The following is a 60948-nucleotide window of genomic DNA, read 5'->3' on the forward strand; positions in this document are numbered from 1 at the left end:
AAACACCTTATCATACTCCCTCCCTTTGAGTTTAGGGACAACTGACCAGCATCGAGGTTAAAACAGAGACTGTAAGACTGACAAAATAGACTGCTTGTCGCAATAAGATAACCAATTTATAAACAAGACCTAAGGCCATGCATGGTTAAAGTTATGCCCTACAAACCATAATATCTCATTAGAGGGAGTTTTATTAACCTGGTATAATGGGGCTACTTTCCAACCTGACTCTGGCATAGCATCACATGACAGAGAGCACACTCCCTTGACTTTAGCATTCCTTTTGCCGACTTCATCTGTATACAACGCTCAAGTCGTTGCTACACCCTGAAAGAGATGTCCACCTTTGAATGTGACCATATTTGGAAAAAAGGGTTTCTGCAGATGTAATTAAGTGAAGGATCTAGAGATGAGGTCAGTTTCATGAAATTTAAAGTTTCTTTTGATGGCAGGACACGACACAATGACATGAAGATAGATAAAAGGCAGAACTTTTTGTTAGTTATACCTCTAAACAAAGGAAGGCTGCCAGGCAGGCCCACACAGGGTGCCTGGGGACAGGGTAACAAGCCAGCTGGAGCTGTGAGGGGCAGTTTATGGGTGGGAAGTTGGGGAGTTGCGTGGGTCTAGCTACGTTTCATGGGCTCCCTGTGGATTGGCTCATTTAAATAATTCTGAGTGCTCCAGGGCATAGGGACTGCCCCTAGTTGTCTAGTACTATTACAGACAAAGCTGGTTCCCCCACAAATGGGGTCTTTTCCTGTTTAGTGCTGCAAAGCCGATATGCAAAACCAAAAGTGAATCTTAAGCAGCACAAGTTTTATTCAATGGCCATGGAATTGAGAAGCGGGAGCTTGGCTCACAAATCAACTTCTCAACTAGTGAGGGAAGCAGGATTTCTCTAATGAAGGGGTTGAACATTAGAAACGAGGGGAGGAATATTCATGTCTTTTCTGGAGATGGGTGGCGAACTTCTTGGAACTGGAGTGCTGCTTTCCTTTTTGTCCTTTTATGGCCTCTTTTGGTCATGGTCATGGCGATTGTCAACTGTCATGGTGCTTGTGGGAGGGTCATCTAGCATGGAAATGACATTATAATAAAGCCTCAGATCTTTCTGAAGTCATTTTATTGTCTATCTTGGTTCTAACCAGTCTTAGCTGGTCTGGTTACAAAGGGAAATTTGTATCACAGGTGTCCTGTTTCTTAAAGATAAGCAGAGGTAGAATGGGGTAGAAATTCAGCTATGTCACAGAGGCGTTACACCTGGTAACAGTTCCTGGCCTTGGGGTTACTAGGGCAGGTGCACAGTGATCAGGAGTGTGACGGCCAGATAACAAAAGTGGTTGCAGTGTGGACTGACTCCTCTTTAGCCAGGGCCTCAGACATCATTAAAAAACAAAACTAAGCTATATTACAAGACTGTCCTGGATTTGGGCCCTAAACCTAGTGACAGGTATCTCTATAAGGGAGAGGCAGAGTGAGATTTGAGACACAGAGACCTAGGAGAAGGCCATGTGGAGACAGAGACCAGAGTTAAGCTGGCACAAGCCAAGGAACACCTGAAGCCCACAGAAGCTGGAAGAGGCAAGAAAGGATTCTCTCTAGACAGCCTTTATAGGAGGCATGGCCCTGCTCACACTTTGATTTTGGTCTTCTAGTCTCCAGAATTATGAGAGAATTCATTTGTATTGTTTTTAAGGTGTCCAGCTTGTGGTATTTTGCATGGAAGCCTTAAGAAATGATATACCAGCGTCAGTGATACTCCTTGACCTCCCAGCTGTCCTGAGGGTTGGAGCCACCTGCCTGCTCTCTACAACAGGTACAAGAACAGGAAGCAACTTCAGCCATACTTGTGCTAGTGTGGACCTTCCTTTTCCTACCTGCCACCACTTCCTTGGGTTCAGGTCTTCACTATTTGACTGGACAATTTTGGTTTATATCCCCGAGTATTGTCTTTCAGGAATCATCCTTTACAGAGCGCCAAAGAGCCTTTTAAAAATGCAAATGCCACCCCCTGGCTAAGCTGGCCCTCTTGATCTTCCTTTCACAGAATAAGCTGGAGCATGGCGCATTCTGTCAGTTCCTCTGGGCCTCCTCTCGAATTATTAGGGAGGCCTTCCTTAAATTCCCTCAATAAAGTGGCAACTCTCTCCCTCTCCTTCCACACTCCCTTTCCTTCTCATTATTCTGTTTTTCCACATTTGTTTATTTTTTAATCACCTCCTGACATAGCCTTGGTTTCTAGGAAACTGCCAGTCTTGAGATAGAAAAGGAGGGAATTTTTGTTCATCTGAACAGTGCCTGGATGTTCAGTAATTATTTGAATGAATGTTGAATGAATTCTGTCCCAAATTCTGTTAACTGTATAGAACTAACCCAGTCTGGGGTTCCAGGGGTAGGACGGGGATGGTCTTGCAATTGCTCTTATTACAGTTTTTATGAGGGCAACTGTCCACAGTTTTCTGGATCTATGCATTCTCTGGGGAATCCTCCATTTCCTCTCTGATAACTTACCACTTTTTCTGTTGGGGCTTGCTGGTGTGTCATCATCTCAGATCTAATGACACTTAAATAATTCCCTCTTTTAGTTTCCCAACTATCCAAGAGCCTTTGAGTCAAGGGAAGCCTCTTTTCCCTTTCAAATGTGGCCAACCTACCCTCTGTGATCTTATTCTCCAAAGAAATTGCTCTCTCGGTCAAGTTTAACGAAAACACTTTCCACTATTTTTCTTTCCTTCCACACTGTCCCTGTGCTGAATGCAAGATCAAAAGTTTTACAAGCCAGTTTAGTTCCTCCTTGAAGCTGAGATGTGATTCCTAAGAACAGAATTTTCCAGGGCTGGGACTTTTAAAAGTTTCCTTTGAACGACTGGTTTTATGATTCAACTGAGAATTTTTAACTGCAACCCAATGAGAAGACTTGCCCTCCGTATTCTAAAAGTTCTCATTTCTGATGACCTGTTCATTGGCTCCCACTCCCCTGAGATAAAATTCACAGCCTGAGCCAGGGCTTATGTAAATGGACCATCCAGAATCAATATGAGACCATGTGACTTTGGAAGACTGGGGATGGCCACAGGAAATCCCTCCTTGCCCAGCAGTCGGGGCAGCTCAGGCAGCGGCACCTACTGAACCTAGACCAGATATCCATGTGTGCTCCCAGGCTGCAGAGGTTCCTGACTCACAGAGCTCCTGGGGCCTGCTCTTGCCACGAAAATGGAAAACTTCCAAAGTGGGCAGTGGCCCTCGCTGCTCCTGGTCCTTCTGTCTTCTGGAACTTTTTTGTCACTTCTGTGTTTCAAATTTTTTTTTTTCATAATTCTGTTGTCAATGGCATAAAAGGCATACATATAAATGATTATTATTTTTATTATGTGGTTTTGGTCTACACAGGTTCCTCCCAACCCTGTGGCAGGAAACGTGAAGTGCCTTAAAAGGGGTGTTGGAAGAGCCTGCTGACCAAATACCAAATGTTTATAAGCATGTGGAGCAACAGGGACAAATATAGCTGCTGCTCTTAGAAATTAGTACAGCCACTTTGGGAAACAGTTTGGGATTAAAGATACACATGCCCCGTTCAGCAATTCTACTTGTATGTTTACCATCCAGATAAACATTTGCACATATAGTATACTGATATGTATTAGAATACTTATAGAAATACAATTTTAAAATAAAAACAACTGGAACACTCCTCTCTCCTCCCAGTGAACAGATAAACACTTTTGTTAGAGTCATCCAGTGGAATTCTATGCGGCAGTGAAAATGAATCAACTAGTGTAGGGTTTGGTGAACTTTGGCTCACAACCAAATCTGGCCCATCACCAGTTTCTGTGTGGCTCGAGAACTAAGAATGACTCATAAAGATGGATATTTGCAGTAGATAAGAAATAGTCACTTTGATGCTATTTTCCCCAAAAGAATTTCATCATTCTAGATCTGTATTATAAAAAAATTGATTCGATTATTATTATTATAATATTACATTTTGAATTTCATCAACAAAGTTTTGTCGAAATTTGTCTTCCTTCTTATACCTAGATAAGGACTTACATAATATCTTTGATTTGCCTCTTGGTCCACAAAGCCTAAAATATTTATTATCTGGCTCTTTACAGAAAGAGGTTTGCCATTCCCTAAACTAGAGCTACATATATCAACATGGGCTTATCTCACAATCATGGCATTGAGTAAAGAATTCAAGCTGCTGGGGCTTCTACACAACAAAATACCTCTTACATGAGGAACAAAACCACAACGCCATCACTTAGGAAATCATGCACTTGTAGTTAAGAACATAAGGAAATTGATAAACATAAAGGAGGGTGGATGAGAGGTCCTGTGGCTGTGCTGGGGTTGTGAGCTACCCTGGCTATGGCAGTATTTCCAGTTCAGGCTTGAGACAGCGAGTGCTACCTACCCTTCTAAATGCTGCAAAGAGTATCACTGAGCAAAGGATGCCATGATCAGCACAGGGAACAGAGAACACACTGGATTCAAAGGAGAGAAAGTGAATTTGTAACTTTGGGTTCCTTTAAGCCTGATTTTCTTGTGATCCCTGCTCTCTTACTGTTGAAGCTGTGGCCAACCTGTTCCTGAGACCAGCCTGCCTCAGGTCCCTGCCTGAGTAACTCTGCCTGTGGGGCAGTGGAGAGTATGTCTCACTTCCCTGGACCAGGTGACCCATGGTCAGTGGCTCCCAGGCCAAGGTCCAGGTGAACGTTCGAGGCTGGGGTTTGACAGTGGGATGCTAACCAGCCCCGCTGCTCCTGCCACCAGCCCAGGGGCACAGGGCACCAACCAGAACCTGCATTTCTCATCCCACTGGCCTTTGTCCCCAAGGTGCTGCAGTAATTGAGCTGCTCTTTAAATTAGGACACATTCCTTTGGGGCCAAGGCTGGTCTTCTTTCCCAGAGGGAGTGATCCTAGGACAGGAGAGGAGTTAATGAAGAAACTCTGCATTGTATCCTCGTGCTGAGGGAGTGCACCCCGGGAAGGACAAGCTTGGAAGGGTTCAGACTTCTTGGAGGTGCAGTCAGCACACCTGCTAGCGGAGGACTCTCACCGGTTTGGTCAGGCTGGCGCTGGCCAGGAATTTGCTGGGCAGGCAACAGGCCACTGTTTGTAAGCCGACAAAGGAGCAGGGGATCGGGAACCAGTGACATGGGCATACAATGGGGACAGGAGGCCTTCTGAGCTCTTCAGCCACTGGAGGCTTGCAGGAAGTGCTGCAGCTCAGCATGGAACCTTCGGGACCACAGGGCAGGCGGGAGCTTGGAGAGGAAGTTTGGGCGCCAGCACGGATAGCAGGCCTGCAGAGCACACAGGCTGCTCGGAGACTCCGAGGTCTGTGTTGAGAGGGCTGCAGAAAAGGTCATTGCCACACCCAGGCTGCAGGTGCAGCAGACCGCAGTCCTCACACCCGGACCGTCCTCCCGCGGCCCTCACTGGAAATGGCAGGAGCGCCCCTTCCTCCTGCAGCGTCCCTCCAGCTCCCGCTACCGAGCAAGCTTGCCGAGCTCACTGAAGGAGAGAGATGCTTGGAGAAGTCCACGTCAGCGCATATGCTATATTGAAGGAAGCATTCGGAGCTGGGAGACAATGCATACAAAGCATACAAACTTTATTACAAATTCATTATATAACCGCACCAGTGGGGGCTGGGGAACAGAAGGGACTGGCCTAAATAACATTGGAAGATAACGTTTTTCCTGGAAATTATTAGGCTAAAGATGAAAGGCACTATGAATGATGTACTCTAATTGATAAATATTAATTAATTAATTAATTAATTTACTTATTTTTGAGACAGAGTCTCGCTCTGTCTCCCAGGCTGGAGTGCAATGGCGCGATCTCGGCTCACTGCAACCTCTGACTCCCTGGTTTAAGCGATTCTCCTGCCTCAGCCTCCCAAGTAGCTTGGATTACAGGCAATGCCACCATGACCAGTTACTTTTTGTACTTTTAGTAGAGATGGGGTTTCACCATGTTGGCCAGGATGGTCTCGATCTCCTGACCTCATGATCCGCCCACCTCGGCCTCCCAAAGTGCTGGGATTACAGCTGTGAGCCACTGTGCCCGGCCAATAAATTTATTTTACATAAGGGTACCCAGGTTAAGGATTCTGAAACAGCTTCACGGGTGTACTGGGGATGAGCAAATAAGTAAATGCATGATAGAAGGTGGGCCAGGTTGTTCTCACTGTGGGAGAGGAAAGTTACAGATTAACAAGAAAGGAAGGATGGAATGAATCCTGGAGATGGGATTACAGTTGGAGACATCAGTACGAAGCTCAGTATATACACGGATGGATAGATACAGAAACAATGTGGATATGTGTATATCTAATAATTTAGTATGTATGCATATATTACTTGGCTTAGTCTACTGAGAGGGCCTAGAGGCAATGACACCCCAGTGCTCACATCTTGGTTTCTAAATACCTTTCTCCAATAAAAGAAGCAAAGTCTCCTTGGAGAAATGACTGATAAAATACAAGAGCCTGGAGCATGTTGTAGTACCAGAAAGAAAGGAAGTACTCAAAAACAAAAAGGTTGAGGACGCATCAGAGGGACACAGGAATCAACCTGAAGGAGCTCCCAATGGCCAATGCTGGAACGATGTGAGCAACAAAATAACTAACATAGTATTGTATTGTATTATAACCCAAAGTATTAAATATAAGTGAGGCTATTCTGATATAAATGATTGAATAGAGTACAAAGACAAATCTTTTTTTTTTTTTTAACAGAATTTCAAATAGCATGTTAGACAGTCCTCCCTCCAGGGGATGAGGCTTAGTTCAGCTGCTACCATCCTCTTTCTGGGTAGGCTAGACTCACTTCCAAAGAACAGAATATGGAAAGGGAAAAACAGTTATTAGTAGAGAAACCTGGTAGATACTACCTTTAACCCAGTGATGAAGGTGAGCATCACCAGTGTGGATGTAATGCACCCTCTAATAGGATGTGATAAGAAGGGTGCTCCTCCTCTGTAGTGTGCTTCCCCCAAACCTGTAACCCCAGTCTAATTGTGAGAAAAACATGAGACAGACTTAGACTGAGGGACATTCTACAGGATGCCTGACCAGTACTCCTCAAAACCGTTGAGGTCATTAAAATTAAGGAGAAACTCAAAAACTGTCACAGCAGATCAGAGGAGGCTGGGACAAATGACAAGTAAATGCAATGTGGTGTCCTGGATAGGATTCTGGAACAAAAAAGAGGACATTAATAGAAAAGTTGACGGAATCCAAATAAGGTCTGGCATTTAGTTAATAGTAATGTACCAATGTCGGCTTCTTAGTTTTGACAAATATACCATAGTAACGTAAGATGGTAACAACGGGGAAAACTGGATGAGAGGTGGATGGGAAATCTCTGAACGGTCTTTGTAACTTTACTATAAACTATACCAAAATAAAAAGTTTACTTTAAAACATGGATATATTGGGCAGGTAAGTTCTCCTTTGTGAGACCCAGTTTTCTTAGTTGTAAAATGAGGTAAATAGTCTTCTCTGGGTCCTGCCAGGCCATGATGAAGAAATGTCTTTGTGGTCAACAGATGCACCGTGCATGTTGAGGTACAGGGGCTGGATAGTGAAGAGGCCAAACTTGCACCTTTACGAGGTATCTTGGTCCACCTATGTGGCTGAGCTGGACTTCTCTTGGCTCCACAGCTTTCTTTACCCCTCTCTGTGGAGAGTGGCAGTTCTGGTGTCTATCTTACCAAAGTCTTCCCAGCTGCAATTCATTCTACTGCTTTTGTTACCTCCTCTGGGAATATATGAGTTCACTAATACAGCCTGGAGCCCACCTCATCTTCATGGATGGAATATAGGCTTCTGAGAAACAAACTTGCCCATTCAAACCCAAAGAATGGACTCAGAGACCCCGAGAATAGTGAAAGTGAGACTTTTAATGATGGTCTTGCAAGATCGGGTGTGTGGCATGCAGGCACACCCAGCAAAGTTTCAACAAGCAATTTATACCCTAGTGCGCAGGTGACTCCCCCGCTTCCCAATAGGCTGAGTACTATGGGGTTACAATCTTCCTGGATGTTGCCTATTGATTGTTAGTCAGGGGCTTCAGGTGTTTTGTTTGTTTGTCTGTTTTTAGGGTTGTCTTGCTGCATTTCGTTGCAGCCCACAATGCATTGCAATCCTGGTTAGCTTAGTGGCTCTTTAAGTATTTGACTTATGACCTAAGTAGCTGGGCAGGCTGATAAGAACAGACAAAGCAAGCTATTTTGCAGACTAGTAAACTTTTACCTTAGACTAAACTTCTTTGGTTCAGGTGAGGGCAACTAAGGGTGGGGGAAGCGGGAGGAAAGGGCAGGCCGACAAGCAGGCCTCGGCTATCCAAGCAGGAGCCTAGTACATCCTGTTTCTTCTGCAGTTTGCTGACCTAAGCTGATTCAAGGCACTTTGTCTTGGAAATGGACCACTGTATACATTATTTCCTTCAGACCTGTCTGGGCCTTGGTCTCCAAAACCAGAAAATGGCAGCAACAATGAATGCGCCACAAACTGCTGCATATGGCGGTGAACCCTGACCCCAAGACTTTGAAGACGACTTTACAGGTGTGAATGTCAACATTTGCTGGAAGCAATAAAGCTAATCAATGTGAATGGGTGCTTTAAGAGTGAGTGACTGGGCACAGGCAAGAGTTAGGGTTGAGGGCCTCCTGGGGCTGGACACCTCCTGAAGTCTCTTCCTCAGAGGAGAGCCTGCAATTCTCCCTAGGAACCATGTTGGGGCCTCTGCCCCTGCCCCCAGCCTTAGCCTGTGAGTTCAGCATTCCTGTGACTGCACTAAGCAAGCAGATGGTCCTCAATTCCACCAGCAGCTGTCACCGAACTGTGAGTGGACACCTGCCGTACAGGGCGTCCTCTTTCCCATGCAGGAGCTTCCGGCACTCCCAGAGGGAGGGAAGGTGGGGCGCTCTTCTGAGGGGCCAGGAAGTTCTGGAAAACTTCCCCTCAGGAGAGCTCCCCACCTTCCCTCCCTCTGGGAGTGCCGGCAGTACCTGCATTCCCGCCCATTCTGGCTCTCCAGCAGGGAGCTCCGCCTCACTTCCCAGTGGACAGTGACGTGGCCTTCACAGTTGGCCTGAGTGAGCACAGCGGGCACTGAGGGGAACAAAGTGTGGGGGCCCTCCAGCAGCCCTTATCATCACCTGCCAGCCACCTGCCTCAGGCTGGGCAGGCTGCACCCTGAGCTTTCTGCTATTGGCTTCCCGGATCCCTGGAACTCTAGCTGGGGCCCTGGGCTGTGGTCTGACTTGATCCAGAATTTAATGAGCATAAGGAACGGAAGAAGACTCATTCCCCCGGCCCTGGCAGGTGCTCGCAGAGCCAGAGGGGCTGGCTGTGCTCTGAGAGCAGCCGGGTCCCAGAGAGGGTCTGGAAGCAGTGGGGCTGGCCAGGGAGGAGGCATCATCCCAGGGCCAGGCCCCTACATCCTCCTTTCTTCCCCAGCAGCCCCCAAGGATGTGAAAGAATTGACTTCTCTGCCCCGAGGTGGTGGGTAGGGGCATGGGGTGAGACAGACTGTACGCCTTCAGGTATCAGCACCTGCTGGGAATGTTTGACTTCATTTTTCATCTGTTTCCTTGTTCCTCCTCTGGGCACTTTTATTGTTCTTGCTTCATCAAGTTTAGCTAATTTTGATTGATAACAATACGCTGGGGCCCCCAGATCATAAGGGCTCAGTTCCAGCGTGGGAGGAGGGTGGATATTGGCAGAACATTCCAGGCCCTTCTTGGCACTGCCTTCCCAGCAGGGACATGCAGTTTTTTAGGGGAGCAAGGGTAGGGGTGTTGTGAGGAGAGCACAGCCCCTAAGGCCTGAGGCTGCCTGGAGGGAACCTCAGTTTCATCTTGCCCCAAGCCTCAGTCTCCTGATCTGTGACATGGGGATAGTGGTCACAGGACCTACCTCACGGAGGTGGCTGAGGATCAAGCAGTGTTCAGAGCAGCACCCTATGGGGGTAAGTGTTCAGAAGATGTTCCCCAAAGTCTGCCAAACAACTTTGTTCTTTGTTTCCTCCCTAGTTTTTACCCTTTACTCTCCAGAGCCCAGGCTCCAGCTCAAACACCTATGCCACTGTGACTTGGGTAATCATGACTATTGTCCATTTACAAATTTCCATGCTCTTGTCTTCTCTGACCCCTCCTTTCCCTCTTCAGCCATTGACAAGGGTTGACATTTGAGGGAGGAGGCCATATTCCAAGAAAGCGTTGCTCTGCAGCCTCCAGGGGGCCTTCCAAGGGCATCTCTGGTACATCCCAAACAAGGACAGCACCTTTGGGGAGTGCCAAGGTTATTCATGAGGCCAAAGTCATTTGTATGCCTTCCTGCTGGGGGCTTTTAAAAATAAACTTTTGGCCACGGTGCAGCAGCTCACCTCTATAATCCCAGCACTTTGGGAGGCACAGGCAGGAGGATTGCTTGAGGCCAGGAGTTTGAGGCTACCCAGGCCAACATAGCAAGATCCCTGTCTCCATTTTTTTTAAACTAAATAAAATAAAATAAACTTTATATTGACACCTAACATACATACAGAAACATGCACAATTAATATTTGTGTAGCTAGATGAGTTATCACAAAATGAACACTTTTGTGTGATCGCCACCCAAATCAAGGAATAGAAACATTTCCACCCCCAGGCCCCACTCTTGCTCCTATTAATCACTTTCCTGCCCCTCTTCCCTGAGGTTAACACTCCCCTATCTTGTGGCCTTATGGGCACTGGTTTTCACTGTTTGTGAGCTTCACATAAATGCAGGCAGGTGGTAGGTGCTCTTTTGTGTCCAACCTCTTATGCTCAATACTATGCATGTGAGATTCAACCATATTGTTGTGGGCAGAAGCAGTTAGCTCATTCTCACTGCTTAGTTGACAGTATTACAATTGATTTATCCATCTACCACTCACAGACATTTGGGACATGTATGGGCGATGCTCTTATCAACATTCTTGTTTGTGTTTTTGGTGCACACATGTATGCATTTCTGCTGGGCGTACACCTAGGAGAGGAGAGCCTGGGTTCCAGGCAGTGCTGTGCTGGAGTTGGCTCATTCTGGCTCATGGGAGCTGGCTGTTACGTTGTCAGGGATTTGCAAAATTTTCCCCCATTCTGATCTCCCTTTCCCTTGCATTCCTGTGGCTCTTGAGGTTATTTCAGCCTATTGTATCTGTATGGTGGGAATGTTATACAACAGTGGAATATCACTCATCTCCTCCCAACTCCAAATTCAGTGGCAACCATCCATGTCAGCAGCTTGAACTCAGTCATTGGAGGAGTTTTTACACCACAGAAACTGGCAAATGCTACAAATCAGGGCTTCATAGGTTTATTGTTTTGTTGATTGTCCAAAGTTAGACTTAAGGAAGTGATAGAGAAAATGTTTTTCTCTCTTTCTTTCTTTTTCTTTCTTCTTTGTTTTCTTTCTCTCTCTTTCTTTCTCTCTGTCTCTTGTCCCTCCCTCCCTTCCTCCCTCCCGTCTCTTTCTCTCTTTCTTTCTTTCTTTCTTTCTTTCTTTCTTTCTTTCTTTCTTTCTTTCTTTCTTTCTTCTTTCTTTCTTTCTTTCTTTCTTTCTTTCTTTCTTTCTTTCTTTCTCTCTCTCTCTCTCTTTCTTTCTTTTCTCTCTCTCTCTCTCTGTCTCTCCCTTCCCTTCTTCTTCTTCTTTCTTTTTTGACAGGGTCTCACTTTAATGTCCAGGCTGGAGTGCAATGGTGGATCACAGCTCACTACAGCCTTGACCTCCCAGACTCAGGTGATCCTCCCACCTCAGCCTCCCAGGTAACTGGAACTACAGGTGCTCACCACCAAGCCAGGCTAATTATTTATTTATTTATTTATTTTTGGTAGAGACGGGGTTTCTCCATGTTGTCCAGGCTGGTCTCCAACTCCTGGGCTCAGGCGATCCACTTGCCTCGGCCTCCCAAAGTGTTGGGATTACAGGTATGAGTCACTGTGCCCGGCCTGAGAAAATGTTAATAATGCGGACTAAGCTTAGGTGTGTGTCATCTCTATAGCTGTGACATTGTGAGTCGCATAAAAATTGAGAAAATATTTCTCCAGTATCAAAAAACTATTATCTGATTCACGAAAAAAATGCTTATGTCATTGATGAATGGGTGACGTTCTGAGACATGTGCAGTGTTTTTCTCTTTCTTCTTACTCTTTAACACAAACATCTCAATAGTTTTTATTTTTCAGGAATTCAATATTTTTCCAATATTCTTGTTGGAACTCTATTTTCAGAGATGGTTATTAAGCACTTGCCAGCCCACATTAGTCATTAGGCACATCCTGCTTTAACTGATGCTGCCAAATGGTTTTCCAAAGTGATTGCACCAATTTCTACATCTGTTGGTGGTTTTTTGTTTTGTTTTGTTTTGACGGAGTCTTGCTCTGTCTCCCAGGCTGGAGTGCAATGGCGCAATCTCGGCCCACTGCAACCTCCGCCTTCCAGGTTCAAGTGATTCTCCTGCTTCAGCCTCCCAAGTAGCTATGATTACAGGCGCCTGCCACCATGCCCAGCTAATTTTTATATCTTTAGTAGAGACGGGGTTTCACCATGTTGGCCAATCATGACAATAGTCACAATTACCCAAGTCTTAGTGGCATAGATGTTTGAGCTGGGGCCTAGGCTCTGGAGAGTAAAGGGTAAAAACTAGGGAGAAAAGAAAGAACAAAGTTGTTTGGCAGACTTTGGGGAACATCTAGGTACCCAAAGTGCAGGGATTACAAGTGTGAACCACCACACCTGGCCCTGTTGGTGGGTTTTAAAGCAAAGTTCATTTATACTTTGTCCTCCTATCTTGGGACCAGCAGTTTCCTGGACACTAAAGCTATGGCTAAGGGAACAAGCTGGCACAGCCTAGTTGATAGTTATCCTAGGAAAGGATTCCATAAGCAATTGCTAACTTCTACAGGACCACTTGCTCAGGGGTGATCCAGGCAGGGTGGTGAGTTGCAGGAAGGAAGAGGTCACAAAGGTGCAGGTACTGAGCTTCCTGGAGGGGGGCTGCACTCAAATGGCCCTGAGAGTTGGAGTGGCCAAGGAGAGACATCATGCACCAGGGCAGGGACAGCCTGTGAGTGCTGTGGGCAAGGAGTGTGGCTGGGCCGTGATGCCTATCAGCAGTGGAGGAGGGTGGAGGCTGGGGCACTTCCACTGGCAGTTGTGTCCCTGCTGTCCAGGGCTGCTGTCTTTTATGTGTCGGCCCCCATGGTCCACCTGGAGGGGAAGCTGCATGGCTGTCCCTGGGGCAGATGCCTAGTTTGAGGAAACTCTGCTTCCTTCTGGAGACTTCTCTCCTAGGTTTAATTCTCACATCTTGTATTTCACTGCTCAGATCTAGTCTCAATACGTTCTTTTGTGCACTGACAATGGTGGGCAATGCAGAGTGACCCGTAAAATAACAAATCAACATTGTCCAAAGCTGCACACAAGCCCTTTTGAGACCCGTGAATGTGCCATTGTCTTCTTCGTAGCTGGGACACACATTTCCTGCTCTTACTCTCACGGAAAGGCCATGATGCTGTCAACAGTCGACCACAAACAGGTTTTAATTTGAAATTCCCAGAGCCAGGCCCAGCACCAGACAGGGACTATGCAGAGAAAAGCTTTAGTGCCTCTCTGGGTCCATGAGTAAGGAAGGAACCAACGTGCATGAAATAAGGCAGGAGAGTGGCAGGTCCCTGCAGCCAAAGGCATGACAATCCATCGCCACAGGCACAATGGGCATGGTGCGGAAACATCAGAGTGGGGTTTCAAGGGTAGTTAGGAAGGTTGCGGAGTCCAAACTCTGGAAATGTGAGAACAATCCAGGGACATGATACACAGCATTCTACAAACCCCAGGAGCTGGACACAGCAATTTGTGTGAACAGGCATTGTCCTTGGGAGAAAATGAGCCCATGGTCCAAAAATTAGTTTTAAATAAAGTTCAAGGCCTCTACCTTTGGCTTCTATAGCAGCAATGCCATTCTGAATGGCAGCGAGTCAGGGAGCTCGCTCTTCCACGATCCACCTGGGTGTCCGGGGTCTGCCAGTCTTACCATGATTAGAATGGAGCTTCTGATCCACCTCCTCCTCAATCTGCTTTATTCCCAGTCTTCCCCATCTCAGTTAATGCAACTCCCTCCTTTTAGTTTCTCAGGCCAAACACCTTGGTGCCATCATCCACCTCTCTCCTTCACACCCCACATCCCCTTGTAATGTAAGCAAATCCCATGACCTCCTCCTTTAAAATATGTCAAGAATCCAGCCATCTCACTATTTCTCCACTGCCACATCCTAATCAAAGCCACTTCTGGCCGGGCGCAGTGGCACACGCCTGTAATCCCAGCACTTTGGGAGGCCGAGGCGGGTAGATCACTTGAAGTCAGGAGTTCGAGACCAGCCTAGAAACCAGTCATGGTGAAACCCTGTCTCTACTAAAAATACAAAAATTAGCCAGGGATGGTGGCACGTGCCTGTAATCCCCACTACTTGGGAGGCTGAGGCAGGAGAATCACTTGAACCCAGGAGGCGGAGGTTGGAGTGAGTTGAGATCGTGCCACTGTACTTCAGACTGGGTGACAGAGCGAGACTCTGTCACAAACAAACCAGCAGAAAAGCCACTTCATCTCTCTCCCAGGTCACTGCTGGAGCCTCCCCAATCATCTCTCTGCTCCCCACTTGTTCCCGCTCTCAGTCCATTCTCAGCCTTCTGCCTTGGCTCCTACATCCCCAGGGTAAAAGCAGATGGTCTTCTAGGTACCCATAGGGCCCCACAATTCCCGGGCCCTGTAATCTCCCCCTCAATCACTTGGTTCCGGCCAAACCCACTTTGTGGAGGTTGCTGGAAGATGCCAGGGTGGGAGAGAGGGGGCTGTGGGGTTTTCCCTGCCTGTCACAGGTCAGGCTGCCCCTCCTCCAGAGCTGCCACAGGTGGGAGGCAGATTCCCTACCAAGCACAGGGCCTTGGGCACAGGCGTGGTTCTCCACGCTTCTTCTGTTACCATGGTCCATGGACATTCTCATCTCCTACGGTGGTAACTGCCTATTCCCTTGTCTGTTGCCCTTGGGGGCAGAACTGAGTCTAACTCAGTTTGGTGACCCAGTACCTAACAAGGACCTGGTCCAGGGTAAATGCTCTGTGAGGATGGCTTTAGTTGAGGGAACCCCTCTAAGTGCAAGGAGTCAGGAAGCTGGATTCTACCTGGCCACACCATGTCAGGTCTGAGCAGGCCACACGCCCTCTCTGGGCTTAGAGACCTCATTTGTAAAATGGCATAAAAAATATTATTTTCTGAGAGTGTCTGATTTTCTTGGTCAAATTATTTCATGGTAGTAACCTCAAGCCAGAATATTTCCAAATATCCTGGAAATTGCTCACTTTCGTGACTCTTTCCTCAATTTCCAAAGAGCCATCAGGTTCTGCTTCATCTACCAGGTCCCCAGGCCCACCCACTAGTTCCTCATTCTGCCAGTCATCTTCTGCCCTACGTCCTCCCCTTGGCCCTCTAGCATCCACATTGCATCCTGCGGCTGCTTCCTCATCCAGCTGCACTGTCCAGGAAGATGGGGAGTGATGGTTAAGAGCGGGGTGGACCTGGCCTCACCCCTTGGTCCCTGGCACTCTCTAGGGCCTCTGCCCATGCCTACTGATAACACTGTGGAGGGCAAAGTGTGTCACCTGCCCTTTGTCACCAACATAGCGACCTTTAACTTCTGGGGAAGTGACTGAGTGGCCATACGGGTTCTGGGAAAGCTTACCTTGTAGCCCAGAGACCCTTGGAGGGGGAGAGAGAAGATGTGTGGAGCAAAGCCAGGACTGACAGTCGGGACGCAGCTGGGTGACTGGTGAGCAGAAATTCAAGGAGGCCACCCAGGCTGCTGAGATGGGCCATTAGGAAAAGTCTCAGGGCAGTGGGGCGGGAAGAGGGCGTGATGGTGAGAGAGACAGAGAACTGGAGAGAGAGGTGGACGTCATAAAAGAGAGAGGAGTGAAAGAGCTACAAAGGGTTACAGATAACAGGACAGAATGTGGGCATAAGGAGTGTGGGTGTGGAGAGGAGCCCAAGGAATCACAAAGACAGATGTCTGGAAAAGGGCTGGGGCACGCTGCTGGGTTCAGCTTCAGGAGGAAGAGTGGGGAAAGTGGTTCCCGCTCGGCCCTCTGTCCTCCCTGTGGGTGAACTTGCCTTTGCTAACACCTTCTGTTGGATTGTGACTCATCTGGAGCCTGGGGCAAGGGACCTCTTTGCAGATCCCCAGGACTCTGCATAGGGTCTGGCTCACAGCGGGGCCCAGAAATGCCTGGAAACAATAACAATAATAGTTAATATTGACTGAGTTTTCACTGTATGGTCTGGCCTTGTACGAAAATCTTACATTCATTCATTTATTAATTCACACACCCGTTCCTTCATTCAAAAAATATAGATTGAGCAGCCCTCATGTGCTGGGCACTGTTCTAAGCATCTCTTTAAGTTACCTCATTAAGTTCTAACAATTTTATGAGGGAGATGCTTTTAGTATTCCTATTTTCACATGGGGACACTGAAGCTGAGACAGGCTGAATGATGTGGCTAGATCTGGGGAGTGGGGAAGAGGTAGAGCTGGTTTCAAACTCCCCTGCCTGCGATGTTTAACCACTCTCATCACTAACCCAGCCTTTCAGGCACCAGACTACCCAGTGAATCAAAGGGACAAGGGAGTCACCTAGAATGCAGGTGTGGCCATGGGATGTGCTCAGAAGGGCCAGGCTTCATCTGGGCTTAGAAGAGCTGAGGGAGGAGGAGCACTGGGCTCCCTCAGAGAGGCAAGTGGAGGGAAATGGTGACTCTGAAGAATATTGAAAGAACTATCCACCAATAAGAAAAAGCCTTACCAAACAATCAAACAACGGACAAAAGACATTCCCAAACAGAGTGGCTGAAATGAAAAACACAGACAATGCCAAGTGTTGGCAAGGATGTGAAGCAGCTAGAACTCTCATATACATTGGTAGGAATATGAATTGCTACAATTAACTTTGGAAAACTGGCAGAATTTTCTAAAGCAGAACGTAGGCATATGCTGTAAAACTCCATTCCTAAGTACATGACCAACAGAAAAGAATACATACGTTTGCTTCAGCACCATTGTAATAACCCCAAGTTAGAAACGACTGAAATATCTATCACCAATAGAATAGACAGGTAACTGTGGTACACTCACATACATAAAGATTATACAGAAGTGAGCATGTAAGAGCTATTTCTTTATGGAACAACATTGGAGAATCTAATAAAATTTTAAACAAAAAACCTCAGGCACCTTCTATACAATTCCATTTATAAACACTTCACACACAGTCATAATGAATACATTGTGTTAGATGTCAGGATAGTGATTACCTCTGGGGTAGTGATTGGAAAGAGGCATGTATAGAGTTTTTGTGGGCTGGTGATCTTCTCTTACTTCATTTGAGAGCTGTTTTATAGTGAGGTGTTCAAATTTTAAAAATTCACCAAAGTCTACATTTATAATTTGTGCATCTGCTGTTATATATGCATATGTATTCTACACTTTAATAAAAAGTGTATTTTTAAAAGACAAATATTGCCATTTACAGACTGCATGAGAAATGTAAGTTTGGCTTGGTATTTGAAAATAAATTGGTACAATTCATCACCAAAGAGAAAAATCAAATGATTATCTCAGTTGATGCTGAAATTCAACATCCATTCGTGTTTATAACTAACTATCTAAAGGGACTTCCTTAATCTACAAAAGTTTCTATAGAATCTACATATCTATAAAAAAGCCAACAGCAAATAGATATCATATTAATGGGGACAATGTTGAAAGCTTGCCTTCTGAGATCAGGAACAAGACCCGGATGCTGTTATCTCCATATCTGTTCAACATTGTACGGAAAGTCCCATCCAGTGCAAAATCACTGGAAAGAAAGGATAAAGCTCTCATTATTATGTTAGTGGGAACTCCCAAGTAATTAGATTTTATAAGTGAATTTAACAAGCTTGTCAAACAGAAGGATAAATACAAAAATAGATTGTATTTCTAATACTAGCAATTATTATCAAATGAAATAAAAATTAGAAAATGAATTAAAGGATGATCTCACAAGCGGAATGTTGAATGAAGGAAATAAATACAAAAGAATACATATTATATGATTCCATTTACATAAAATTCAGAAGTAGGCAGATCTAAGGTGTAGTGTAGAAATTAGAATAGTAGCTAGCTTTAGGGGTTGGAAGAGGGTGTGGGGTTGAGTAGAGGCATAAGCGGTTTTTGAATGTTGGCAGTTTTCTTTGACCTGGGTGGTGGTTACACGAGTGTTCTTTGGGATAATTCGCTCAATTGTACATTTATGTTTTGTACTTCTCTATATGAGAGTTTTTTTTAAGTTAAAAAAGATTACTTGGCCAGCTTGAGTTGGGTGGTCTCTAATGGTCAATTGGCTGCAGCTGGATCAAAGGAGCCACATGGTTCCCATGGTAATGCCTTGCAGGGCCATAGAGTTGGAGAGTAGATGAAGAGAGGGTGTGTGTGTGTGTGTGTGTGTGTGTGTGTGTGTGTGTGTGTGTGTGTAGGGGGAGAGCAGATGAAAGTGACTGACATCTCATAGGGAGTTTCCCCCAAGAATAACGGAGATGACCCTCTCCTTTTTCTCTCTTGGTAACAAACGGGCCTCATGAAATGTATTGGAGAGTATTTCCTCTTCTCGGTTTTAGAAGAGGTTGTGTGGAATTGGTGATAATTATTTAAACGTTTAGTAGAATTCCACAGTGAAACCATTTGAGTCTGAAGATTTCTTTTTTGAGAGTTTTAAAATCATGAACTCTATTTCTTAATTCAGATGATCTGTTTCATATTGTGAGTTGCAATAGTTTGTTTTTTTGGAGAAATTGGTCAGTTTCATATCAGTTGTCAAATGTATGTGTGTAGAGACCTTTTGGTAGTCCTTGAGTTATCTTTCCATTGTCTTTAGGATCTGTCGTGATAGCTTCTGTTTTCTTTCTTTTGCTTACTTTAGGTTTGTTTTGCTCTCCCTTTTCTGATTCCTTGAGGTGGCAGTTTGGATTACTGATATGAGGCCTTTCCTCCTCTAATGTAATCATTTGGTGCTACAAATTTCCCTCTGAGTACTGCTTTAGCAGCATCCCACACATTTTGATATGTTGTATTTTCATTCTCATTAAGTTCAGTGTATTTAAAAAAATTTTTACTTGAGGTTTCCTCTTTGACCCACTGATGATTTAGGAGTGTGATATTTAGTTTCTAACTGTTTGGAGATTTCTCTGCTATCTTTTTGCTAGTGATTTCTAGTTTGATTTTATTATGATCAAAGAATAAATTTTTATGATTTCAGTTTTTAAAAAATTGTTGAGGTTTGTTTTATGTCCCAGGAAATGGTCTATCTTGGTAAGTATTCTGTGGGAACTTGAAAAGAATGCATATTCTGCTATTGTTGGGTAGATGGCTCTATACATGTTGATTCAATTCTGCTGGTTGATGGTGTTGTTGAATTCTTCTACACTCTTGCTAATTTGGTCTCTGTTTGTTCTATCAGTTGTTGGTAGAGGGCTTTGAAGTCTTCAACTATAATTGTGGAGTCTATTTCTCTTTCTAGTTGTATCAGATTTTTCTTCATGTATTTTGCAGCTCTGCTTTTTGATGGGTACATTTAGGATTGTTATGACTTCTAGGTGTATTGGCTCTTTTATTATTACATAATGTTTCTTTCTGCCCCTAATAATTTTCTTTGCCCTGAATTCAACTTTATCTAATATCAATGTAGCTCTTCCTGCTTTCTTTTTATTAATGTTTGCATGGTTTATGTTTTTCTATCATTTTACGTTCACGCTACCTACATTGTTATTTTTTCTAATGAGTTTCTTGTGGGAAGCTTAGAGCTGGGTTATGTTTTTTAATCCACTCTTCCAATCCCATTCTTTTAATTGGAGTATTTAGACTATTCACTTATGTAATTATTGATATGTTAGTGTTAAGCTTACCATTTTATTTTATTTTTTCTCTCTGTTTTTAGATTTTACTGTTTTCTTTTTCTCACTGTCCTGTGGGTTACTTAAACATTTTTTAGAATTCCATTTTGATGTACCTATAGTAACTTTGAGTATATATCTTTGTATAGGTTACTTAGTGGTTACTGTAGGTATTACTTAGTACACACATGATTTATCACAGTCTACTGGAGTGGTACGTTGAATAATGGACCCCAAAGATGTCCATGTCCTAATTCCTGGAATCTGTAAATATGTTAGCTTAAATGGCAAAAGGGACTTTGCAGATGTTATTAAGATCTTGAGATGGGGACATTCTCTGGATGGCCACAGTGTAATCATGACAGTTCTTACAGGAGGGAGGCAGGAAGGTCAGAGTGTGAGATGGAGATGTAATGAGAGCCACAGAGGTGAGAATGATGTACAGCCCAGATCCGAGGAATGGAGTCAGCCTCTAGATGCTGAAAAAAAAATGAGGAAATGGATTCCCCCTGGAGCCTCCAGAGGGAAAACAGCCCTGCATTTTTTAGTTCACTGCTGATTTTGAAACTCTGAACTTCAGCATTGTAAGATAATACATTTGTGCTGTTTTAAGCCACTGCATCTATAATCTTTAGCATTTTAATCTGTACTTAGTGAGAGGAGTAGAGAGAGATATGCCAACTCCATCTTGATCCAGAACTGGAAGTTGGACATGCTGTTTTGAGGCGCTGGTGGAACTTCTAGGCTGAGCTGTTCTGTTCACAGTTGAGTACACATTGCCAGAGTAGAGTAGAATAAAGTAGTTTTCAGCACAGAGAAGGTATTAATCCAAAGGAGGGAGGAGAATGAGGTTCTTCAGGAGTAGATTATGGGAGAAGAGAGGAAGGGCAAGAAAAGATTCCTTGGAACCATGGTTAGCCCTGTGGTTCTGAAAGCTTCCCTCAGGGATGGGTGCACTTCGGGAGATGAGGGTCAGGAGAGCGGTCAGAAGTTGAGGCAGGAGTCCAAGGTCATCTCCAGACCATGGAATGGAAAGGAACAGGCAGGGGCAAGAGGCAGGATGGAGGAAGAATTGAGTGCCTCTGGGCCCAGATGACATGTAGTGACTGAAAGAGAAAGGGGAATCAGTAAGGACACACATGTATTGACCTAGAGACATGGAGAGTCTGGCCCCCACCTTGCCAGATGCAGTGAGGAGAAGGCCACCTGGACGGATTCCAGAGAGTGATGAAGAAGACGAGGGGAAGAAGCAGGAAGGATTGGTTCAAGCAGAGACAAATTCTTTGATTGCTGAGTTTCCTTTACAAATGGGGCAACATTTGGCAACAACATTATTGGTTCAGAGGCATTGCTGTCCTGGACCCCAGCGAGCCCCATACCCACAGCTTCCCCCTAATTCCTCCAACAACACATGTTCTGGAGAGGTCAGCTTTACTCAAAAGGGCTGACCAGGTGGCTGAACTTCAAGAGGATCTCTTGAGCCTGGGAGTTCGAGGCTGCTGTGAGCTATACTATGCCACTGCACTCCAGCCTGGGCAACAGAGCAAGAGCTTCTCTCTCTCTCTCTCTCACACACACACATACACACACACACATACACACACACACGAGTCTTTTCCAAAATTGATTTTCTGGAAATTAATACCCTCTGGAGGAAGACTTTGCTCAGGATGAAGTTTTGCTAGGTTGATCACGAAAAAGGGGCATCTTTCTCCCTGTGTCTGCTCCTTCTCTGTCCTTCAACAGGAGCACACAGGAGGCTAAGGATGAGTGGACAGGATGCCCCGGAGAGGACCCTGGATGAGAACTCTCTGTAGCTTGCCTGCCACATGGCCTTGGGAGGGTGTAATTTCAGTAAAAACACACACTATAAATACCACGGCTCATGGCAGGCACCTCCTAAAGTCATATGAGTTTGTGCTAGCTTTACTTCTGGTTTTAGCTGAATAAGAGTAGAGGAAGGAATGGGGAGGGTAGAATCTGGAGTTGGGAGGGGGAGGGGAGGGAAGGGTGAGAAGGGAGGAGTGTCGCTGGAAAAGACTCATGCCCAGAAGGAGCGACACAGGGAGGCCCTGGGCTGCCAAGGACCCTCTGGAGGATCCAACAAGCCTCTGACTGCAAACAAAATTGGCTAACATGACAGCATCTTGGCCTTAAAGTGGTGTGTGTTAAAATTTGGGGGAATCGTCCCCATGGCCCCCAGCCCCTATATTTCTTTTTGCTCATCATTGGCACTGCCCCGATACTCTCCCGGTGCCCTTGCTGCTTACCCTTGGAAGCTGATGGGGCTGTAGGAGAGGAGGCCTTTCAGTAGGAGAAGTGGGTCCCAGCTTCTCTGCAGGCAGGTGCTGGGTGCTGGGGATGATGGAGAAATCTCCTCTTCAGCCCCTCCAACCTCAAGACACACACAGGTGGGTGCTACGCAGGGCGAGGCAGGGGCCATCGGGTGGCCTGCTCCCTGCTCCTTTCTCCGTGTACCTTTATGCAGGGCTTGTCCTCCTCTGCTCCCCACACTCACCTGGTCAACAGCCCTGAGGGAGGCTCCCCACTGGGCCAAGCCTGGAGGTGGGCCCTGGGGATGCAGAGCTAGTCAACCATAGTCCTTTCCCTCCTAGAACTCAGAGTGACAGCATGGGTGCAGGGACAGGTGTCGGTAGTTACAAGTACTATGCTAGAGGAAACTCAGTCAGGGTCAGAGCCCCTCCCTATGGCAGGCATCCATAACCCATATTGACATAGGTGTTTAAGGCAGAGAGGGAAATAGAGACAGGGAGATAGAGAGGGAGAAGGTAAGCCAAGGAGAGAGAAACAGACAGAGAAAGAGAGGAGGCAGGGATTAGGACAGAGACACAAATGGAGAGTAGGCCAGCCAGACTGTGAACACTCTAGAAAAGGCTGGCAGCTGGGGGCAGTGTGTGCTCTCCTAGGAGCGCCATTTTGGAGAACAGACTCTGCCACTCTCTCCTCCACTCTCAAAGCTCCCCACAGCCTCTGTCAACACTGTCTGCAAGTAGGATGGCAACTCTCTGGGTCCATGCATCCCCTCTCACTGACCAGGCACCGCTGGAGGCTGGGATCCTTCCTGCCCAACCCTGAACCTCTGTGCCCAGCTGAGGTTTTTGCACACAGTGGGGGCTCATGAGTGTCTGCAAATATCAATGTCAGCTTGCCTGTACTGAGCACTGCACAAGCATCTCAACGTCGGGTTTTCATTCTACCCACCTCATATGGTGGATATTATTTGTGTCTTTTTTTTTACATATGGAGAAACTGAGGCTTAGATAGGTTGAGAGACTGACCTAGGTCCAGGGAGCTGTTTAGGGTGGAACCGGTTCAAACTTAGCCAGCCAATCCCATCTCTGAGCTTCTAACCACATCTCTCCCCATGCCTTCCCGTCTGCCCAGCTGTCAGGTGAATAAAGGAATGGTGGGATGAGGAAGTCCACTACCAGAGCAGTAGTGAGGCTTGAGGACTGGTCAGAGGAGCTGGGCATCTCTAGCCTGGAAGAGCTGGGGATGAGCAGCCTCACCCAGAGAAATGGAGGAAAATCATGCTTCCTCACTCCTCTGCTCGCCCATCTCAGGCTCCTACTGAGTGAAGGATCCAGCTGATCTTGTCCTTGCAGGACACAGACAGCAGACACAGAGGCCTCCAGCACAGTGAAGCCTGTGGAGCAGTCCCCTCCAGAATGCAGCCTTGTAGGAGGGCAGCACCATGGGTCAGCAACTCAGGTACTTTCTGCCTGCAGCTTTCCCTGGGCCAGGGCCTCATTCCTTCTGGGAAGAAATTTGCATGGCTGGCCTTGGGCCACACACAGGCTCCCTCCAGGCCAGCACCTTCCCAGAAGGCTCTCCCCCAGGGCCTGACCTGCTGTACAGTCTCAATGGATGTGGTGATTAGGTGCTCAGTTCAGATTCTGCCAGGAACTTGGGGTGCTATCCTGGCCAGGAGAATTGAAAGCTCAGAGGTGGGGTGGGACTGGAAGCATGAGCTCTTTCCACTGCCCCTTGCCCACTGGGGAGCAAGCTCAGCAGGTCTTTGGAGAAGCCAGCCCCAGGAGGGCTGTCCCTGTGAGGAGAGGGCCAGAGGGCAGAGGGTCCTGCAGAGGAGGAGGGTTAGGTGAGGGGAGGGAAGAGGAAGAGGAAGAAGAGGGCTGATCCAAGCAGACAGAAGCTCCTTGTCTCTGTGGGGCCTTTGTCAATTGGGCAACATTTGGCAACAATACATGCTGGCTAATGAAGCCACTGTTTTCCTGCCTGCTGCCCTTCAGCAGATCTTCCCTCCTGATGGAAGCTCCCAGGAGCCCAGAAACAGTCCCAGACTCTCAGGGCCTTTGGCTGTCTTCAAAAGGGCCAATGTGGGGCCAAACGTGGGGCCTTTCTCTCAAGGTTATTGTCTGTGTTGGGATCTTGTGGGGACTTGGGTGGGTAGAGACACAGGCAGCTCTCCATCCCTCTCTTTCTCCTTCTCGCCCATTCTCTGCCCCTCTCTTCAGGGTGATCAGCAAATAAATGATCAATACGAAGGCATCAGGCCCTAAGAAGTCACTGGATGGGGTCCCGGGTGGATTTCTAGCTCTACTGTCCACTGGCTGTGAGACCATGAACAGGGTGCATTGCCCAAGTCCACTCAGCTGGAAACAGGTATAGCAAGCACCTTATGGTATTTCCAGAGCATCAGAAGCCAGCTGAAGTGTGGAAGGGGCCAGGCAGGGCCTGCTTCACGGAAGGTTCAATTCTTGCCAGGTTCCCTTTGTGCTGAGATCCCTGGGCCTCAGTCCCTGCACCCTGAGCTCTCAGAGGGTTCTTGGCTCATGGAGGAGAAAGCCCCTGGCTGTGGGCCTAATGGGAGACTCAGGGATAGCAGTTGTATCTCACTCACTGTGTGACCTCAGGCGACACTCAGAGTACCTGTTTTTAGAATGGAAAGAGTGACTGTCTCAACTCACGGAGTTGTTGTTAAAGCCATGTGAGACAAAGTCACTGACAGCACTATTTGGATTTTAAAATGTCATCCAAATATTAAAGATTATTATCCTATTTCTCTGCTAGGGATGGCACAGCCACCCACACACAAACACACCCACACTAATGTGGACACTGCATGCCACCAAACGGTGATGAACGTAGGCAGCTGTGTGCTGGTCAACTGGCCCTCTGGGGCTGTGGAGGGAGGAAGCCCTGATTTAGAGCATTTGCTAATTCCATGGCATAAATACATCGACTGTGCCTGATATCAAGCTGCTATCAGTTAACCCACCCCAAATCCCTAAATATTTAACAAGTGGCTCTCAAGTCAGCAATCTCTCACCACTGGCAGGGAAAAGAAATAGGGCCCAAGGTCTCCCATCTGCCAAGCTATTGTCCAAGCATGAGTTGATGTCTCAGGAAGGCCTTTTCTGCCTTATCCCACCTGAAGCCAGCTCTACCCAGATCTCGCACTTCCTTCCCAACATTCTTCTTGGGGTTTGAAGCTAGAGGCTCATAGAGGGCAGGGTGTGAGATTTACTGGCTTGTAGGGAGGACTTAGGTTGGCTAGAGACTGTTACCTGCTAATGGGGCTTGGGCCTGCCATTCTGTAAAGGCTCCCTGGAGGAGTTTTGAGGGTGGGGGTAGAGCAGGGTTAGGGGGAAAGGAGTCAGCCTCCCACACCTGCCTGTTGAACACTAGCTCTTGCCACTGCATGGCAGTTTCCGCAGCAGCTACCTTCTTTGTGCTCCTTAAACTCATGTTACTCTCTCAGCATTTAGAAACTTGCATTCTGCTTCCCTGCAGGCTCTTTGAGATCTGACCCAACTCCTGGCACGTTGGAGATGTCCCATAGACCAGTGTTGAATGAATGGATAAGTTAATGAGTCCATGTACACAGGCTTTGGCATGGCCTGGCTTAGCCAGCCCTGACCCTCACTATCCTTCAGACCCAACACATTACAAACAGGATCCTTTGTCCCTTTCTTAGCCTGTTCCTGCTCCTCATTTATTCATTCCTTCAACCGATATTGATCATCAAGTGCCTATAACATGCACAGAGCTAACTGGCCAAAGGATTTGAGGGTGCCTCTGTGGCTCTTTGGTGGGTTTGGTGGAAAGTGGTAGGCAATATGAGAGAAGGTGCAGGGTTGGAGGGACTAGGTGAGTTGCATTTTTGATGCATTAAATTTAGGTGCCTTCAGGACCTGCAAGAGTAGCTTTCCAGAGGCAGATGAACACATGATGTGGAGCTCAGGATAGAGGAGGAGGATTTTGTTAATCCTTCTTCCAACAGGAGTTCCAAGCCATGGCTGGGTGCAATGGTTTATGCCTGTAATCCCAGCAGTTTGGGAGGCCAAGGTGGGAGGATTGCTTGAGCCCAGGAGGTCAAGGCTGCAGTGAGCTGTGATTGCACCACCACTGCATACCAGCCTAGGTGACAGAGGGAGACCCTGTCTGTAAAAAAAAATAAGGAAAAAAGAAAAAAAGAATTCCTGGCCAGAAAGCTAGAGGGAACTTTTGTTGCCCCTGGTGCTCAGGTAATTGGTCACCGGGTTTATGCTCCCAAGCCTTTACTTGTTTGATTGTTTACTTCACAGAATGCTCTACCTGTAGAAATCCCACCCTTCCTGCAGGTACCCAGGCCAAATCTTCCTGGAGTTCTTCTGGAGCCCTCATGATGGGTGCTGGTCATTCCTCCTCTGGACCCTCACACTCACTTGCTTTATGCTGCTTGGCCTCTTCTTAGGGAGCCTCTGTGATAGAAGTGCATTCCTGTGCCTGTCCCTCCCCCACAGTCCTGTGAGCTCCTGAGGGCAAGGACAGACCCCTCTTCTCTGTCTCTCATGGCATCTACCAGTTCTGGCATGAATGAATGAATGAATGAATGAATGAATGAATGCTGTTAATAGATCAGCTAAACTTCATTGTTTTTTGGGGCAGACTCATCCTCTACATCAGCCTCCTCTGCAAATGGTCTTGGGGGGCTGCTCTGCCTGTGTCCAGATGCACACATCCCTGCCCTGGGGCTGGGCTGTTCCCACAGGCACAGCAGGAAAACAGTCTGCCCTGTTGCCTACCCATCCTGCCTTCAGGGCACTCCTTAAGCTGAGCCTCTTGGTAGCGCCCCCAGGTTCTCTGTGTTCTTGCCAACACTGTAACATACTTAAGAGGGTCCAGGGTCCTCTGACCTCCCAGTCATCCTTTTTATTTTAATTTGGACTCAGAAAAAGAGACACGGGTTATGATGTTTCTTAATTCTTTTATAATGATGAAAAGGCAAAGTCTTGCTGCCAATTTAGGTACAAAGATGCTTCAGCACTCCTGGGAATTAGTCAATTTTGTATTTCTTCAGTATTTTTGAAAGAACTTATTGCAATTATTGATGATGACAACTTTAAATGGTGCAATATCATGTTTCCAAACAATGAGAGACCTTGGATCTGTCACCCCAAAACCCAGCTGGTGATTCTAGCACCAAATCTCAGACCCCAGTCTCATGGCAGGCAAGCATGATCCCTGACTAGCCTCCACCCTGTGCCTTGGCAGCATCATGCCCAGAGATGGAGGGTCTCCCCAGCCTCCTTAATGGCCTCTCCACCTTGGGCTGAGCCTGCTTCTCCATGGCTAGGTGCCCACTGCATGCTCACTGTTGGCAGAGCTGGCTCCCTGGGGCATTGCCCATCTGCTCCAGGAAATGCTTTTTAGTACCAAGTAGTCTAAGCAGAGTCAAGACCAGCTTTTCAGAATAAGCAGATTTCAGAGTCACATATTGGCCAGACTCACCTGACAAGAAAGGTGTTCAGGTGACCTATTATTTCCCTCACTGTTAGTACCTTTTTTCTTCACTTAGTTACCTTTTTTTTGGTGGGGGTTACAGAGTCTGTAACAATAAGTAACAATAATTACTCTATTGCCCAGGCTGGAGTGCAGTGACACGATCATGGCTCACTGCCACCTTCATCTCCCAGGCTCAAATGGTCCTCCCACTTTAGCCTCTCAAGTAGCTGGGACCACAGGCACACATCACCATGCTGGGCTAATTTTTGTATTTTTTGTAGAGATAGGGGTTTCCCTATGTTGCCCAGGCTAGTCTTGAACTCCTGGGCTCAAGTGATCCTCCCATCTTGGCCTCCCAAAGTGCTGGGATTACAGGCATGAGCCACTGTGCCCTGCCTAGTTACTCTTGGGCTAAGTTCACATCCATACACACAGGATATTCTTTCTGAGGCTCCCAATGTGTCCCACAGGCACCGTGCTGTATGTGACACTCCCCCAGAGATGGATGTTTAGTTTGCTTCCAACTGATTAATGGCATGCAGTGGTGCCCTGGAGACATTTGTACCTGGGCTGCTGTGTGTCATGGGAATGTATTTACGAGATGTATTCTTAGAAGCAGTATTCTAGCTTTTGAATTTTAAAATCTGACATTTATGGCAATTGTTAAAATGAGGTTACCATTTCCTACTGAATACTATCAACACCAAAAAAGAAGAAGGAGGAGGTGGAGGAAAAAAAGGACAAAAAAAAAGTGGTAGGGCATCTTAGCCATAGGGCATCTTTCTCATTGGCAAATAAGAATATGGAACCAGCCTTGGGTGGTGGCCATTCCCCTCTGAGGCCCCTGTCTGTTTTCTGGGAGCTGTATTGTGGGTCTCAGCAGGGCAGGGAGATACCCCATGGGCAGCTTGCCTGAGACTCTGGGCAGCCTCTCTTTTCTCTGTCAGCTGTCCCTAGGCTGCTGCTGGGGGCTGTTGGGTCATCTTTTCAACTCTCAGCTCACTGCTGAGCCAAGGTGAAAGCAAACCCACCTGCCCTAACTGGCTGCTAGGCACCTTCAAGGTCATCTGCTGAAGAAGATAGCAGTCTCACAGGTCAAGGCGATCTTCAAGTAAAGACCCTCTGCTCTGTGTCCTGCCCTCTAGAAGGCACTGAGACCAAAGCTGGGACAGGGCTCAGGGGGCTGCGACTCCTAGGGGCTTGCAGACTAGTGGGAGAGAAAGAACATCGCAGCAGCCAGGCAGAACCAGGACAGGTGAGGTGCAGGCTGGCTTTCCTCTCGCGGCGCGGTGTGGAGTCCAGCCCCGCCTCAGGGCTTTTCGGAGCCTGGATCCTCAAAGAACAAGCAGACTTGGCCGCGGGGAGTGGGGAGGGAAGGGATGTCTATTGGGCAACAGGGCGGGGCAAAGCCCTGAATAAAGGGGCGCAGGGCAGGCGCAAGTGGCAGAGCCTTCTTTTGCCAAGTCGCCTCCAGACCGCAGACATGAAGCTTGTCTTCCCCGCCCTGCTGTTTCTTGGGGCCCTCGGTGAGTGTAGGTGTATGGGGGCGCGCGCCGCCTGATGGGCATCTCCTGCGCCCTGTCTGCTAGGCGATTTGGTCCCTGTGTCCTGTTGGCTGGGCGCGGGGTCTCTGCGCCCCGCGGTCCCAGCGCCTGCAGACGGGAGGCGGCCCGGACGCGGGGCCAGTCTCTTCCCCACCTGGGGAGGAACAGGAGCTGGGCTCCTCAAGCCGGATCGGGGCATGTCTAGCTCTGCGCAGAGCTTCTCAAAAGGCCTCCCAGGCCCCTGTCCCCTTGTGTCCCGCCTACGGATTTGGTCCCCATTGTATTGTGACACGCGTTTTACCTGGGAGGAAAGTGAGGCTCAGAGAGGGTGAGCGACTAGCTCAAGGACCCTAGTCCAGATCCTAGCTCCTGCGAGGACTGTGAGACCCCAGCGAGACCGAGCCTTTATGAGACTTAGTTTCTTCACTTAAAAGAAACGGCCTAACCATGGGTCCATAGGGTTGTGAGGAGGAGATGGGGCGTTCGCACACCTTCCGTGGCAGAGGGGTGTGGAGGGGTGCAGTGCTCCTGATGGAACCCTGTGTCAGAGGGTTTGAGAGGGAAATGTGAGCCGAACAGAAGGAAGGAGTAAAAGGAAGGAAACAATTGTTAGTTCCATAACCAAAGTAATTTCTTGGGTGCTCAGAGGGCACTCCCCAGTGCTGCACATTAGTGACCTAAATGTACGAGTGCAGAGCTCCCTGCAGCGCCAGGAGGGGAAGGTCCCAGGCCGCAGCAGAAAGGGCTGTGATGGGCATCAGGACCTAGGCAGTGGGAGGGGGCACAGTGAAAGCCCAGGTGTCACACCTCCCCAGCCCAGTGCAGCCTCCACCTGTCTTATGGCATCTACCTAAGGCTGGGGGCTTCCTGGATGGAAGTGGTGGCGGTGGATAGAGAGCAGCAGTGGGAGCCCAAACCCATCCTTGTCCCTGCCCTTCTGGTCTCCTGCTCCAAATTCCTTCCCATGGGTGTTGGTCATCCTTCTCTTCTCTAAGACAGATTGGGACTGGCCAGGACCCGACTGTTTTCTTCCCCTCAAGCTCCCTGGAAAGTGGCCTGTTGCACAGGGTTAGGGCCACCTGGGAGGGGCAGAAGAGGAAGGAAGCCTTGCCTCCTGGAAGTGGTCATGGGCTGTGGTCCAGGATTCTGGCTCAGAGTTGCACCACTGGGTTTTATATTCACTTAGGTCTTTGGTTGTTTTGGTGCCTACTGAGGTCTGAAGTTTGAATCCTGCAGTCAATTGGGATGGTGGCCTGTACCCCAAAGTGCCATTGAAACCCTTGTCCTTCCTGAGGAAAGGGTGGCATTTGCCCTGTGGAATTCCTGCCCTGCTCCCCGTGGGTGTCCAGGCTGACAGAAGTTGGGTGGGTGGGGCCAGCTGGATCTAAGCCATGTGAGCAGTGGGTGGAGGAGTCTGTCTGCTTAGCCCCTGGAGCCATGGGCTGGGAGGCACTCATGAGGTTTCCCATCAGTCTGAGCAGTCTGCCTGGGCCCTATTATGAGCTGTGTGGGTAGGTGGGGAGAGTAACTCCTGTCCTGACCCCTGCCTTTGAGGACAGGGCACTGCATGTCTGCCCAGAATGTATGCTTTAGCCAGTGTCCAGCCAGGTTCAGTGGGCAGCATCTGAGTGCCTGACACTGAACACAAGTGCTGGGTTGAGGATTTTGGAGGGGTCAGACCTAGACCTGCTTCAGGCGGTCACATAGCTCCAGAGCTGGGAGGTAAGAGCTTGTGGGTCACACAGCTCCAGAGCTGGGAGGTAAGAGCATGGAGACTTCACCTGGTGTTTGGGGGGCTGGGGATTGGGAATCCTGGAAGGGAGCTCAGTGGTCCTTTAGTCCCTCTGGTTCAGCTCCTCTTAGGGGAAGAAATGAACTCTGCCCACAGGTTCCCGTCATTGCTCAGCCCCCACCTCCGGCTTGAGGCATGGTCTTCCATTTTACTCTCTCCCTTCACCCCCCAGAACCCACCCATTACCAAGCTGATTTCTGATGCCAGCTCCCTCCCCCCTTCTCTGTTCTCAGTGCTGTCCCCCCTGTCCACTCAGACCAGCCCTTCCCTGGTGCATTCCTCAGCCACAGCTTCTCTGCCTGTTCCCAGGTCCCAGGTCTCAGTTCACTCTGCCCCTGCCCTAGGGAGAGCTCTAGTCTCCAGCCTCTCCCGTGAGTCACAGCTTCACTGCATCCTGAATAAGACCTCCCTGGATCAGCATTGGAGACTTTCCATGATCTGACCCAGACCCTTTTCTAGCCCCATCTCCAACCTGTCTCTAACTTTGCCAACCTAAATAGGCAGGCTAGCCCAGTGGTAAGAGTGGGGGAGTTTAGTGCCTGACTGCTTAGGTTCGAGTCCTAGATCCAACACTTACTTATTAGCTATGGGAACTTCCACAAGCCACATAACTAGTTAAAGCCATAGCTCCCTCCCCTGGAGAATGGAGATGTTGGCAGAACTCACAATACAGAGAAGGTGGGGCAACTAGTGGAGACACGTATGTCTCCATTAGTTGGTATTTGTTTGGTATTTGTTCTCTTTTAACACATCCACCATTCTTAGCTTCCTCCTTTTGGATTTTTGCCTCTCCAGTGAGAAGTGAAATCTGGTCCTGTCCACTTACACATTCCTTGCATGACACACAGTGCTGTGTATACAGCAGGCATACAGTTAATGCTCACTGGGTCACAAATGGTTGCATCTGATTGGGTTAATTCTCAGTGTGGGATAGTTCCATAAGGGCTTCCAAGGCAAGATTATATCCCCGGGGATTTCCCCGGGATGAGGGTGGGTGAAGGGGGAGTACGGCAGCTAGGTGTCCCCAAAACCCTGCAGACTCAGCCAGGGAGCTACAGGCCTCTTGCCCACCCAAGGGCCATGGGTGGCTCTCACCATAAGGGGATGGCTCAGAAATAGGAGACAGCAGAGGCTGAACATTCTACCCCATAGCACATCCAAAGGGCAGAGGGCTTTTACAACTGTGTTTGTTTGGTTTTTTTGTTTGTTTGTTTTTTGTTTTAGTTTTTGGTAACAGCTTTACTGAGGTACATTTTATATATCATAAAAAATCGCATATTTGCATACAATTCAATGAGTTTTAGTAACCTTACCGAGTGGTGCAACCATCACCATAAGTCTGTTTTAGAACACTTTTACGCCCCCCAGTAGAGGTCCCTCATGCCTGTTTATAGTTAATCCTCATTTCTACCCCAGCATCAGACAACCACTAATCTATTTTCTTGTCTTTATAAATTTGCCTTTTCTGGACATTTCATACCAATGGAATCATACAGTATGTGGTATCTTGTGTCTGGCTGCTTTCACTGAGCATAAGTGAGGCTCGTTCATGTTGTGGGGCATGCCGGTAGTTCTTTTCACTGCTGAGTAATATTCCATTGAATGGATGTACATTCACCAGTTATTGGACATTTAGGTTGTTTCCAGTTTTCTACTACTCTGAATAACACTGCTATGAATATTCATGCACAAGCCTTTATGTATGATAGGTTTTTGTAATATTTCTTTTGGCTATATGCCTAGAAGTGCAATTGCTGGGTCCTATTGGAACTGTGTGCTTCACATTTTGAGAAGCTGCCAACCTGTTTTACAAAGTGGCTGGTCACTTTACATTCTCAGCAATGTATGAGGGTTTCCACTTCTCCACATCCTCACCGATATGTGTCATTGTCTGTTTTAGCTATTATAACCTGTTCAGTGGGTGTGAAATGATGTTTCGTTGCATTTTCAATTTGCATTTCTTGACTAATGATATTGAGCAGTTTTCATGTGCTTATTGTCCATTCATATATCTTCTTTGGTAAAATGTCTGTTCTTATCATTTACCCATCACGTATTAAATCCTTTCTGATGTTATACTATCTAGCATTATGTTCTTAATTTCATTTTTGGATTGTTCTATGCTGTATGCAAAAATATGATCAATTTTTGTATACTGATCTTGTATCCTGTGGCCTGGCTGTACTTGTTTATTAATTCTAATAGTACTTTGTAGATTCTTCAGTATTTTCTATATAGAAGATCATGTTATCTGAAAATAAAGTCAGTTTTACTTCTTTCTTTCCAATATGGGTGTCTCATTTCTTTTCTTGCCTTATTGCTGTGACTAGAATCTCTAGTACTGTTGAATAGAAGAGGTGAGAGTGGACACTTTCATCATTCCTGATCTTAGGTGGAAAGCAGTCAGTCTTTCACCATTTTAGTATAATGTTCATTGCAGGTTTTTTGTGGATGCCTTTTATCAGGCAACCAGGTGAGTAAATTCAATGCATCTTCCTCCCTAATTACATGGATTTGAGCAAGAAAAGCAGGCTCAACAGAAGAACCAGTATTTGAGCAACAAAAGCAGGCTCAACAGGAGCACCAGTCTTTCTGTACAGAGTGAATGGTGGTAGCTCAGGCACACCAACCAACTGATTTGTCCCCATTGACATTGGCTTACCATTTATCTCAGCTACCAACCATGTCAGGTATATTTTTCCTTGTTCTCTTGGCATTCCCTGGGAAGATATTTATGGACAAAACAATCTAGAGAGACCTGGATTCTCAGCTGGGCTCTGCACTGCTGAGTGGCGAGTCACTCAGCCTCCTTAGAAGCCAATTTCCACATCAGTAAAACAGGAGCAATGAATCCTTTCCTGCCTACCTTCCTGGTTCAAAGTGGCCAAAGCTGGTAGAAGAATTCCGTAACTGATCTGAGGGATCACCATCATTTTTTAAGGTGTAGGAAACATGTCAAAGTCATAGGAATACAAATAATCTAGAGGGACTTTCTCCTTTAATTTATTGAGAACCACAGACCTCTAGCCAATGCAGAGATCCTATTAGTCCAGCAAGATGCCTCCACTTGTGGAGAATGGCTGGACGTAGCCATGAAATGGAGAGGGAAGGAGGGCAGCCGAGAGAGAGGGAGGAGTCTGGAAAACTCCATCAGAGGGTGCGGTGGTCCCTCCCTCAGTCAGTGGTTGAATCCTTACTCCTTGGCCCCTCTCTCCCAGGACTGTGTCTGGCTGCCCCTAGGAGAAGGAGTGTTCGATGGTGCACCATATCCCAACCTGAGACCACAAAATGCTTCCGATGGCAAAGGAATATGAGAAGAGTGCGTGGCCCTCCTGTCAGCTGCATAAAGACAGCCTCCCCCATCCAGTGTGTCCAGGCCATTGCGGTGAGTCAGTGCTGGGTGTTGGTTGGGACCAAGCTGAATGGAAGGGAGAGAGAAATGGAAAAAGATAGAACATGAGCTCTCCTTACTTCCTCTGCTTCACCTGTTGGGCAACGAAGTGGGGAGCCATCCTCTCTCACAGGGAACTGTGCTATTTTCAGAGCAGAAAGGAAGGAGCTAAAGTCAAGAGACCATGTGTGAGGAACCCGGGGCCTCCACATAAACTGTTAATGACAACTGTTCCAAAATGAAATGTAAGCAGTTGTATTTGATGAATACATAGGATTGGCAAAAAGCAAGGTTACTCAGAGAGAGAAATCCTCCAAAAGAGTCATGACCTCTAAACCCTGTGAGAAAGAAGCTTGTCCTGGTCACCGTTGCCACATCACATGGCTGGGGCAGGGCCTGCCAGGGTGCTGGGCTTCAGAAAGACTTTTGTCCAAGACACTTTCAGAGAGAGAGAAAAGGGTATCATGACTTGTATATGATTTCTGATTCCTTTTATTTTTTGAGATGTAAGATCTACTGAAATGATTTTTACTCATTCATTCAACAAATATATTCTGTGTACCTGCCATGTGCCATAATCATGTGTACTCAACTCCAGCAGAGTGAATAATTTGTGTAAAAGTTCCCAAGGCAACTTCATACGATTATCTTACAAATACAATGGAGTTATTAGAATAGTACTTAGGGAAAAATCTAGTTTAATCAATGTTTTAGGCTATTATTTTACAGCTATTACCTGCATACAAACAGTACCAGTGGCTGGGCACGGTGGCTCACACTTGTAATTTCAGCACTTTGGGAGGCCGAGGTGGGGAGATCACCTGAGGTCTATGTAGTTCAAAACCAGGATGGCCAACATGGCAAAACCCTGTCTCTACTAAAAATACAAAAATTAGCTGGGTGTGGTGGCACATGCCTGTAATCCCAGCTACTTACAAGGCTGAGGCAGGAGAATCACTTGAACCCGGGAGGGGGAGGTTGGAGCAAGCCAAGATCATGCCATTGCACTCCAAGGCGACAAGAGCGAGACTCCATCTCAAAAAACAAAAAGCAAAAACAAAAAACCAGCACCAGCATCTCTTGCTTGTTTAAAATGCAGATTCCTAGGCTGTATTCTAACCTACTCAATCTGAATATATGTGAAAGAAGCCACAAAATCTGCCTTTTAAAATAAAATCCTGTCTAAGGCCATACCACCCTGAACGCGTCTGATCTCGTCTGATCTCGGAAAATAAGATCCCTGTTTGAAATCAGTACTACATACCATTCATTCAAATAAAGTTGAGATAGATTAAATGGTTAAAAATAAAACTTGTATTATTGAAAAACTGGGGGGCAGGTTAACTAGCAGAACTGTAGAGGAAATAGAAATCTCTTAAACGATGAACTAAATCATGAAACAAATAGATATTCTAAAATACAGAAAATGTAATTCATAGCCCATAGAAAATATTTAAATAAAAAATTTAGAAAGCACTGGAATGAATGAATATGCACCAGCTCTGACACATGATTACTATTTACACTCTATAAAAGAATAACTCAAGGCCGGGCGCGGTGGCTCACGCCTGTAATCCCAGCACTTTGGGAGGCCAAGGCAGGCGGATCATGAGGTCAGGAGATCAAGACCATCCCGGCTAAGATGGTGAAACCCCATCTCTACTAAACATACAAAAAAAAAAAAAAATTAGCCAAGCATGGTGGCACATGCCTGTAGTCCCAGCTACTCAGGAGGCTGAGGCAAGACAATCGCTTTATCTCAGGAGGTGGAGGTTGCAGTGAGCTGAGATGACGCCACTGCACTCCAGCCTGGGCGACTGTGTCTCGAAAAAATAAATAAATAAAAGAATAACTCAAATTGGAAAAAATGTAGAATCATAGAAGAAAAATGATATGAACAGAGTTACCAGTAAGAGGGAATTCATAATTAATAGAAAATACTTGTGAGATGTTCCCCTTACTAATCAGACCTGAGCAATTTGTTAGTACTCAAATTTTCTATAGTAATAAGAGCTAACAGAATGATAGCCTGCCTTGCTGGTGATTCAAGAGTGAAGCTGGTCCTCACAGTCAGTGCCATTCTGAATTGGTATTATAAGTCTTCTGGAAGCAGAATGGCAACAGCAGCCAGGGTCACAGGGAGAAACATGCTCCTCATCTGGGGGATTCCACCCTCAGGTGCCTACCCAAGGACACAAGTGGTCACAAGGAAAAACACTAACGACAAAGATATTCAAGAAAATACAGTCTTCACAGGCAACAGTTAGAAATAAACTCAAGTGCTGAACACTGGGGGAAATTATTCAATATGCTATAGAACACCCACATTATGAGAAAACATTATGCTGTCTACAAAATCAGTAAAGGCTCTGCAGAAGTTAGAAAATGTATCCAGTTTTAGATGAATACGCAGTCCACAAAATATGATGTATCCCAGGGTCCCCACCACCTGGCCGCGGACTGATACCGGTCGATGGCCTGTTGGGAACTAGGCCTCAGAGCAGGAGGTGAGCGGCAGGCCAGTGAGCACGACCGCCTGAGCTCCACGTCCTGTCAGGTCAGTGGCGGCATTAGATTCTCATAGGAGTGTCAATCCTAGCGTGAACTGTGCATGCGAGGGATCTAGGTTGCACTCCCTATGAGAATCCAATGCCTGATGATGAGAAGTGGAACAGTTTCATCCTAAAACCATTCCCCATCTGTCTGTGGAAAAATTACGTTCTCTGAAACTGGTCCTCGGTGGCAAAAAAGTTGGGGAACACTGAACTATCCCACATTGCAAACCAAACAAATACGTAATCATGTGGGAAGCAATGTGCTGAAGCAGAGGAACATGGTTTCTTATGATAATTTTAGGATATCTTAATAACCATATTTTCTATCCAATAAAACAGAACTTGAAAGAAATGAATATAGAGCAAAAATAGAAAGTATCTAGAACAAACGACTTCACATATAGATGACTGTGAAGGGTGTGATCAGGAGAGTGACACAGGCAGGCAGAGGAGAAAGAGGGCAGGCGCCAGTCTCAGGACTTAGAGGGCTGGTGCTCACTGTCCCAAAACAGGGGTCCTTGGCTCTCACCATCTCTCATAGGAAGTGAGGGGACGTGATGGAAAGCGGACCCCTTTGACGACCCTTCCAGCCACGGAGACTTTCTGAGGTCCTGAAGTCCCACTTGCTGGGTTTGGCTGTGTTTTCTGCTGAAGCCAGTCTGGCGTCTTTACTTTCAGACAAACAGGGCCGATGCTGTGACCCTTGATGGCGGTTTGATATACCAGGCAGGCCTGGCCCCCTACAAACTGCGACCTGTAGCGGCGGAAGTCTACGGGACCGAAGGACGTGAGTTCTGCCTGGGGACCCAGATGCCACGGTGGCCCCAGCCTGTTCCCTGAGCTCTGTGGATTGGGAGTGGGAGAACATGTGGAGGTGGACTCTTGGTCACATCACACATGTAGGGAATGGAGTCGCTGGGCTCTGGGCCAGATGAAGGCCGTTCCTCCTGACGCTGACCCATGAGAGGAGGACACACGTGAGCTGCGAGGAAACTGCAGCATAGCGTTTCCCCTTCCACCGGAGACTTTTCAGGATGGGTTGTTTTTGTTCCTCTTGTCCAGGCTAAGAGCTTTCAATTCTGTCTGCCCCTTTGCAGAGCCACGAACCCACTATTATGCCGTGGCTGTGGTGAAGAAGGGCAGCCGCTTTCAGCTGAATGAACTGCAAGGTCTGAAGTCCTGCCACACAGGCCTTCGCAGGACCGCTGGGTGGAACGTCCCTATAGGGACTCTTCGTCCATTCTTGAACTGGACAGGGCCACCTGAGCCCATTGAGGCAGGTAAGACGGTTAGGGGATAGTGAGTGACCTCAGGCAGGGGGCTGTATTCCAGTTGTAAGCACAGGCCACACAGATCATGCAGGTGAAAGTGTGGGATCAATCAATGTTGGGGTGAAGCTGGCCAGCTTATAACATCCTGCCGGCAGGATCCATTACCCCAGCAGCCCTTGGGAGGCACAGCTGAGTCTGCTCTCGGCAGAGGTGCATGTCTCGAGCTCCCAGCCCCATGACAGAGGCTCTCCTGCAGGGGTGGAGGAAGGGGCCCTGCCCATGGGGACCTCAGGATAGGAGGTGTAACCCACTGTGACCAGGGCTGGCTCACACTCTGTGGTCCACTTCTCTGTGTTTAACAGCTGTGGCCAGGTTCTTCTCAGCCAGCTGTGTTCCCGGAGCAGATAAAGGACAGTTCCCCAACTTGTGTCGCCTGTGTGCGGGGACAGGGGAAAACAAATGTGCCTTCTCCTCCCAGGAACCGTACTTCGGCTACTCTGGTGCCTTCAAGTGAGTGACCCTGTCCCCTTCTCTTCAGTGGCCAAGTGTCCCGTGGCCTCAGGCTGGGAGGCCTTTTCTCTGGCCCCACATAGAGCCCAGCCTGCTCTCGGGGACCAGAGAGGAGGTCTGGTTCTCCTGCTGCTGTGTGTCCAAAGAGAGTGCAGGCCTGCCCGGTGTGTGTTCCCCTCCAGCCTTCCGGGCCCACCTGTGCCCCCCACTTCTCACCAGCCCCATGGGCAGTCACTGTGGCTGTGGGCCCTCCTGTCACCTCAGAGAGCCCTGAATCCAACTTGGCTCCCCTGTTGTCCTGGGTTCCTCATACTAATTTCTGCCGCCTCCCTAACCACAGCAGGACTGAAGGCATCTTGTCATGAGACACCCAGTCCTGGCTTCTGGTTGGACAAGACCGCTGCAGTGTCCAGGCTGATGTCCTTCTGCCCACCTGGGCCTCTCCCCATGGCTGAAGGACAGTGAGCAATGCCTGATTCGCCCCCATCCTCTCTGCCCCCATGCGGAGGCTGAGCTCCCCCTTTTCCCATTCTGTCTGCTGGCGCTAGGGTATTTTTGCAGAGGGAGGCCTCCGCGCTTCCTCACTGGCCAGGGCACACCTGCACACTCAGTCCTGAGGGAAAGAGCCACATGAACAGGGATGCTAAGCCTTTACGCTCTTGGGTAGAGGCTTCAAAACTCTCTTTTATATAGAAAAAAAGTTTTGTCCTCTTAGCCCTCAAAGCAGAAGATGGGGGCCTCTGGCCAGCACCTGAGTCATTCTTCAGAATCTACCTGGAGGGGGCCCCTACCTTCCCAGCTGGGATGCCCCAAAGCTTCACAGCCCTGCCCTGCAGGGAGTAGAAACCCATAGATAGATGCTGAGTGCCAGGGCTGCTGTTCCACAGGGAGGGGCCAGGGAGGGGCTGCCTGTGCTTACCTCTGATGCTTTCTCTTTTCACAGGTGTCTGAGAGAGGGGGCTGGAGATGTGGCTTTTATCAGAGAGAGCACAGTGTTTGGTAAGAGCAGGGTAATGAGCCGTGGGTACTGACCCCTTTTATCTTACTTGACCATGACTCTGACCTTTGAGCTAATTAGATTCCTAAGTTCATGGCAGACCATTTTCAAGATTCCTACGGGGCACAGCTCTGATTTTGTGATCTTTCATATTTTAAATGATCAGTTTTCTTGAAACCTCCTGTGCCTACTGCCTTTCTCTTCCCCTCGTAGACACCCACGCCTAGGTGCTTGGCAATGCGTCCTCCAAGACGTATGTGCTCATGCAGAACAGATCGTGCTGGTTTGTGTTTCTGGTTTCTGAGTTCATAGAGGTTTTACTGAGCATTAGAAACCCTGCTGCTTGGGTTTTCTGCTCAGCATTTTGTTTTAGAGGTTTATCGGTATTGTATACATGTCTAGCTCAGGGGTCCTAACAGTTGAGGAATGTTCCGTGGAATACGTCCACATTTTACTTCTCTGTCACCATTGTGATGGACAGAGTTTGTGCTCTCTTTTCCCCTACCACATGCAGCCACATGACTGATACCTTCGCCTATGTTCCTTTCTTACCTGCTGGACAGTGTCCCTCCTGGACTTATACTAAAGCACAATTGATGAGTATGTAGAAGCTAAACACACTGCACCCAGGACCAGTGGACATAAGCTCACTACATTCCATGCAAGACCAATAGAGACAGGGCTACCATATTCCACCCAGGGCCACTAGAGAAAGTGACAGACACCCACATTCACTCAGGACCATCAGAGACACACCTCACATCCACCCAGGACCACCAGAGTAAGAGACAACACCCACATTCACCCAGGACCTTCAGAGACAGACCCCGCATTCATCAGAGGCCACCAGAAACAGGCCTCCACATGCACCCAGGGCCACCAGAGACAGACCCCACATGCACCCAGGATCACCAAGCTGCTGTCTGGAAAGACACTCTGCAAGAGTTCTAATTTCCCCACAACTTCAGTCAGAAGTATTTTTGACTTTCATACTTTTTGTCCGAATGACGGTTGTAGTGCAATAGATAGTTCGTTGTTGATTTTAATTTTCATTTCTCTGACGGCTGGTGAGTTTGATCATCTCAACATATTTGCTAGCAGTTTGGGCTTCCCTTTCTTATTTTGTGACATTTGACTACTTTTTAAATTGAGTTTCACACCTTGTTTCTGCATGCTTTTGATTCAAGGACAGAAGTTCCTTCTATCTAGGTATGAAACTACTGCTGATTTTAAACTTTAGTAAAACCTTTTCTCAGTCAAAAATCTGACAATGGTAGTCTTTGTGGATCAAAAATCCTTGATATTGCTAAGGTCAAATCCACAAGCCTCACCTTGTTGGTTTGTAGTTTTGAGGTCTTTCAAAGATGCCCTTCTTCACACCCAAATCATAATTACTAAGATTTGAAGATCCCCTTCCTCATCTATTTATGTGTGCTCTACCTAGAAAATCAGATATACATTTAGCTTTAGTATTTTATCCCCTTTACAGTGAGGCAATTTTCCTTACAATAAAAAGAGTATATTTTTTCTGCCATATGTGAAGCCAATTCTACACCAAGTTTGTATATATCCAAGTGGACCAGTTTCTGAGCTATTTTGTTTCATTGGTGTATTTGCATTTTTTCTGCTTTTGTTACTGTGGCTTACCAATGGGTCTTACTATCTGGTGGAGAGAAAGGGAGAGAGAGAGAGAGAGCCAGTGAGAGGAAGAGAGAGAGAATGAGAGAGAGCTCCTTCTCCCCTCTCACTTTATTATTCCTTTTCAAATATACTCAGCTAAAACTTCAGAATTATTTTGTTGACTTTCTGGAAAAAAATCATACTTTAATTTTGATTGGAATTGTATTGAATTTAAATTGTTCCATGAAAAATCAGCATATTTATAACATTAAGTTGTCCAGTCCATGGTGATGCTAAATCTCCCCCATTTGATCACAACTCTTTTTAGTTTCTTTGATAGAACTAAAATTTTTCCTTTGTGGGTCTGATGTATCTTTGTGGGAGGCTAATTATTAGCTACTTAATGGTTTCAGTTGCTATTGTAACATCTTATAGTCCATATTGGTTTCTATTTGGTTATTGTTAATAAGGATAACATCTGATTTTTGTAGGTTGCTCTTATAACTTGTTACTCCTCTGAGTAGTTTTATTAGTTTCTATTGGTTTTGTTGGTTTTTTGTAGATGACCATATCATCTTTTTAAATAAGAGTGTGTCTTTTTCCTTCCAGTGTTTATATCTCCTATTTCTTTTGTAAATTGTGTAATCTGGATATCTAGAATTGTGTTGGCATTGTAACAGTGGGCATCCTTGCCTTGTTCCTGATTTTGTGGTGAATGTCTAAGTTTTCTTCTTTTAGTAAGATTTTTGCTGTAGATTAATGGCATTTATCAAGCCAATAACTTATGGCCAGGCATGGTGTCTCACCCCTGTAATCCCAGCACTTTGGGAGACTGAGGCGGGTGGATCACATGAGGTCAGGAGTTCGAGACCAGCCTGGCCAACATGGTGAAACCCCATCTCTATTAAAAATACAAAAATTAGCTGGGCATGGTGGTGTGCGCTTGTGGTCCCAGCTACTTGGGAGGCTGAGGCAAGAGAATCTCTTGACTCCAGGAGATGGAGGCTGCAGTGAGCTGAGATCACACCACTGCATTCCAGGCTGGGCAACAGAGCGAGACTCCGTCTCAAAACAAACAAACAAAAAAACTTTACCAGTTCTATCTATTACTATTTTTCTAAGGAAGAAAAAAAACCATACACAAATAGATGTTGAACACATAAACAATTGTTCTGCATCTATTAAGATGAAGACGATCTCATGGTTTTCTTCCATTAAATGCAGATTACCTTAGCTTTTTTGATGTTCAGTCATTCTTTTGTTAATGGAATAGACTGGTAAGCCTTCATTCCAATCTATTAGTTTTTTAAATACTCTGTGAGATTGAGTTAGCTAATATGTTATTTACAATTTTTGCATTTATGTTCGTAAGTAAAATAAACCTTTAATTCTTCCCTCCTATACTTTCTCTGATTTTGACATCAAGGTTGTACTAATGTCATAAAATGACTTGGGCAAGTTTTTTTCACTTTACACATTCTGAAGCAACTTTTATATGATATTCCACATTTGCCTGAACGCATTCATAAAACCATGCTTCCCCTTCTTTTGATGTACTCAGTGTTGGAAAGTGACTCACCTTCCTGCCTTATTTCCTGCCTTATTAACATTTTTGTCATTTTTATTCTTCCCAGAGATGTGAGTAAGGGAGCAACCCTTGGTGGCCCCCTGGGTTTGTCTCTACAAAGTGACTTTTCCAGGCAGAGATGCCGCAGAAACAGACGGGTCTGGTTTGGCCTCTCTGGCCTGCCAGGCAGCAGCTGCATGGGAACCCCAGGGTGGTCTAAGTGATTTAGGATGAAGATCACACCTCGGCTGCCCCCTGAGGCTTTTGGGGCACTACCTTTACCTTTCTGAGTGTTCTGGAGCAAACCCCTGCCTTTCTGACCCTCAGTTTTGTCAGCTATCTCCCCAAGCTCAAAATTCTATGGGGAGAAGGGGAACTATAGCTCGCGGTGGTTACTGCTGGAGTCGGCTCATCTAGGCTCCCTCCCACCTCCTCTTCCCTGCAGAGGACCTGTCAGACGAGGCTGAAAGGGACAACTATGAGCTACTCTGCCCAGACAACACTCGGAAGCCAGTGGACAAGTTCAAAGACTGCCATCTGGCCCGGGTCCCTTCTCATGCCGTTGTGGCACGAAGTGTGAATGGCAAGGAGGACGCCATCTGGGAGCTTCTTCGTCAGGCGCAGGTATCTTCACCCACAGTCCTCCCCACTTGCTTGGATTTGGGGGGCAGGGAGCAAGGTTTCTTACTTCCCTGACTTCTGCCACTCTAGAAGTCCTGTAGCCTTGCTGCAGGATAGCACACTAATGCATTGGGCTGCTTGCCCAGGCTGTACTCTGGACAGCAGAAGCAATGAAACTCTTCTGCCACACGGGCTGACAGCGTCTTATGATGGGAGCAGAAGCAGGGGGTGGTCAATGCAATCTTCTCAGGGCCCTAAGGTGCTTGGACCTCAGCAACTCTTCAAAGAATGAGCCGTAGCTGAGCTTGGGTCTCTGAGATGGCACAAGTCCCTCTGCAGGAGGGTCTCAACCGAGGCTCCTGCTCTCAGTTAGAATGATCCCAAAGCTCCAGATACTCTTTTTTAACATCATTTTTTTGTTTCCTCCCTATTTACCATTGACACCATAATTCTATTTTTTCTTAATTAGGAAAAGTTTGGAAAGGACAAGTCACCGAAATTCCAGCTCTTTGGCTCCCCTAGTGGGCAGAAGGATCTGCTGTTCAAGGACTCTGCCATCGGGTTTTCGAGGGTCCCCCCGAGGATAGATTCTGGGCTGTACCTTGGCTCCGGCTACTTCACTGCCATCCAGAACTTGAGGAAAAGTGAGTGAGCCCAGGAGGGTCCTGAGGTCTGCCTGGTGTGGTCTTCTACCTCCCAGCAGGTGGCCCTACTTTGTGGCGGTCACTCCTTTTCCCAGATACTGTGGGGTCATCGTGGAGGTTTGGTGCAGGTGTGAGTGTCTTCTGTGGATTAGGTCAGGTGTCTCTAAAAGAATAGTCTGGCCACCTGATCAGTGCAAATCAGGCTCCCCAGGCCTGCCAGAAAAATCAATTTGCCTCCTATTAAGTGAGAAACATGAATGTGAACAAAGAGAGCCAGGACCCCTCCTGGATGAATCCGGAGGCCTGGATTTACCCACACTTTCCAGGCTCAGGCCTTGAACTTAGCTGGGGACACCATGGTGGGGGAATTCAGCTATGGCTCCTTCTCTACTGGGGGGCTGGGGGTGGGAGTCTGGGGGAACACAGAGGCTGCACCGTAGTTATTGGTGGTGATTGCAGGCATTAGGGGAAGTCAGGGCTGGGCTCAAGGTCCCCTAGGCCATCTCTTGGGACTGTCACTGGTCTCTGGGTCATGGAGCTTTTATCCTCAGAGACAGAGACAATAGGCGCCTCCTGATTCTAAAGATTAATGGATAGATTAGAAGCCAGGGAACTTCTCCAAAGGAACAGAAATCAGAAACACAGGGAGCTCTGTGGGCCTGAAGAATGGGCTTGGAGCTGAGAAGTGGAGGAGGAGAGGGCATGGGTCCATGTCCACACATGTACTGTAGCTCCTGTTCCAGGAAGGGTCTGGGCAGGATCCTGGCTCTGGGGTGGTTGGACAACCTGGCAAGGCTCAGTTTGCCCGGCCACCTGCGGTCTTCCCTCTGGCAGGTGAGAAGGAAGTGGCTGCCCGGCGTGCACGGGTCGTGTGGTGTGCAGTGGGCGAGCAGGAGCTGCGCAAGTGTAACCAGTGGAGCAGCTTGAGCGAAGGCAACGTGACCTGCTCCTCGGCCTCCACCAAAGAGGACTGCATCGCCCTGGTGCTGGTAGGGGGCTCCATCACAGGGGCGGGCGGCGGGCGGCAGGCCCCGTGGAAGACCTAGGGCCTGGGCATCTGCTTAAAGTGAAGTCAGCAGTCAGAGAGGCCACGGGGGCCCCGGTGAGGCAGGGATGCCTGGAGAGGTGTGCTCAGGGCCAGGAACCGTTTTAAGTTCAAAAAGCAGTTTACTGTGGGTTTCCCACTCCTCTGGTTATAAGAACAACTCAGGATTATTGTAAGCAATTTGGAAAATATGGAAAGGTATTATGTTAAAACAAAACAACAACAAACCCCCCAAACCACCTGTGATCTCACACAGAGGGACAGACATGGTTAAAGTCTGGCTAATTCTCCATTCCAGTATTTCTCTGCACATCTACACATATGCATGCAACAATAATGAAGTGTTTCAGTTATGTCGTTTTTAAGCCCTTTTCACTAAACAGCGTATAACAGGCATTCTTCCACATGAATATTTACTCTTGGAAAACATAAATTTTTTTTTTTAAGAGATTCTTGATCTCTCACCCAGGCTGGAGTGCAGTGGTGCAACCACAGCTCACTGCAGCCTGGAACTCTTGGGCTCAAGTGATCCTCCCATCTCAGCTTCCCAAGTAGCTGGGCCAAAGAGGAAGTTTCGTACTCCTGATGAGTCCATGATCCTGTGTTGTAGTCTGGACTTGTTCATTCTGGTGGTGGGCCAATATGACGACTTCAGCTTATGTGTCGGACAACTTCTGTGTAGCGCTTGGAGTGGAGTGCTAATGAGTTCAGATTAGATGAGGCCAGCTCTTCCCATCTGTGTCCTCAGTCAGTGAGACTGCTCCAGGAAGGTGTCCCCAAAGTGCCAGGGGCACAGAAAATGTTTTGCTCAGAGGACAGAGGATTACTGCAACCTGTGCCTGGTCTTTCCAGTTGAATTGACAGCCCAGAAAGCAGGCAGGGCTGGGAGAGAATTAGTGGTGCACATGGTGTTTCCTCTGGGTGCTCAGTTTGAACAGTCCATCTCTTTCTGCTGTTTCACTCGTCACCTGACAGAAAACTATTCTCTCAGAGAGCTATATAGACTGGCAGGACAGGGTGCAGCCTCACTGTGGTGCTGGAGATGTGCTCTGTCTTTGCAGAAAGGAGAAGCTGATGCCATGACTTTGGATGGAGGATATGTGTACACTGCAGGCAAATGTGGTTTGGTGCCTGTCCTGGCAGAGAACTATAGTAAGTGGAGTTAGCATCCTCTGGTATATTCCCTCTGGGTCATGGGAGTGGGGCAATGAGTAATCCCATTTGGTGAATGCAGGTGAAACATTATGATGGACAGATACATTCAAAAGGGAGAATCAGGGAAAGAAGAAACGAAAGGGGCTGTGTTACCCACAAAGCCTATTGTGTTGAGAACGAACAAGGGACAGATTTGTTTTATCTTCTTAATTTTTCAGAAGATCTTAGTGAATTATAACATACAAACAGAAAAGTGCACATAAATGTACAACTCATGACACTTCACACACCGTACAGTCCATGCACTCAGGCCCAGATCAAACACTGCAAGTTTCAGAAGCCCCTTGTGTCCTCCTGTCCCCCGCCCCCTTACTCCTGCAAGGGAAGCCTCTCTCCTGACTTCTAAGGGCGCAGATCTAAGTTTGCCTGTGTTTTAAACTTCATGTTAAAGGAGTGGCACAGCATGTGTTTTTTTATGTCTGGTTTCTCTTGCCCATCGTTATGCTTTTCATCCACCTAAGTGTGTAGTTGTAGACTGTTCAGTCTCGTCGCTATGTGAGTCTACTGTGATTATTCAGTCATTTGAGTGTGGATGGGCATTTGAGTAGTTTCCAGTTGGTGACTGTTGTGAATAATGCTGCTGTGAATCTCTGTGCCACATCTTTTGGTGAACATATAGATGCATTTCTCCTGCGTGGAACTGCTGGGACGGTCTCTTTGGATTTGATTCTGCATCATTGAGATTTAAGAGTTTGCGGCTTCTCACTACATCTGAATGGATAATGATGTCTGGCTTGTCTTTATTCTTTCAGAATCCCAACAAAGCAGTGACCCTGGTCCTAAATGTGTGGATAGACCTGTGGAAGGTGAGTTGGCATTAGCCACTTTCAGGATCAAGGATAAGTTCTTGTTGCTGGAAGAGGAAGTGGCAGGAACTGTAAAAAAACAGAAAGAATTGCAGCCCTAGAAGCTACAGGGCTTCTAGGAGCAATAATTTTAAGGGTGCAAATAATTCACAGAGGAATAGTTCTAATTAATGTTTATATTGACCTTCACACTTGGCAAAGAACATCCATATGGTCCCTCATTTTGTCATGGAATGGGGGGTGCTACTTCCCCACCTCATGGGGATGAGGAAACAGTGGCACCGAGAGTCCCCAAGTGCCCAGGATCTCACTCACAGCCGTAGGTAATACTGTGGTAGATCCTGGTCTTGACCCGGGGTCCCTCGTGTCAAATCCAGTGCTCTGTGCACCACTCCCTCTGCCCACCAGAGCTGGTGTTTGCTCAGTTTCAGAAGAGACTTGCCCTTAGTGGGTATCTGTCAGATGCATTCTCTCAGGAGGACAATGGCAACCATGTTGAGTTCAACCAGCGCAGGGCTGGTTCAGACTCAGCTCAGGGCAGTCCCTGGGGACATGTGCCCCTGCACCCACACAGCAGTTAGCCGGCGGGATGTTGGTGCTCTTGCCTGATGCACACTGTGGTTGGTGATTTACGCACTGTTGGGGTCTCTCTTGTTGTTTATAGTGTTTGTTGCTGTAGAAGCTTACACTGAGAGATGCATTGCTGGTTTGTAACTCAGGGACATTGTGTGGCTGGTTGAAGACAGTCCCCTGTAATCACTAAAAGAATCAGCTTTTCTTACTGTTTTATTTCATCAATCTCACCTTAACATAAGGCAGCAGCTTATGCTTTCTTGGTCTACCTAAAAAGGGCAGTTCTTTGCGGGAATCATTGCCTGGTGATGCTTCTTGGCCTGTTTTGGCCTGGGCTGCAGACAGCTCCACTGGAATCCATGTGCCGGGCCTCCTGGAGGTTGAGACTTGTTTTTCTGTCATCTGTTATGCCAGGGTATCTTGCTGTGGCGGTGGTTAGGAGATCAGATACTAGCTTTACCTGGAACTCTCTGAAAGGCAAGAAGTCCTGCCACACCGCCGTGGACAGGACTGCGGGCTGGAATATCCCCATGGGCCTGCTCTTCAACCAGACGGGCTCCTGCAAATTTGGTAAGGAGTTCCAAAGGTGCGGTGGGTGGGCCACCCTGGGGGGCAGGCACATTGTGCTGTGGAACCTTAGGGAAGGGAGGGGAGGGGATTTGCAGGCTGATAGTGGCCTGCAGGCCTCTTCCAGAATGAGGAAATTCTCCCTGTGGCTGCCCCCTGGAGGCGTGGGTGCACTGGGGGCTTCCCTGCACAGCACTTCCCATACCCCATTCACCCCACCCCAAGATTAAAGATTGGAATATCTGCCTATTTCGCTGCACCCTAAGAATAAATGCAAGTTCCAAGATGTGCAAATGCTTTTTACCTCTTGGAGCTCCAGACCTAAATTCCTCTTAAACTCTGGCTTCCCAGCTTGGGGAAAGATGTCTGCCTGCCTCATGAAAGGTGACTCCTGTTACTAAGCAAAACTGATGCTTACTCTACACTGCAAAGGAGCCTGAATAAGACCTCAAGAGTCTGCCTCCACCTGCTTCTGCAGTTTTCTCTCCGCACCACACCCCACACTCATCTTAATCGGCATAAGCCACACCCTGTCTGCTGTGGGCCCCGTGGCATGGTGTGTAGCACATCTCAGTGTGACTCACCTGGTGCATGGGCATCTCCTAGAGAAGGGGCTCCACTGCATGGGTTTTTGATCCTGGCTGGGGTAGGCGGCTTTCATGTGGCTCTGCTCCTCACCAGCTCCATGGTAGCCTCTGAGCTGTAGGGAAACTGGCAGGATGGAATGGGAACTCCCAGCTTTTCCTGAGGTTGACACACAGTGTGGCTCTTCCAGCAGCAGTGGGAGTCTGATAATGGGTGACATTTGCTCAGTGGGGCAGAGCTTTCTTGTCACCTTTGTTTATTCTTTCTCGGGTTAAATCATACAATGAATGAATTCAGATCAGTTTCACCTGCAAGGAACAGAAAACTCCTAAGATAGTAGAGGCTTAAACAAGACAGAAGTTAATTTCTGTGTCATGTAGTCCAGAGATGGTTTGCCTAGGGCTGGTATGAAGACAATATGGTGTCTGGAACCTGGGCTTTAATAATTTGGCTACTCTGCCATTTGTGTGGCTTCCGTGCTCAAGGTCACCTCATGGCCCACATTGCATCTGTAAGTCCAGTCCCTGCTTCTGCATTCCGTATGCAGGATGAAGAAAGAGAAGGAGAAGAGAGGACAAAAGGCATGTACCGATTGTCTTTCAAAGATGTTTCTGAGAAGCTGGCACCCAACACTCCTGCTGATATTTCACTGGCCTATAGCTACCCATATGGCCATATGAGCCCCAGGGAGTCTGATAAGTCTAGTCTTTATACCAAAGGGCCAGACACCCAGATACAAAGCAGGGTTTCCATTACTGATAAAAACAAAATCAGATCCTGGACTAGGCAACTCGCAGGCTCTGCTGCACACAGCCATCACGGTCATGAGCTGAGTCCCCAGCTCAAGGCTGTGATGACGGGACCCTCCAGGCAGCCACAGCTCTCATCCCCAGCCTTAGTTGGGTGTCCATCTGTGCCTACAGTCTGAATGAAGCTTTTCTGGTGGGTCCTATGTTGGTGACAACATGTTGCTTTGTGATGGTGAGTGTGTTCTATCTAGATTGCTGTCCTGGGAAGTCTAATGAACTGAAACCAACCTGCATCGACTGTTAGGTAAAGGTCGCTTGTGTGGACTCAGATCGGAAGAGCTGACTCCCCATGTTCCTTCTCTCCAGATGAATACTTCAGTCAAAGCTGTGCCCCTGGGTCTGACCCAAGATCTAATCTCTGTGCTCTGTGTATTGGCAACGAGCAGGGTGAGAATAAGTGCGTGCCCAACAACAATGAGAGATACTACGGCTACAATGGGGCTTTCCGGTGAGTCTGTGACTGAGCTCCATCAGGATGGGGCCTCACCTCATCCCTCAGCATGTCAGCATTGCAGTTCTAAGGGGCCAGATGTGACCTGTCACAGCACAGTGGGGGTCATCCTGTGGGTCAGCTCATGGGTGGCCCCAGTGAGGGCTGTCCCTACCACACCCACCGCCCCAGAGAGTGGAGGCTGGCACCAGGGCTGTCTGACCTCAGCTCCGCGGTGCTTCTCCCTGTGGCTTTGAGCCAAGATCAACAGCAATAGGCCTCAATAGCCTCGTCCTGAAAATCAAATGGGTAGAGTGTGGTATCCTAAATGCTTTCTACAATTCCATTTATGGGGAAGGATTCTCTTTCCCATCAGCACCCCCTCTCTTCTTACCTAGGTCATGACTATGTCTTAGGTTTCCCCTTTTTTTCTGCCTTTGCCTTAGAAATGGCAAAGAGATGGCAGAATTACAGTGTTATTCTCCAGTAACGAAGTGAAAAATAAGCCAAAAAACAAGTTTTCAGAATTCACAAGTTATAACCACTTGGTGACTTGTAACCACACCCCACGTTTTACAGCGCCATTCATACGGGTGTTGCTTCTCAGGGGCACTGTTTACCGGTGTGAAGGGTGCAGAGAGGATCTTCTCCTGTTCCTTTTCCTCCATTTGCCAAGAGTACATTTCACCACCAGATGGCGTCATGTGTCTGATGGTGTCTTTGAACTTTTTAATATGAATTCAACAGCCTTGTTCCAGTAATGGAATGACATAAAAGTGGGTTTTGCTGTACTCTGAGTGGCTCATAAAAAAGACCCAAAACACAAAAAATGTTTTGTGAATGTATAAAAACATCTTTAAGGGACTAAGGATTTGCAAATGGAAATGTGATTCTACTCAGAAATGCTGAACACACGTCTCAAAAGAGCCCGAAAGAATCATGTGCTCCTCTTTTTTTTTTTTCAGACTTGCAGCAAGGTATTAGTTCACTGGAAGCACCCACATTTTAATATTCCTATTTATACTGGAATAAAATCCCTTGTCTTTTGTTTAAATTATATCTAGAATCTAGATTGGGGAAATTTATAGCAAAATAATTAAAAGCTGAAACCAGTGTCATACGCCTTTATTTCTATCATCCTTATAATGCTGGTTCTTAATTTTTAACTTTGTGCTGACTCTGTACTATAGAAGAAGATCTAGCCTCTCACACTGCCCCCGGCACCTCTTCCACCCCACAACCACAAACTTCAACTCTCTTCAGCACCTAACACGCTAATGTCATATTCAGTACTTATGAGTGTGTAAGCATTATTCTCATATTATATTTCCCTTATTGTACAAACTTTTTGTTTACTCGGGAGTTCATAAATGTCTTTTCTTATTTGCTTAATTTTCTGCACTTAAAAAAACACAACACTACCTCATCCCCAAACTCTCTGCCAGTAATGTAAATCTCCTGACAACATGCACACACACACACACACATACACGCACACACACACACACACACACACACACTCTGGGTGCTATCGCAGTTTCATCATTTACTTGGAAGTGCTGCTCTGGAAGGCATCCATCTTCCTGCTGCAGTTTGGATTGGTTGCTCTGTAGGCCGCCTGCACATCTGTGGTCCTGGGGGTCCCGTTGACCATTATTCTGGGGCTTTCCTTTGTCTTACTTGTTAGATTGCCTGTTTCCTGGATCGCATATCTTTAGATTTCTTGGTTTTGTAATGTCTTTTATATAGGGTTTTAAAAGGAGGACAGGTACACCTGTGTTCAATCTGCCATTGTAAACAGTAAATTCCTAGAAATAGTTGTCTTTTAGATGTTTACTTCCATATTTCAGTTTTTGGGATGCATATTACAAATATTTATGAAAGCCCCACTAGTTTCTCTTCTGTAATTATGTGTATATTTTCTGGAACATTTTAGGTGCCTGGCTGAGAATGCTGGAGACGTTGCATTTGTGAAAGATGTCACCGTCTTGCAGAACACTGATGGTAGGCGAAGGTGTTTCCTTTCCTCCTTCAAAGCAGACTCTTTGGCATCACAACACATCTTAGTGTTCAGATTTGCCTTTGGGAAGGTTTTATAACATTTTCCAGATTTTTTATTAAAATAACTCCAAAATTCTTTATCTCAATAGACAACATTGTAACATCTATAGGTGTCATATGGATTTTGAAACAAATTCATACACTCTCTCTCTCTCTCTCTCACACACACACACACACTCACTCACACACACACAGATACTAGTCATGCTCAGTAGCAAATGTCTCCCGGGCTTCATCTAGTCAACCACAGAAACACACTGTCTGCCCGCATGAAATCATGCATGCCTATTGGAAACTGTGAATGATGCTACAAAACTGGGTGAACATATGCAAATGAAGCCTCCCTTTATGAAAAAGGAAGTAGAGGCCTTCATTCATCCCCATGTGAGCCTTGGTCTGGAGACTCCTGGGGAGTTAGTGGGAACAAAATTACAGGTGGTTGCAGATGATGGAAGATAATCTTCCAGCCAGTGTTTGAACAATCACTCTCTCTTCTGGTCCTCAGCCATTTGCTACCTTCCAATCTGCATCTGTCTCCTTAGCCCCACTTCAGCATTCTCACCCCCCAGTCTCAGCATGTGACTTGCTATTTTGTTTCCTGAGAAAGAACTGTCTCCACTTTTGGCCTCCCTCCTTCAGTAATCACTGAAGTCATAGCCACTTTTCCCTTCTGTTTCTGCTCCTTCTAGTGTCTCTTGGGACAGAGATTAAAACCAGACATGTAAATTTGAAATTATTTCAATATCAAATAGAGGAATCCAAGAGAATGAATAAAGTGCTTTCTCAAAGGGAAAGAGCAGAGAGACAAACAGGAGCCTGAACAATGAGCCTGTATCTGCACAAACAGACGTGGGTACAATTACATTTAGAATTTACAAGCCATTCACTGAAGTAATCTCCAGGGATCAGATTGATGTCAAATTTAATTTTAACATTCTCCGGTACTTTACAACTGTATTTTGTTAGAATTGACTCTATATATTTGATAAACCTATAAAAGTTCCTTTCCTTTCTCTGGTTACACTAATAGCATTTGAATATGAAAGGGAGGAGAAACCAATTTCTCCTTGAATGTAAACCATCTATTCTTTTTCTGGAACTCACTGAAAAATATGGCATAGGTGGAGGGTTTTCTTCTTTAAAAAAAATAAGAACTCGTAACAGCTTTATTGAGGCAGAATTCATATACTAAAAAATCCACCCATGCAAAATGCACAATTCAGTGATCTCCAGCACATTCACAGAGTTGTGCAGCCATCAACACAATCCAACTCTAGAACACTTGCATCCTCCCATAAAGAAACCCCTGCACCTATTATCAGTCATTGCCCCATCCTTCTTCAGCACTGGCAACCATCAAACTACTTTCTGTCTCCATAGGTTGGCCTATTCTGGACATTTCATATAAATGGAGTCATATAATATGTGGTGGGGTTTTTTTTGAGATGAGGTCTTGCTTTGTTGCCCAAGCTGGTCATGAACTCCTAGCTTGAAGTGATTCTCCCACCTTGGCCTCCAAAGGGCTGGGATTACAGTCGTGAGCCACCACGCCCAGCCTATTGTGTGGTCTTTTGTGACTGGCTTCTTTCACTTAGCATCGTTTTCGAGGTTCATGCATGATGCAGCATGTACCAGAACTTCACTCCCTTTTGTTGCTGAATAACATTCCATTGCATGGACACAGCACTAATATTTGGTGTATTTGAAGTTTGTACAGCTTGTGTAGGACGAAGCTCCTTCTCTCTTCCTCACATCACCACAACCCTAGTGTGTGCATTTGAGAGGCCAGTGGGATGGCCACACCCACCCAGAATAGACTTCTTGGCTAGGCAGGGGAGCTGTGAATGATGCCACCTTCTTTTTCTCCCCAGGAAAGAACACTGAGGCATGGGCTAAGGATTTGAAGATGGAGGACTTTGAGCTGCTGTGCCTTGATGGCGAACGGAAGCCTGTGACTGAGGCTAGAAGCTGCCATCTCGCCACGGCCCCGAATCATGCCGTGGTGTCTCGGACGGATAAGGTGGAACACCTGAAACAGGTGCTGTTCCACCAACAGGTATGGACCACAGGGCTTCTAGTGCCTTCTTAGCTGTGTGGGCTCCTGTTAGGTGAGGAGATCACAGAGCTAGGTGCACCAGCCCACTCGATCCTCTCTAGTCCCTCCGCTTGAAGCTCGTGGTGACAGTATTGGCTTCATGCTGTGGAGTTGCCTGGAGTGTCAACAAGAATAAGAGAGGCTTTTGACTCTGGGCTTTCTGGGACTCACTCCATTTCTGCTGAGTCTGTGTACCCTGGCCTTGTTGCCCTCACTGCCTGGCTCAGAGGCTGTCTTTTTCCCTCCTGTTGTTCTTCCGGCAAATGAGGAAGCCACCGAGCCTTCCTCCCACACGCACTGGTATAGTGCTTCCTACTCAGGTGACATTTCCTGAACCTGGGCCGACTGAGCAATGCTGTAGGCCAGGCCTCTAAAACAGCAAACTCAGAAGGTGCCCTATAGATTTAGGGCTCTCTAAATGTGATTTGAAGGAAATCCCCAAATTTTCTTAAAATCTGGGATTTTATTAAAACTTCTATTTTTATCATATAACATCATGTCTCTATGTGTGCTTTTAAAGAAAACAACTCAGGAATAACAAGACTGGCCACCATAACTGGCCTTTATGGAGCCCTTACTGTGCACACACTGGTGCTGGTGAGAGAGCTGCCATGACTGAGGGGTTTGGGTCTCAGTCTCCCCACTTGAGAGCCTGGGACAGGGCAGGAACTGTGTGAGGGAGGCAGGGTGACTGACCTGCACACTGAGCTGGTTAGTGGCCAAGCCTGGGTTTTCCTAGCAGCCTGCCTCTCTAGAAGAGCTGCGTATTAGAATGTCCTAAGCAATTGGTTTGTGAGGGCAGATCTCAAAACCCCTCCATTGTCACCTTGTCACCCATGAGAAGTTGTATAGGAAAAGGTCACAGGTTAAGAAGGAAGGAAAGATGGCAGATGGTAGGAGGTAGGTCCAGAAGTGGTGTGAGGCCTGGATGCTGCCCAGGGCGGGCCTGCCACCAGGAGTGTGGGCTGGAGGACTCCACTGAGGAGGTGGAATGACTCCAGAACTCAGCTCCTTCTGCCCCATGGTTTTCTCAGGGCTGTTCTTGGGTGGAAGAAATACCCCTTTGCCTCCTTTAACCCATAAATTCCTCTTTTCCTTAGCTACTCACTGTCTGCCCTTTTGTCGCAGGCTAAATTTGGGAGAAATGGATCTGAGTGCCCGGGCAAGTTTTGCTTATTCCAGTCTGAAAGCAAAAACCTTCTATTCAATGACAACACTGAGTGTCTGGCCAGACTCCATGGCAAAACAACATATGAAAAATATTTGGGACCACAGTATGTCGCAGCCGTTACTAATCTGAAAACGTGCTCAACCTCCCGTAAGTAGACCCTAGCTAGCATCCCCGAGAAACCACCACGGGTGAAGGTCAAGGTTTGAGGGCCAAACAGCATTCTAGGAATGAACACAGGTGTAAAAATGTTAAGGAAAGATAATATCTCTTTACAGTTCAGGAAATTATAATCTCATTGATAAAAGAATTAGAGAATAAAATAGAGCAGTATGTAATAAATTTTTATAAATTTTATAGTACTGATAGTTACTGCACTGTCGTGAAATCTTTGGAAACTGATAATCTATTTTATTCAGTAAAATGAAAAGTGCATATATACATATGCATTGAGAAATGGCAAAACCGGCCAGGTGTGATGGCTCACACCTGTCATCCCACTACCTTGGGAAGCAGAGGTGGGAGGATGGCTTGAGCCCAGGAGTTTGAGAGCAGCGTGGCCAATGCAGAGAGACCTTGTGCTACAAAAATAATTTTAAAAATTAGCCTGGTGTGGTGTCAAGCACCTGTAGTCCCAGCTGCTTGAGAGGCTGAAATACGAGGATTGCTTGATCCCAGAAGGTTGAAGCTGCAATGAGCTATGATTGTACCACTGCACTACAGCCTAGGTGACACCAAGAGACCCTTCCTCAACAACAACAACAAAAAAGTCTGATGCTAGACAGTTACCATAGATGCCAACTATAGAGAAAACAAAATCTCAAAAAAATTCAAGTGTAGGAAAACATATCTTAACCAGGGAAATATATTGATATTAATTTAATTCCTTAAAAATATTTAGAAGTGGCCGGGCGCGGTGGCTCACGCTTGTAATCCCAGCACTTTGGGAGGCTGAGGTGGGCGGATCACGAGGTCAGGAGATCGAGACCACGGTGAAACCCCGTCTCTACTAAAAATACAAAAAAATTAGCCGGGCGTGGTGGCGGGCGCCTGTAGTCCCAGCTACCCGGAGAGGCTGAGGCAGGAGAATGGCGTGAACCTGGGAGACGGAGCTTGCAGTGAGCCGAGATCGCGCCACTGCACTCCAGCCTGGGTGACAGAGTGAGACTCCGTCTCAAAAAAAAAAAAAAAAAAAAAAAAAAAAAAAATTATATATATATATATATATATATATATATATATATATATATATATATATATATATATATATATTTAGAAGACATCACAGAGTATTGTAAGGCTCCCGGTGATAACTGTGGGATTTCAGTGTGCACAGCTCCCTGTGCACTGCAATCATTCAGATTCCTATTCCTGGTCCCTCACCCAGAGTCGAGGGCATTGGGGATGCTGTTGGTCCAGGGATGGGGGCAGGGCCAGAAATGTCTTTATCGGTGGTTTTCAATGAGAGACAATTTCCCCCCTGAGGGGATATTTGGCAATGTGAGAAGCATTTTTTGATTCTTACAACATAGAGGGTGCTGCTGGTACCAAATAGGTAGAGGCCAGGGATGCTACTAAACAAAGCACAGCCAGCCCCCTGCAATAAAGAGTTATTATCAGGCCCCAAATGTCAATAGTGCCAAGGTTGAGAAACCCTTTTCTGTATTGACAAACAACTCAGGTCACTGTGATGCAGGTCAGGACCACCCTCTGAGAAGTATGGCTACAGGGCTCTTCTTGTGAGCAGCCAGCTCAGGACTGCATAGATCACATGCTTCTTGAGGGCAGGCCAGTCTATCCATGCTGTGTCCCCAGCACTTAGCACAGCCACTCACACAAAGCAGGTGCTCAGTAAGGATCTGTGAATGAATGAGTGAATCTGCAGATGAACATGATTGCAAACAGGTTCACATTCCAGGAGAAGCTAGAGGACCACCAATGTCTTGTGAACTTGAGAATGTGACAGTCAATTCAATTAGAGACAAGTGCAGGGCAGTTGTGTCTCTCAGGCCAGGGCAGGGAAACACCCTGGCTGGTGAGGGCTAGACTCTGGCTCCCTTGAACACCGTAGTTGCTAGGAGTAGGGGAGTGGGAGTATGAGTGTGGCCTGCACTGACTCACAGTGATGGGAGAAGGGCAGAGAAAACTCTTAGTATCCTCTTTGATTTATTGGTTTAAATAACTAGTTTATTGGAAGAAATCAGTTTCTGAATCTCTTGCTCTGTTGTGCCCCACAGCCCTCCTGGAAGCCTGTGCATTCCTCAGGAAGTAAAACCCAAGAAGACGGCCCAGCTCTCCAAGAAAGCCTCAGCCATTCACTGCCCCCAGCTCTTCTCCCCGGGTGTGTTGGGGCCTTGGCCTCCCCCACTGAAGGTGGGGATTGCCCATCCATCTGCTTACGATTCCCTGCTGTCATCTTAGCAAGAAGTAAAATGAGAAATTTTGTTGATATTCTCTCCTTATAAAGTGTCACTCATCTTTTCTAGAATTTTATACTGAAATCACATGCCTGACAAAATACCTGTACAGTTGGACCTTCCCTTCCAAGTTTTTCAGGTCCAGCCCCTCCTCTTTCTTGCAGTCTTGGGTATGATGCCCAAGGGTCTGGAATTTAAGGCCAGGCCAAGCACCGGTTTTCCCAAGGGGATCTGGTTGGTTATTCACATAGCTGTCTCAGTGCATGTGCAGGTATGTGCCTGGGAGTGTGCATGTGTCCCCAAGGCAGGGCAGGAAGAGCAGGCATAGGAATTATAACTGAAATGTAGGTTCAGTTGCTTATCACTTGCAGAGTCTAATTAACAAGAGCTACGTTTGGTATAAAGAAAGTGACTTTTATTCCAAAGCTACCTTAGGGGAAGCAGTACAGGATTCTTTCCTTAAGGGTAACTGCTTCACCTTTGGAGCAGAAAGCAGAGGCTTTTAAATGGGGGGTGTGGCATGCAGGGCAGGAAGTGAGCAGGTAGAGGTTCTGGATACTGGCTTTGGTGCCTTGTCTACCAGGCAGTTGAGCTGGTTACTGCTGGTGCCTTTGTGGGCAAAACCAGGTTGTAAAAGCAGCCAAAAAATTTCCAGGTGGGAGAGTTTCATAGTGGGCATATTTTGGCTTGTAAATTGACTGTTACGTCTCAAGGTAGTCTCTTGGTGGGAGACAGTTCTGCTCTGTAGCTTCTAACTAAGAGCACATAGTTAGATGAACTTGCCATGTTGGGAGTGTCTGGTGAAGGGGAGATAAAAGATTATAATTGCATTTCTAAAAGGCTAAGTAGGAAGCAGAGAAAAGGAGGAAAGAGAAGTGAAGACAGAATAATTTTAAATAATGAAGAGAGAAATGAAGAATAATTTTCCTGCTTTTCCATTGGTTCTTTGGACATAACACTTTGGACAAAAGTGTCAATCAGGGTGAGACTGTCCCTACAAGGGCAGAGATCAGACAAGTGTCCTGAAACTCTGCCTCCATTCTGGGGGCAACCATTTGGCCATGTTCCCCACTGTCAGTGAGATGAATAGCCCTGCTGCTGCCTGCAAAACCTCTGAAACCTGTCAGGAAAGGACATTAATTAAGGTCCCATAATGCTAGGATGAAGCTCTTTTCCTATTTGCTACTTTGAATTATGGCCTGGTATGTTGTCCATCCTCACTAACATGAAAGATTAGTCAGTGAGCGACATCTGATGGGGTAGCCACAGCAGTGATAATGCCAGCACTGTAAAACATGACATTTGAACGGTACGAACTTTCTTGTCTAAATAAGATACTAAAGTGAAATTAAGGCCCACCTGTGAAATTCTCCTGTTCCAGGTTGAAAAGAAATGGAACATCATTTTGTCTCTCTGTTCACTCTAGGTTATATTGCTGTAGCAAATGGCCTCCAAATCAAAATCTTAGTGGCTAACATGACAAAAATGTGTTTCTCTCTTGTGTCCCTCTCCATCATGAGTCAGCAATGGCTCTGTGGCTCATGTCTTTATTCTGAGACCCAGGCTGAATCAGCAGCCCCAATTTTGGGCATGTTGGGCTTGAGGCAGAGGGGAAAATAAAAGAGACAGAGGCAGCTGCTCTGCCTATGGAGTGCCATTCTTTTATGCCTTTATTTTTTTAATAAACTGCTTTGACTTAAAAAAAGAGAGAGACAAAAGCATCATACAATAATACTTACAGTGTCTGCTTGGCAGAGGCCATATCACCTTCATCATTTCATTGGCAAGAGAATTCACATGGCCACAACATCAATGAAGTCACCCAGGAGGAAGGGGCAGTGATAGGGGACTGGGATTAGTGCAACAGTGCAAGGAAAAAATCTTCAGAGCATTTCACAGTGCCCAGCCAGAAGGCCATCACAGGAATGTCCCACCAGCCCACAAAGGCTTCTGTGCAGTCCTAGAGAAGTGTCCTTTGCCCAGGTCCCACCCCCTTCCCAGAGCATGGCCTGGTGGGTGTGGCTGGATCTCAGTCACCAGGATGGTCAGGCCTCTGCCTGCACAGCTGCACAGGCCACCCCGGAAACAGAAGATTGACTAGATGCAGGATGCTTTCTGTGATATTTCACAATTTATCCTGCATTAATGGTATTTCCCCATACAGAGAAACATGCAGTAGTTTCCCAAGGTTGGGTTCCCTGAGGGGGAATCATTCATGTTTGAGTTCAGAAACCCTCCATTCAGGCCACTGCTAACTTTTGCTGTAACACCAGTCACTCTCTGAGGCTCAGTAACAGCTTCATCTGCCTCACCCTGTGCCACAACTTTAAGACTGGTTTGGGCACATCCTCTTATCATTTTTGTGTATGTCTCCTGGGGTCTCTAAGTCCCAAATCTTTCCTTAAAAAGGAAAGATTTCAACTTTATTTAACTTATTTCTGTAGAGCACCTGATTCTGTCGCTGTTCAGGGCGCCACTATGTAACACGCGTGGACCTAGGGAAACTGAACAAAGGTGGCAAATGCGGGAATAAAAGACAAGAGACAAAAGAGTATATTTGGAAGAAGGGGTCAGGGGGCACTTTGCCTCTAGTGGACAAGGGCCCTGAGCTTTACACAACCCTCCGTATTGATTAGACAAAAGAGATAGTGAGAAGGGGGGTGTGGAAGAAGGGGTCAGCTGCTTGGTCCAGAGTAGGCTTGCAAGACTGCATTCTCCAGATGTCCCAGTAGGTAAACTCAAGGAGCTCGAGGCCAGGAAGCAATTGCCCTCAGCAAACCCTCTGGCAGTGTGAGCAGTCGTGAGTTTGCCCACATCCTGCATTCATGATAAATAGTTCGCTGTTTGATCATATAGCCTCCAGTGGAATGCTGAGTTGGTCACATCCCACGTGACTTAGG

General features: G+C 46.9%; 1 protein-coding gene across 1 annotated transcript; it reads left to right on the forward strand.

The window, feature by feature from the left end:
- The first annotated feature begins 29210 nt into the window (after positions 1-29210).
- On the forward strand, positions 29211-58453 carry LTF (lactotransferrin). The gene is made up of 17 exons (XM_032161803.2): positions 29211-29291; positions 34320-34486; positions 37726-37834; positions 38145-38327; positions 38681-38828; positions 39772-39827; positions 43458-43636; positions 44103-44277; positions 45112-45266; positions 46384-46474; positions 47290-47343; positions 48331-48486; positions 50184-50325; positions 52244-52311; positions 54240-54424; positions 55592-55781; positions 57869-58453. The coding sequence occupies exons 1-17, from the start codon at positions 29249-29251 to the stop codon at positions 57901-57903; spliced, it is 2136 nt and encodes a 711-aa protein (XP_032017694.1). The 5' UTR covers positions 29211-29248; the 3' UTR covers positions 57904-58453.
- The last annotated feature ends 2495 nt before the right edge of the window (positions 58454-60948 follow it).

The sequence above is a fragment of the Hylobates moloch genome, unplaced genomic scaffold (assembly GCF_009828535.3).
Source record: "Hylobates moloch isolate HMO894 unplaced genomic scaffold, HMol_V3 SCAFFOLD_8, whole genome shotgun sequence".
Taxonomy (NCBI): Eukaryota; Metazoa; Chordata; class Mammalia; order Primates; family Hylobatidae; genus Hylobates; species Hylobates moloch.

What these genes read in the sequence shown, in the direction of transcription:
- LTF (XM_032161803.2), top strand. Translation starts at nt 29,249, where the DNA reads ATGAAGCTTGTCTTCCCCGCCCTGCTGTTTCTTGGGGCCCTCG. An exon ending in AGCTTCTTCGTCAGGCGCAG is followed by an intron (nt 43,637 to 44,102) that starts GTATCTTCACCC and finishes TTTCTTAATTAG; the next exon opens with GAAAAGTTTGGAAAGGACAA. An exon ending in TGTGGATAGACCTGTGGAAG is followed by an intron (nt 47,344 to 48,330) that starts GTGAGTTGGCAT and finishes CTGTTATGCCAG; the next exon opens with GGTATCTTGCTGTGGCGGTG.